This window comes from Symphalangus syndactylus, chromosome X (genome assembly GCF_028878055.3).
Source record: "Symphalangus syndactylus isolate Jambi chromosome X, NHGRI_mSymSyn1-v2.1_pri, whole genome shotgun sequence".
In the NCBI taxonomy this organism is placed as follows: Eukaryota; Metazoa; Chordata; class Mammalia; order Primates; family Hylobatidae; genus Symphalangus; species Symphalangus syndactylus.
This window is the reverse complement of record NC_072447.2, coordinates 48,722,361-48,794,449: the sequence shown is the minus strand read 5'-3', so window position 1 is coordinate 48,794,449 and position 72,089 is coordinate 48,722,361. Positions and strand designations below refer to the sequence as shown.

General features: G+C 38.0%; 1 protein-coding gene across 1 annotated transcript; it reads left to right on the top strand.

The window, feature by feature from the left end:
- Positions 1-16,709: 16,709 nt before the first annotated feature.
- TMEM47 (transmembrane protein 47) lies at positions 16,710-47,067 on the top strand. The gene is made up of 3 exons (XM_055268643.2): positions 16,710-17,234; positions 34,673-34,813; positions 43,648-47,067. The coding sequence occupies exons 1-3, from the start codon at positions 17,009-17,011 to the stop codon at positions 43,824-43,826; spliced, it is 546 nt and encodes a 181-aa protein (XP_055124618.1). The 5' UTR covers positions 16,710-17,008; the 3' UTR covers positions 43,827-47,067.
- Positions 47,068-72,089: the final 25,022 nt, after the last annotated feature.

Below are 72,089 nucleotides of genomic sequence, written 5' to 3'. Positions count from 1 at the left end.
AAAGCCTGTTTCTAAGAAAGAAACATATTCCAGGGAAGGCATGAGCAATGCGCATCAGTTCAGTCACTGAGAAACTAATGTTTTAAAAAATAAGAAGACTGAAGGCATGCATGCACACACACACACACACACACACATTATGTGCTCCCCTTCCTGAGAGCACTCAGAGTATTAAAATGCATGACCAAAGGAATGCCCAGAGATTGAAATGAAAGTGACAGTGAATTGATAAAAACATTCAAAACCTTATGAGAAAAATTGTAATTGGCATTGAATAGAATATATTGGAAAAATGTATTTCTCTGAATATATTTAGGAATCTGCTTTATCTGTCTAGCTTTATCAAAATTGGTGATATCTTGTCAAGAAATAATAAATGGTTATCAGGTATCACAGCTTTAGTTAGTTCACTGTGGGGCAATGGTGTCAAAACACAGAATGATGGGGTCAATCATCCTGACTCAATGTCAGCCATGAAAAGTTGATCCCTACAAAGGTAACTAGCCTGTCCTTTAGTCTTAATTATCAACTCTAGTAATAATGTTTTATTTCTCTTCTACTTTTTCTCCTAACCTATCAACCATTCATATATAATTGAACTTTTCTAATTCTATTTAAAGTAAATTTTACTTGGCTTCCACTTTAATTTTCTCGCCATCATTATAAAAACCCTATATCCACTATCTCTCTACATCATGTCACCCACATCCATTTTTTCCAAATGCCATCTCTAACTTGCTTTGGCTTCCATAAGTGGCTTCTATTCACAGCACCGTTCATGGGCACACCATTTTTTGTTTGTCAATTAAGAAGATTATTCTGAAATCTGACAACTGGGTTGGCTAAAGATAAGGAATTTAAAAGGAGCTCAGAGAGCAAATGTCAACGTGGCCACAGTTTGAAACCACAATGCAACTTCATCCTCTTACTTTAACTAGAGATATCATTTCCAAGTCTGTGACCCTTCCTATTTGATAGTTTTTATCAGTGGGGATTAGCAGCTTTTTTGTACTTTGTTTCATGATGTTCTTTCAGACGACTTGGATAAATGAACTTTTGCTTTTTACTTCTAAATTTCTAGTAGTTTATTTATGCATTGTGAAGCTGTATGAATGTCACAAACTGAATTCACAAGAAGAAGCCATATGTCACTCTTTTTATTCCTCTGTCTTAAAAGTTGGTGCTTTAGGTGTACCTAGAGAGACATCCTCATTTATCTTTATCAGCCAATTAATACATTGTCAGAATCATGGGTTGCACTGAGAATCACAGCCCCCAGTAGTGGGAGCATAACAAAACAAGGTGGTTTAGAACTGAGTGAAGAATACACTTATGTCAGCTAAAACAAAGCTGACTCATCATTGTCAACGGGACCAAAATCAGTGACAAATAGAGCCTGCTGAGAAGTGGACATGAAAGAAACACCATTCACCTGGTCACTGCATAATGTGTTGAAAGGTAGGGTATAAAATAGTGAATTTTTATTCTCTTAACTTTGATACAGCTACTGGGGTAGATGTTGAGCCCTGAGAGGCTTGAGAAGATGATGTGGATCAGCACTTTTCAATCTTTAACCTGTACAAGAGTCACTAGGAATCCCGTTTAAACTACAGATTTTGATTCAGTAGGTCTGAATTTCTGGTGGGGCCAGAAATCTGCATTTCCATCAAACCTCCAGGTGATGCCAGTATGATGGCATATGCACTTCATGTAGCAAGAGTTTAGAGCGATAGGGATGGAAACTACTGAATGAGCACTGGGGAGAGAAAGGAGGAGAAGGCTGACAGAGAAGAGGGCGCAGATGTGGGTTCTGATGAGCCAAGCAAGATGTGGAAGTCTTTCCTCTTCACTGTGTAGCACCCCTTTCTTATGACTTCTCAAGCAGTCAGAAAAGTCTTGTATTAACTCAAAACTAAATAGTGCCGTTTGATTTGTTTTTTTCCAGAAATTGGTAAAGGGGCTGGCATTTGCACCTAGGTTTTCAAGGGGAAGAATTCAGTGTAAGATGCAGAACCAAATACAGAGAACAGAAGAAGCAAGAACTCTGGAAAGGACTTTGTACTCTGAAGGATCATGAAATTGGAGATTTGAGCAAAGTTTACCTAAATCTCCCAGGGACCAAGAGGCCCTCGTTGACACCTGGATTATAATAATGTAATAATCATGGTTCGTGAATACCTTATGCCAGACATTACACCTTATGTAAATTACCACATTAATCTTCACAACAACCCAGTGCTGCATCATATCATTTTATAAAGGAGGGAACTGAGATTCATGGCGTGCTCAAAGCCACACAGTCAGTAGGTTCCAAAGTGAGTATTTTAACCTTGGTCTTGATGAATTTAAAGAGATTCTTATTCTTATTTACCAAAGATAAGAAAGCTTGAAAGGAGAGGGGGAAAAGTGTGAAACATGTAGACTAGAGAAAAGTTGAAAAGAAAATGATTCAGAAATGACATAAGCACAGATCTTCATATTGTTCTAATATTTTTCCACCTATGTTTGTTTGGACTGAATCAACTGACATTTTGAATTTTGACAGACTGTAGACATACCATGCAGTAATACTCACTTTACAGACTAACATTAAAAGGTGAACTCTAAAGGTGAGAGCTACACTGAAAAAAAATTCCTAAGAGAATCTTTATTCCACTATCCTCAATCCCCTGGTACTGCTGACATTTAAGACCAGCTTTTGGAAACTCAAGAGAAATAGCTTAGCTGCATTCTTCTAAGTTGGAATGTGAGTATAAACTGTTGTAGGTATTCTTCCTACTAAATGCTTTTTAATTTCAGCTTTTCCTTTAGTTGACACTGAGCCATCACTATACTTTAGATGTATGATTTGGGGTCACTTTTGGTCCCATTGTACATGTGAGTCCTTCAGACCACAAAAGAGAGGAGGTACCCATACTTCCTATGAAGGAGAATTTTCTGACACTACAGATATAGTGTCCATCAGGAGAACATTGGGGAAGGGCTCCCAGCTACAACAGTTTTGAGATTTTCTATATTACAAAAAATAAGCACATGGCAGCGAATACAACAGTTGCTGGTCATCTTGTCAATCAACATCTATTGCTAACGTGGGAAACTGACAAAACAGGACTCAAATTCAGGAAGGGGGTGTCTAAGCTGGAAATTCTTAGACTTTTTCCATCTATCTGCAAGCATCTTCATTCAAAGGCACAAGGGCAAAACATCTCTATGAAGACTGTCTATGAAAATTCACCAAGAAGTCCATAAAGATGGATTTGACTAAAATTTAAAGTCACAGATAAAGCTTAGCTAGCCAGCTCCAAGAAGAGCAGTGGGGGAGGGCAAATAACTTCCTGATGCCTTCTTTCTCTACTCTGACCTCTTGATCTGTGTCTCAGTCAACACCTAAGTCATGATTCTACACTTAGCCCTCCAAGCTCCAGCAAGAATAAGCTAAGCCTGCTCATTCTACCAATGTTTAAGCTATTCAGGGTAACTATTTCTGAGGCTATGGTGTTCCATTTTCCATTTAGTTCCCAAGCACAGGACACTCCAAAACAGATATAGAAATGATGTATCATGACGATGATGTCCAAGGATAACCAAAATTCCACCATGATGAGAGTAAGTTGGTAGGCATGCACTTGCTTCAGGGTAACCAGAAAGTTCAAATTGTAGTTGTAAAAACAAGGAGACAGAAAGATTAAAACTGCAGTAATGATGTGCTTGATATACATACACCTGGTCATTTGTTCTCATAGCTTTAAATGAATAAAAATACAATATAAGTGTGGAGGAAGAGTTGTGCCTATATGTAACCATTGTTAAGGAAATGAATGCTTGACAAGGAAATGGAAAAGGCATTTAGAATTGGTCCCAGTGAGAATAGTCTAAGTTTCCCATATTCCTACCTCCTGGTCATCTGACGCACACTTCTTTCATTACAATGAACATATTTATATTAAAACTAATCATCCTTTCCCTCACATGTCTTTTAGTGTTTCCAATTCCATGATTTGTTTTTTTTTTGTGGACAACTATATTATTATGGTCATAGATCCTACTGTGAAACATCAATTAATTTGAAATCAAAACAGCATCTAATGTGGATAGTAAATTGTGTGATATTATTAACTGAAATCTAAGTAATTCAACATTATAGTACATTTTTAAAATAGAAAAGACATTAGAAAATGATAAAATTTTGATTTTTAGATGCAGGATTATTAATTTTTATAAATGTTATTTTTTAAATAGAAGCAGAAACAGCAACTATCAATCACCATCATTTATGATAATTTTAAGCCAAAAAATTTGCAACAATGCAACAAGAAATCCCAGAAATGAAACAGAATGCACCAGAATCTGGAGCCCTCTTGACCTCATTAATTACCATAAATATCAGGTAGGCTTCATTATATTATGGTTTCACTCAAATCACAATCTTTCTGGAGTGGACTTCAAGAATAAAAGTATAGTAAAGAGAGTAAACCTCTGAAGTGCTCTTTTCCATTTCTTATTCTTAAAGTATCTTGCTGACCTTGTTACTTGTTCCACTGGACAAGCAATGGGTACAATGGTGTTACCTTATTCACAGTTTTGCTTTCCTCAGTTTCAGTTACCCAAGGTCAACCACGATCTGAAAATACATTAGTACAGTACAATAAGTTATTTTTAAAGGGAAAGAGATACTACATTCATATAACTTTTATTACAATATATTGTTATAATTGTTCTATTTTATTATTAGTTGTTATCAATCTCTTATTGTGCCTAATTTATAAACAAAACTCTATCTGAGGTGTGTATGTATAGAAGAAACACTATATAGCTCCCGACACCGCCCCCGCAGCCGCCCCCTCACCTCTGCCTCCTGGTGGCTCCTCGCTCTCCTTCCATCTCTCTCGCCCCCTCTCCCTCCGTCCCGTCCTCGCCGCTCCCCTCACCCCGCCTCTCTCCCCCTCCCCCAGCCTCTCCTCTCCTCACCCCACCCGGCCTCCCTCCCTACCTCGCCCGCCCGGCGCTCGCAGAGCCGACACCAGGGGGGCTCTGGATGTAGCACCATGACAGGCATCGCCGCCGCCTCCTTCTTCTCCAATACCTGCCGATTCGGGGGCTGCGGACTCCACTTCCCCACCCTGGCCGACCTCATCGAGCACATCGAGGACAACCACATCGGTGGAGCCAAGATGGCCGAATAGGAACAGCTCCGGTCTCCAGCTCCCAGCCCCAGCGACACAGAAGACGGGTGATTTCTGCATTTCTGCTTGAGGTACCGGTTTCATCTCACTAGGGAGTGCCTAACAGTGGGTGCAGGACAGTCGGTGAAGCGCACTGTGCGCGAGCCAAAGCAGGGCGAGGCATTGCCTCACTCGGGAAGCGCAAGGGGTCAGGGAGTTCCCTTTCCTAGTCAAAGAAAGGGGAAATAGACAGCACCTGGAATATCCGGTCAGTCCCATCCCAATACTGCGCTTTTCCAACGGGCCTGGAAAACGGCACACTAGGAGATTGTGTCCTGCACCTGGCTCGGAGGGTCCTATGCCCACGGAGTCTCGCTGATTGCTAGCACAGCAGTCTGAGATAAAGCTGAAAGGCGGCAGCGAGGCTGGGGGAGGGGCGCCCGCCATTGCCCAGGCTTGCTTAGGTAAACAAAGCAGCCAGGAAGCTCGAACTGGGTGGAGCCCACCACAGCTCAAGGAGGCCTGCCTGCCTCTGTAGGCTCCACCTCTGGGGGCAGGGCACAGACAAACAAAAACTCAGCAAGAACCTCCTCAGACTTAAATGTCCCTGTCTGACTGACAGCTTTGAAGAGAGTAGTGGTTCTCCCAGCACACAGCTGGAGATCTGAGAACGGACAGACTGCCTCCTAAAGTGGGTCCCTCACCCCTGAGCAGCCTAACTGGGAGGCACCCCCCCAGTAGGGACAGACTGACACCTCATTCAACCAGGTACTCCTCTGAGACAAAACTTTCAGAGGAACTATCAGACAGCTGAATTTGTGGTCTCACGAAAATCCGCTGTTCTGCAGCCACCGCTGCTGACACCCAGCCAAACAGGGTCTGGAGTGGACCTCTAGTAAACTCCAACAGACCTGCAGCTGAGGGTGCTGTCTCGTAGAAGGAAAACTAACAAACAGAAAGGACATCCACACCAAAAACCCATCTGTACATCACCATCATCAAAGACCAAAAGTAGATAAAACCACAAAGATGGGGAAAAAACAGGGCAAAAAAACTGGAAACTCTAAAAAACAGAGCACCTCTCCTCCTCCAAAGGAACGCAGTTCCTCACCAGCCATGGAACAAAGCTGGATGGAGGATGACTTTGACGAGTTGAGAGAAGAAGGCTTCAGACGATCAAACTACTCTGAGCTACGAGAGGAAATTCAAAACAATAGCAAAGAAGTTAAAAACTTTGAAAAAAAATTAGAAGAATGGATAACTAGAATAACCAATGGAGAGAAGGGCTTAAAGGAGCTGATGGAGCTGAAAGCCAAGTTTCGAGAACTACGCGAAGATTGCAGAAGCCTCAGTAGCAGATGCGATCAACTGGAAGAAAGGGTATCGCTGCTGGAAGATGAATGAAATGAAGAGAGAAGGGAAGTTTAGAGAAAAAAGAATAAAAAGAAATGAACAAAGCCTCCAAGAAATTTGGGACTATGTGAAAAGACCAAACCTACATCTGATTGGTGTACCTGAAAATGATGGGGAGAATGGAACCAAGTTGGAAAACACTCTGCAAGATATTATCCAGGAGAACTTCCCCAATCTAGCAAGGCAGGCCAACATTCAGATTCAGGAAATACAGAGAACGCCACAAAGATACTCCTCGAGAAGGGCAACTCCAAGACACATAATTGTCAGATTCACCAAAGTTGAAATGAAGGAAAAAATGTTAAGGGCAGCCAGAGAGAAAGGTCGGGTTACCCACAAAGGGAAGCCCATCAGACTAACAGCTGATCTCTCAGCAGAAACTCTACAAGCCAGAAGAGAGTGGGGGCCGATATTCAACATTCTTAAAGAAAAGAATTTTCAACCTAGAATTTCCTATCCCGCCAAACTAAGCTTCATAAGTGAAGGAGAAATAAAATACTTTACAGACAAGCAAACGCTGAGTGATTTTGTCACCACCAGGCCTGCCCTAAAAGAGCTCCTGAAGGAAGCACTAAACATGGAAAAGAACAACCGGTACCAGCCACTGCAAAAACACGCCAAATTGTAAAGACCATCGAGGCTAGGAAGAAACTATAGCAACTAACGAGCAAAATAACCAACTAACATCATAATGACAGGATCAGATTCACACATAACAATATTAACGTTAAATGTAAATGGGCTAAATCCTCCAATCAAAAGACACAGGCTGGCAAACTGGATAAGGAGTCAGGACCCATCAGTGTGCTGTATTCAGGAAACCCATCTCACATGCAGAGACACACATAGACTCAAAATAAAGGGATGGAGGAAGATCTATCAAGCTACTGGAAAACAGAAAAAGGCAGGGGTTGCAATCCTAGTCTCTGATAAAATAGACTTTAAACCAACAAAGATCAAAAGAGACAAAGAAGGCCATTACATAATGGTAAACGGATCGATTCAACAAGAAAAGCTAACTATCCTAAATATATATGCACCCAACACAGGAGCACCCAGATTCATAAAGCAAGTCCTCAGTGACCTACAAAGGGACTTAAACTCCCACACAATAATAATGGGAGATTTTAACACCCCACTGTCAACATTAGACAGATCAACGAGACAGAAAGTTAACAAGGATATCCAGGAATTGAACTCAGCTCTACATAAAGTGGACCTAATAGACATCTACAGAACTCTCCACCCCAAGTCAACAGAATATACATTTTTTTCAGCACCACACCACACCTATTCCAAAATTGACCACATAGTTGGAAGTAAAGGTCTCCTCAGCAAATGTGAAACAACAGAAATTATAACAAACTGTCTCTCAGACCACAGTGCAATCAAACTAGAACTCAGGAGTAAGAAACTCACTCAAAACCACTCAACTACATGGAAAATGAACAACCTGCTCCTGAATGACTATTGGGTACATAATGAAATGAAGGCAGAAATAAAGATGTTCTTTGAAACCAAAGAGAACAAAGACACAGCATACCAGAATCTCTGGGACACGTTCAAAGCAGTGTGTAGAGGGAAATTTATAGCACTAAATGCCCACAAGAGAAAGCAGGAAAGATCCAAAATTGACACCCTAACATCACAATTAAAAGAACTAGAAAAGCAAGAGCAAACACATTCAAAAACTAGCAGAAGGCTAGAAATAACTAAAATCAGAGCAGAACTGAAGGAAATAGAGACACAAAAAACCCTTCAAAAAATTAATGAGTCCAGGAGCTGGTTTTTTGAAAAGATCAACAAAATTGATAGACCGCTAGCAAGACTAATAAAGAAGAAAAGAGAGAAGAATCAAATAGATGCAATAAAAAACGAAAAAGGGGATATCACCACCGATCCCACAGAAATACAATCTACCATCAGAGAATACTACAAACACCTCTATGCAAATAAACTAGAAAATCTAGAAGAAATGGATAAATTCCTCGACAAATACACCCTCCCAAGACTAAACCAGGAAGAAGTTGAATCTCTGAATAGACCATTAACAGGTTCTGAAATTGTGGCAATAATCAATAGCTTACCAACCAAAAAGAGTCCAGGACCTGATGGATTCACAGCTGAATTCTACCAGAGGTACAAGGAGGAACTGGTACCATTCCTTCTGAAACTATTCCAATCGATAGAAAAAGAGGGAATCCTCCCTAACACATTTTACGAAGCCAGCATCGTCCTGATACCAAAGCCTGGCAGAGACATAACCAAAAAAGAGAATTTCAGACCAATATCCTTGATGAACATTGATGCAAAAATCCTCGATAAAATACTGGCAAACCGAATCCAGCAGCACATCAAAAAGCTTATCCACCATAATCAAGGGGGCTTCATCCCTGGGATGCAAGGCTGGTTTAACATACGCAAATCAATAAATGTAATCCAGCATATAAACAGAACCAAAGACAAAAACCACATGATTATCTCAATAGATGCAGAAAAGGCCTTTGACAAAATTCAACAACCCTTCATGCTAAAAACTCTCAATAAATTAGGTATTGATGGGACGTATCTCAAAATAATAAGAGCTATCTACGACAAACCCACAGCCAATATCATACTGAATGGGCGAAAACTGGAAGCATTCCCTCTGAAAACTGGCACAAGACAGGGATGCCCTCTCTCACCGCTCCTATTCAACATAGTGCTGGAAGTTCTGGCCAGAGCAATCAGGCAGGAGAAGGAAATAAAGGGTATTCAATTAGGAAAAGAGGAAGTCAAATTGTCCCTGTTTGCAGATGACATGATTGTATATCTAGAAAACCCCATTGTCTCAGCCCAAAATCTCCTTAAGCTGATTAGCAACTTCAGCAAAGTCTCAGGATACAAAATTAATGTACAAAAATCACAAGCATTCTTGTACACCAATAACAGACAAACAGAGATCCAAATCATGAGTGAACTCCCATTCACAATTGCTTCAAAGAGAATAAAATACCTAGGATTCCAACTTACAAGGGATGTGAAGGACCTCTTCAAGGAGAACTACAAACCACTGCTCAATGAAATAAAAGAGGATACAAACAAATGGAAAAACATTCCATGCTCATGGGTTGGAAGAATCAATATCGTGAAAATGGCCATACTGCCCAAGGTAATTTATAGATTCAATGCCATCCCCATCAAGCTACCAATGACTTTCTTCACAGAATTGGAAAAAACTACTTTAAAGTTCATATGGAACCAGAAAAGAGCCCACATCGCCAAGTCAATCCTAAGCCAAAAGAACAAAGCTGGAGGCATCACGCCACCTGACTTTAAACTATACTACAAGGCTACAGTAACCAAAACAGCATGGTACTGGTACCACAACAGAGACATAGATCAATGGAACAGAACAGAGCCCTCAGAAATGATGCCGCATATCTACAACTATCTGATCTTTGACAAACCTGACAAAAACAAGAAATGGGGAAAGGATTCCCTATTTAATAAATGGTGCTGGGAAAACTGGCTAGCCATATGTAGAAAGCTGCAACTGGATCCCTTCCTTACACCTTATACAAAAATTAATTCAAGATGGATTAAAGACTTACATGTTAGACCTAAAACCATTAAAATCCTACAAGAAAACCTAGGCAATACCATTCAGGACATAGGCGTGGGCAAGGACTTCATGTCTAAAACACCAAAAGCAATGGCAACAAAAGCCAAAATTGACAAATGGGATCTCATTAAACTAAAGAGCTTCTGCACAGCAAAAGAAACTACCATCAGAGTGAACAGGCAACCTACAGAATGGGAGAAAATTTTTGCAACCTACTCATCTGACAAAGGGCTAATATCCAGAATCTACAATGAACTCAAACAAATTTACAAGAAAAAAACAAACAACCCCATCAAAAAGTAGGCAAAGGACATGAACAGACACTTCTCAAAAGAAGACATTTATGCAGCCAAAAAACACATGAAGAAATGCTCCTCATCACTGGCCATCAGAGAAATGCAAATCAAAACCACAGTGAGATACCATCTCACACCAGTTAGAATGGCCATCATTAAAAAATCAGGAAACAACAGGTGCTGGAGAGGATGTGGAGAAATAGGAACACTTTTACACTGTTGGTGGGACTGTAAACTAGTTCAACCATTGTGGAAGTCAGTGTGGCGATTCCTCAGGGAACTAGAACTAGAAATACCATTTGACCCAGCCATCCCATTACTGGGTATATACCCAAAGGACTATAAATCATGCTGCTATAAAGACACATGCACACGTATGTTTATTGCGGCACTATTCACAATAGCAAAGACTTGGAACCAACCCAAAGGTCCAACAACGATAGACTGGATTAAGAAAATGTGGCACATATACACCATGGAATACTATGCAGCCATAAAAAATGATGAGTTCGTGTCCTTTGTAGGGACATGGATGAAACTGGAAAACATCATTCTCAGTAAACTATCGCAAGGACAAAAAACCAAACACCGCATGTTCTCACTCATAGGTGGGAATTGAACAATGAGAACTCATGGACACAGGAAGGGGAACATCACACTCCGGGGACTGTTGTGGGGTGGGGGGAGCGGGGAGGGACAGCATTAGGAGATACACCTAATGCTAAATGACGAGTTAATGGGTGCAGGAAATCAACATGGCACATGGATACATATGTAACAAACCTGCACATTGTGCACATGTACCCTAAAACCCTAAAGTATAATAAAAAAAAAAAAAAAAAAGAAGAAACACTATATATATGGTTAGGTACTATCTGTGGTCTCAGACATCCACTGGGGTTCTTGAAACATATCCCTGAAGATAATGGGAGGACTACTGTATTTCTAATTTTTCAATGAATATTTAATTGTTTTTTTCTCTCAAGGAATCTGTTTGTCCCTGCATTCAACTTCTCTCTGAGAACAAAGAGGTCTAACCAGTGCATGTCTGGATGTGATCCCAGTGCTGAAATCTACAGTGTATGAACAACTTTCCAGGATCTGGGAGGAGAAGCACAACTGAAAGAGCCCAACCTGGTGGCCCTCTACCCAATGGACAGAGCCTACTCTATATGGATGGAAGTCGGAAAAACTGGAGGATACCTTCCCACTGCCCATCTAAAAAATGGGATTAATATTGGCACTGACCAGTGGCTGCTGTGACAGTGACAAATTGGGAACTTGGACAATGTATGAGATTTGCTGGGCTTGGAAACAGTAAATAATTTTTTCCTTCCTAATTGGTTAAGTCCTTAGTGGTTTATCCCACATGACTGAACTTAAGCAGTTGCACATTTCAACTGTTAAAAAAACACAGTTAGTGCACTTGCTGATAGGCTATAAGCTAACAGCATGACAGTAAGTCCTCTCTATTTTCTTAAGACCAGTTCAACATCTGAAATGTGTTCCCCACATCTCTTCCACACCTTCTACCTCCAGCTATGACACCTTCCACTTCCCTGATGAACTTTCCAATTTCTTCCATTTGACCTCGACCTCTCACATTACTGACCTGTTTCTGTGGCCTCAATGGTTCAAGCTTGGAGATGATCTCATCCTTCATTTCAGGGGTCAGAGAGAGACAACTTCCTGCGTTTCCCTGGCTACACAACTCATACACCCAATTTTCATGGAGCTCCTGTACTGTGTGACTTGTAGCCTTTGCCCCATGAGGTCCCAGGACAGGGGTGATCATGGTGATATGGTGCCTCAGCTAGCCTCAGGTAAAGGAGGTGGCTTCTGGCCTTTGTGTGATGTGACAGTGCAGGGCCAACAAAGCCATCCCTTTTAAGAGATCTTAAATCTCCTTGGCTAGGGACTTGAATTTCCTTCACAGTTCAATCTCATTTCTCAAATTTGGGTCTATTTTAATTTTTGTTTCTGCCACACACACACACATACACACATACACACATACACACACATATATATTCACATATATGATACATACATAAGATATATACATAAATCTTAACTGTCACTTCCCACCCCAACTACCACCCACTTCCAGTCAGATACTTTTTGGCGGGTAGGTTTTCATTTAATGTTTGCTAATTTTGGAATCTCCCATTCTACTTTTCCCATTTTTAGGGTAAATACAAGTCTATCATCTTTTTTTTTTTTTTTTTGAGACAGAGTCTTGCTCTGTTGTCCAGGCCAGAGTGCAATGGTGCAATCTTGGCTCACCGCCACCTCTGCCTCCCGAGTTCACGGGATTCTCCTGCCTCAGCCTCCCCAGTAGCTGGGATTACAGGCATGCGTGACCACGCCCAGTTAATTTTTGTGTTTTCAGTAGAGACGGGGTTTCGCCCTGTTGGCCAGGCTGGTCTCGATCTCCTGACCTCAGGTGATCCACCCGCCTCGTCTTCCCAAAGTGCTGGGATTACAGGCATGAGCCACTGAGCCAGGCCAAGTCTACTGTCTTTTATATGAAACTTTTGGGGCCAGCTATGTTGGGCAATTCATGATTTTTCAGATATTTGAAGAATACTATGGTGCATACACTGTAAATTTTACAACAGCATCTCTGCCTACATATTTCTTCACACTTAATGGGATAAATTGAAACCATAGATAGCCTCACATCCGTTTGAAATATGTTTTCCCACTGTTGGGGATCAGAAAGCTCTAATCTGAGAAATAGATGCCCCTATATTAGCTAATATGAACCCTATGGTTAAGGAAACAAAATGACTTATGGGTCTAGGGTTCAGGGCCTAGCTAGCATGGCAAATTTCCAGATTCCTACTGTTCTGAACTTCCAAACAATAGGAACTATCAGATTCCTACTAACTCTAAGTTACAACCCAGACCACTGCAACTCTGATTGGACATAGTATGGGCCTTATAAACATTCTTTTCTGATAAGCAATTACAGACCTTAAGCAAGTTTCAGCCAGCTTATAGAGGCTGCATAGAAACTGTCTTTGTGTCATACAGTTCACCTTTTGATGTAAAGAGCCAAATTCCACCTCATTTTAGTGCTAAGACCCTGCCCCAAAGTGAACACGGGATGTTACATATATGTTTACCTATTGTGCATGTGTTCTTCTCCTCTGATAAATATGTATAGCTTTTCTCCCAAACTTGCTGAATATATATGATTATATTTTGTAATATGGACCCCGTGAGGTATAAAACCCAACCTGTCCTTCCCCTATTCAAAGAGGGAGCACCTTCGGCTCCTGCCAGAGACCTTCTCTTCCCAGTTTGAAAACGAATATCGACAATAAAACTCTTCTTTCTAGTATTTAGCCATCCTGGTGGTCTTTTGGATGATAAAAAAAAAAAAAAAAAAAAAACCCAAATATGGTGCTTTGACATACTGAACTCAAGAATCAGCCTCAAGGTCTCTCTCTGACTTTTCCCTGCCTCTCTGTCTCTCTGACTCTCTTTGTTTCCTGAAGCACCAGGAGGAATTCCCTCTGGAATTTCCTTATATAACTAAGAAAACTCCTTTCCAAAAAAATGCAATTATCTTAAGACCCCTTCCCTTGAAATCTCATCAAATAACCAGGAAAGATTAACCACCCAGAAGAGACTGGGAGTTCTCACCATGTCAGGACCAACTTTTCATCTATTCTTTCCAGGGCCATTCAGAAATTACCTGGGATGCTCAATATGCATAGCAAGACAACCTTTGTTCACAGTGACATTCTGCCCCTCACCTTACTGCCACCTTCCCCAGAGCTCAGAAAAACTTTGTTTCAGGCCATTGTTCTTTGGGCCCAGTTTCCCCTGGCAATCATTTACTCCTACACCCCCCATCTCTGTTTCAGTGAAGAAGGGTATATAAGCATCTGGACCTCATTGTGTTATTGGATAATCACACTCCTGTGATTTTTTTCCCTGTGCACATAAAATAAGTTTTATATGCATTTTTTTCTCCAATTAATCTGCCTTTTCTCAGTTCATTTTCAGTGAACCTTCAGCAGGTGGAGAGGAAGTGTCCCTGTGCCCTTGAGTTTGCTACAAATATGTGAAAAGAAAAAAAATACTTTTGAGAGTTTGTTGTATTTTGAAATTGAGGATTAGGGATGGTTGATGGGCCTATGTTGTGCAAAATTCTATAAATTATTAATAGAGGAATAGAGTTTTTTAAGGAAAGTTTGGTTTTTTGTTAAAAATGGTTTACTTTTCTAGTTTTGGAGACAGCATAGAGACAATTTTTTTAGGTAGTATAAAGAAGGATGGAGTAACTCAAGTAAGCAGTTGAGAACAAGCTAGAAAAAATTAAGCAAAAATGTGGGTGGAGGTGGGGGTTGGGGTAGGGGTAGAGGGGAAAGAAAGCTTGCATTGAAGAGAATAAAGAAAACTATTGGCTAATTGGAAAATAAACTATTAAAATAAACTTATTAAAAAGATGATAGAAGTTGGAGGCAAAATAAAGATTTCTTTATATCTTTGAGAGCATACTCAAGACATTTTCTTATTACTTTTGAATACACATTATAAATCTAGATAAAAGAACAGTCATACAATCCTGGTCACCTATTAATTGTCCCGATTTGTAAATTTTTCAGTGTTCCCTAATTTTTTAAGGACAATATGCACTTAGGCTTCTTTTTAGTTGAGAAGCCAAGAAGCCCTTTGGGATTTGGAGGTTTGTGAGCTCTGGATGCTCCAGGCAGTCTTTGTTAAGGGTCCAGCAATAATTAGCATGGTAATGATTGAGAGGAGGGAGAAAAGTTCCCACAATTGTAAATATAAGAAAAGCCAGGGCATTTATTTTACATTAGGCTCGTTCTCATTTGACACTAACTCGATTGTTTCTTACGCCCAAAATGTTGCTGCAGTCAACATGTGTTCAGCCTATGGAAAGATGTGGTTGCAGGAAAATAATTTTTATCAACCAAAAGTATGAAATCTTGCAACATTGAGGATTGTGTTTCATAAAAGAGAGAACATGTTTCTTGCATTCTTCAGCTCTTAACCACTGTTTTGGGAGTCTCACCAAGTTTTTGGGATGACTAAAGATCTGGAAACATCGCCCCTCCTCATTAATGTATTCAATAAATTATTTATTTTATAGAAAAGATGGAGATGAGTCAAAGAGCTACAAGAGACAGATAACCCACCAATCACATGCTAAACCAGGCAATTACAAAATTTCAATTTCAAATTCAAGAGGTGTTTAGTCCTCACATAAGGGGGAAAATATGGTGCATCTACTTAAGAACAGGACGATGTCCTATTGTGCTGAATCCTTAGCCCTTAGATGCTCAACAAATATTTGTAGATTGCTTAGTTTACCATTCAGGAAATATACACATCACTTTTCCTATTGCAGGTCCTGGGCTAGATCTTGCTAAGGACAAGGACATCTTAATACCCAGGAGGGGAATTAGCTCCAGCTTGGCATAATGCAAAGCGGAATTAATAAAGGTTTTAGCCAACACCCAAAGGGCAGAGCAGTGGAGATGGAAATGAGATTTACTTCATATTTTGCAGGAGCTCTCATTTCCTTTTTAGCGCCTGCGTTTTCAGAGCAAATGCCCTTCACAGGGGGGCGCAAAAGCAGGTGAGCCCAGAGAACAGAAGTGGCAGCAGGCTAGCGGAGAAGTGAGGAAATAGGGAAAACCGGGGGACTCCTGGGCCCGTCCTGGTTTTGAAAAGAGGGCAAAATGCATTTAGTCACTTTTCTCCTCCGTCCTCCAAATCCCTCAGGATGTGAAATTGTCCGGGGAGGGGCGTGTTACATCACTGAGACAGAGGACCTGTCCTTGCTCCAAGAGGCACAGCTTAGGAAACCTAGGAATCCACTTCTGGCGCCTTCTAGAAAACGGCCCACTCCTGCTCCCTAAGAAAAGGAAACCCACGTGACTGGGCGAAGGGGGAGAGCCCGGCGACCTGGAGCCAGCGAGACTGGGGGCCGGGCGGGGGCCGGGCGGGGGCCGGGCGGGGGGGCCGGGCGGGGGCCAGGCTGGGCGCTGGACTGCTTCAAGGAACTGCCGCGCGCTGCGAATCGGGGGCGCGGGTTGGCACTGGGCTCCGCCCGCTGGCCAGAGGCGGGGTAGAGGCGGGACAGGCGCGAGCCTCCGGCACTGGGAACTGGAGCCGAAGCCACCAAGTGCTGGCCCTCCGCCCCTCCCCGTTCGGCACCGCCTCCCGCAGCCCGGGGAGGGGCCGGGGCGGAGCGAGCCCGGCCAAGCCGGGCGGAGCGGGCGCGGGCGCTGGCAGAGCGCGGCGCGGGGCCCGCGGCGAAGGTCCGGGGTGGAATCGACGTCGCTGAGGCTGCCGACGACCCACACCCGGCCGGCCGCCTCCGCGGACCCACTTTGGCCGCGCGGCAGGGGGTGCGCAGAGCCCCGAGGGAGCGAGTCCCAGCGCGTGGCAGTTCGGCGGCTTCCCCCCTCGGGAGGTCCGGCTCCCGGCTCTCCGGACCCGCCTGGCGTCCTCGCCTGCGGCGGGGCGGACGACAGCGGCGCCCAGGAATGGCTTCGGCGGGCAGCGGCATGGAGGAGGTGCGCGTGTCGGTGCTGACCCCCTTGAAGCTGGTCGGGCTGGTGTGCATCTTCCTGGCGCTGTGTCTGGACCTGGGGGCGGTGCTGAGCCCGGCCTGGGTCACAGCTGACCACCAGTACTACCTGTCGTTGTGGGAGTCTTGCCGGAAACCCGCCAGCTTGGACATCTGGCACTGCGAGTCCACGCTCAGCAGCGGTGAGGGCCTGGCGCGCCGCGACCCCTGCCTCCCGCCCCGGACTGCCCCGCGCCCCACTGCCAGGACAGTCACCGCCTGTCCCCACCTCCCCGCATCCCCTGCCCTGGCCCGTCCCACCCCGTCCAGGCCCTTCTCGGATCCTGGGGCTCCAGCCACCTCCCTGGCATCCACCCCTCTTCCCTCCCCATCCCTGGTCGCCAAACCTAAAGCGACAGCCCACGCCCTCTCCCTTCCCCGTGGCCATTCCTCCTGTTCTGGAGTAACACGTACGCTATTTTGGATATTTGTTATCATTTGAGGCGAGAGCCATGTGGCTGTGTAAAAAAATGAGACGCCTTCCACACCCCCGTTAAAAAAGAAGCAGGCAAAAACTCCCCAACTCCACCGAGATGCTGCGGGGGTTCTCTGTTCGGTCTTCCCCACTCTTTTTCCCTCCTCTCTCGAGGACGAATTTGCCTAGTGTTCACATTTCTGCCGGTTCCACTCCACCTTATCTGCGTTTTCACCAATGTATTTCGGTTTGGATTTTATTTCCTTACGTTTTTGATGGATGTGAAGAGTTGAGAGAGGGACAGGCTTGTTTTCCTTTCCTTTTTTTGGTGACGCCGCCGTTGATTGTGAGTTGCCTTTCTTTCTTTGCCACTCTAAGTAACTCTTCTCTCCTCCAGACCTTTCTTTTCTCCATGAGCTACTCACAGATGCCTAGAAAGTTGTGCTTTATTCCGCCAGCGCCGAAAGCTGCAAATGGATAAGATGGGGGTGGGGAGTGGAGAATAAGGTAGCTACTGAGGCTACCAGTCCCAGGGGGCTTTACTGCTTTACGCCCTCCCTGACCCTCCAGTTGCCTTCCCCGGCGCCCCAGTTATGCCCTTAGCAGAAATCTGTCAACTTATGATTTCTTGCTACAAACCCCTTCCTTTCCAATTTTGATTCTTCAACTGCTGGTGTCAGCGAAGAGAAAGGGGAATAAAGAGAGAGGACCTGCCGGCGATTTTCTTTCTTTCTCTCTCTTTCTCTCTTTCTCTCTCTCTCTCTCTCACACACACACACACACAGACTCACACACACACACATAGACACCTGAGAAACTCATTAATCATTCCTTCCAGTTTCATGTCTTCTCTGGGACTATTTATAAAGCTTTCCTGGAAACGTTTCAAGTTGTAACAAAGTTGAAATAGCACAAAAAGCCACAAAAATCTGATTTTCTTTTGTCTTTGGTTTCCTGTTATAACACAGGAAAATTTGATTAAGTTTCTTCTGTAAATTTAATTTCGTGTTTAAAAAAGGCTTTTTCTTTGATACTACCTCAAAATTCCCATGGAAGGGTTTCCTCTTTGTTGGTTAATTCCCTGTGGAGGGAACTGGTTGGCAGCAGGAGGTCAACATTTAGGTCCTTCAATTCTTTCAGGGTTGGCTGTTTACAACTAAAGATAAAATAAATCGGCAGAATTTCTTTCTTCGGTAACCAGGGGATCCAAATAAACTTCGGCGAAAATATCTCCTTTCCCCTCTTCAATAATACAATTTATGTAGGAATGACAGCTTCTGCACGACTCCTTAGCAACGTGAATGTTTTGCCCCTTTCTCTCTGTCTCCTGAAATAATAGACCCCTGATTGCATAAAGACTTTTCAGATAGGTTAGAGAAGCCAGTTTCAACTCACATTTGCTTTTCAAGCCAGTACCCTTTTTTCTTGGCCAGGAATGTAGGGAACGGGGAGAAGCCAGCTCGAGTTTGTAGAGCAACATACAGTGTTTGCTAACCTTTTCTTAATTGCCTCCATACCCATTTATCTCAGCTTTTTTTCTCTCTAGTCAAGGAAATATGGAGACGCAAGCCTAATGCAAATATAGCAGTAATAGCACTCTGCAAAGTAAAAATCAAAGGCAGGCCCAGTTTGGGATTTTTCCCTGTTTATTCTACCCCCTTGCTGAAAGTCATAGCCCAGGGTACATTTCTATTTGGGTTGCTGAAAATCAGCTTTCATCTTATCTTGCCTTAAAAAAATAGTTTTCAGCCCAGATAAAGTAGAATTCATAAGCAAATGGGTAAAAAGTAGAGATGGTTTTGTTAGAGGTTTTCTGGAACAAGTTCTTGACTTTCTGTATGTATAATAGCAGTTCATTTTTTTGCTCTCCACGGTGATGGTGGGACACAGGGCGGGGGAGGAAGAAAGGAAACAAGATATGGAAAATTGCTCTGTGTCCCCACTTTACAAAATGTGCTTTCTTATGTTATATGAACTTGAAGCTGCTGTCCACCAGTGTTTTGAAAGGAAGGGGAATGCCCGAATCAAAACCAGCAGTGCTTTTCTTGTCTGTTCCAAAGGGCAAGCAGCTTTTTTCAGTCTGTTTGCTGTGTGGAGTAGCAGAAAACAGGGAGGGAAATGTCTTCTCTGAAGATTTTGAGAGATCCACATCTTTGTCTTTCAAAATAAATTACCTTGGGAGGAACCACCAAGGCCAATTTTACTGAAGGCCCTTCACCAGGATCTTTACGGCTTAATTAAAAATGTTTGTCTTAATTAGAATTAAAACTGCTGTGAAGAGGCAGGCCTGTATTTACTGAAGGAGCATTTCAGGAATGTTTCTACTCACAATAGTATGCCCTACTTAGACCCAGTTTCTACTGAAACTTTCCCCTAAGCCATTATTTTTAAACTTGCATTTTAATTTTGGTACCAAATGTGCATCGTTTGCTGTTTATAACCTGTTTTATGATTTTGAGCAAAAGTAGAACCATGCCTCTTGTGTTCTGGTGTATTGAAGGTTGCGTCAGCTCTTCTAGTACGAACCAGTAATCCGGTTGTCAGTCAGCCGTAATGCTTTTCTCTGGTGTTCCAATTCAATGTATGGGGGACAGTTGAGGCACTCATCTTAAGTTCTGAGTGTTCCAGAAAGGCATATGAGAAAGCGGCTAATTGACTGTGATTAATGGTGGAAAGAGAAAAAAAATAAAGTGTGCTTGTTAGGAAGTTTAGAATACGCAGTACTCACATGGCTGCCGGCCACAGAATTCTTTCTAAGGGTAGTTTTCCCCAGTACTGTTTCGGGGAACCTTTTAATAAACCTTAAATCTTACACAAATTATAGTAATATTTTAGACTTCTGCTTAGCCACATTTAGTTTGCTAACTTTATTTCTAGGATATAGTTGCTAGGATTTCACAGCAATTACAAGAATCCTTAGTGTAAATAGGATTGGCACAAGTGTATACAGAATGCTGATGCCCTAAATTTGATATCAAATGTGCTGTATAACCTCTAAGGAGACTTTACATTTCTTCTTTAAAATGTATAAATACATAGCTATTTCATATAAAGCAGATTGCTTTTTGGTGTCTGTGTAATTTGTTGACTAAGGAAAAAGCAAGGACATACAGATGGCCAAATGAACACTTTTACTAACTGTTAATTTAGGGATATAACAAATTCATTTTTCCGTTTTTTCATCCACAAAATACTTGATCAAATAGTACCTTTTTCCAGGGATATTGTTAACATCATTCACATACTATCCTAAAAATAGCTGCATTTGTAACGTGAGTCACTGGTAGTTTTGAAATGGCAGTATACCGTATGCTAATAACAGGTGAATATTATCATTTCTAATTGACAAGAAATTCTTTTTAGAGTGCTTTATATGTAGATCTTTTTTTAACTTTAGTATAAAAAGTTACTTTAAAAGGAATTTATGAGAAAGCCTATCTTAGGTATTAAAGATAAATGGAACTGCCTAACCACCTGCAAGTCTTAGCAAATCTGAGATATAGTGATTCTGACTTCAAACATGTTTCATCTGTTCATATTTTGCATTTATTCCTTAATTCGAAAACACAGTTTCATTAGGAAACCTCACAATGTGATTTGCTCCCGGGAAGGTTCAGCTTGTTGCTTGAAATGCGTTGATATTGATGCATTTTTATAAATAGCTCCGCAAGCCTGGAAGTCACTATCGTTATACCCACTTCTGGCTTTCTTGAAAAGAACATAAGAAGAATAAATGCAGTTTTGTTTAACCTAGACATCATAGACGGGTGGATAGTTAAGAATACCAGAGAGCACCCAAACTTTCTCCACTGATAAGCCAGAGAAAACCAAGTATAACTTATTTCAAGATCTTCCTGATGACTTTCTCTTAATGTCTTTTAGATTTTCAAGTTCCTTAGATTTACTTTTACAAAGGACATTTTAATTTGTGAACAGATATAATTTCTCTTTTGCTCACATTCATAGAAGGATTATAATCCCCAGAGAGCCACTTAGATCAGTCTTGGCAGCTGAGGGATTTGATGGGTGTGGGAAAAGCCTGGCCTTTCGTAAAACATTTCAAAACAAAACAAAAACAAACAAAAGCATATCTCAAGCAATAGATTTTACTTGCTGTCGGGAATACATTTCAAGAAATTTCCTGCAAGTTTTTGTTTAATAGTAAGACCACTTGCAGAGACCATAGATATAGTCAGGGCTACTAGACATGTTAGTGAAAGGAATATAGATGCTTCAAAATATGTCTCTGGAATACCTAACCTAAATACCACAGCAGGGAGCTCTCTGAACTACTTCTGGTTCTGAGGGCTACCCCAAAATAACTAACCGAATAAATAAATAAATACCACAACAAACTTCCATGTGAGCTATGCTAAATTGTAATGTAATTCTGTATCAGAGTAGAGTAGTATTTTGGAGAATAAATGAGACATTGGATTCTAACTGACCTGAACTTGGCCACTTACCAATCATGTGACCTTATACAACTTAATGTCCTCAAATGGTTTATCATAAAGATTAAATATATGGAAGTGCCTGTTTGTTAGTGTTATGTTTTTTCCTGGTTATGTATTCAGAAAACCCCAGCGATACTTTTTTCAATAATTGAAGATTTTTCCCCTTTAAGTAGTAAAATCTCTGCATTGCATAATGCATTGCATAATGAAGTACTTTGTTAATTTCAAATTTAAATTTTGATATGCATTACCTAACATTTAACAATGCTCTTGGTAGATCATGATCACAAAACTATTATCCTTTTGTTCAGTCCTATTACAGGCCAGACACCTCAGTTATTCCCGATGTCACAATAAACTTGCAAGGTAGCTAAAGTTATCCCTATATATTATTGAGGAAACTTTGGATTTATGTTAAGATTACCAAGGTCTCAATTAACCGGTGGTAAAGACAGATTCTTACCAAGAGTATTCCAGTTGCTAATGCTGGGAAACTAACCATAACAAAAGTTAGTCGTGTAAAATAGCCATTTTATTATACTCATGAATTCTGTGGGTCAGGAATTCAGATAGGACATAATGAGGATGGATGTCTGGAGCCCTTGCGGAAGATAACTTGAATGGCTAGGAACCAGGACGTCTGGAACTGTAGGGTCATTTTCCAAATGATTTCGCTCGCAGGTTTGGCACCTTGGTGGGGAAAGCTGTGAGACACTGGGCAAAGCTGTGACTCTCCCTGGAATGCCTACAGGTGGCCTTTCTAGCATTGTGGTCTTAGGATATTGGAATTCTTACAAATTGAGTGGGTACCACAGGGCAAGAGTCATAAGAGAGCCAGACTCTCTCTCAACTAGGCTGAGAAATCACACATCTCTTCTACCACATTCAGTTGGTTACAAAGGAGCCATATGGCCAGCTTGGATTTAAGGGAAGGAGAACTGAATGCCACCTTTTGATGGAGCAGTGGCAAGGTCACGTTGTAGAAGAGAATGTGGGATAGGAGTTGCTGTTGGGCCATGTTTGGAGCATACAGTCTGACACTGAGTCTAACTGCAAATCTGCATTCTTTATTGCCTTTGAAGAACAACAACAACAAACAGCCAACCAGTTTGTCTTTGCTTTGTAGCTTCTGTACTTAAGAACTTTGAATTGATTATATAAATAATGTCTGACTGGGACAAAACCTTCCCTCAGCCAGCATATGGCTTTAATGACTGGTTACTTGTACTTTGGATACGAGATAGAATGAACTCAAGAACCTAACTTTTCCACAAACAGAGAGATACATATAAAACCTTCCAAAATCTTTGGTTTAGTCTCAGACAACCAAGGCTCAAACTGATTATGAATCTGGAATGTAATTTGCTACTTTATGTTGTATGATAAAATTTTATTCTTTTTTTAGAAAGTTATGAATGCATCTGATGATATGCTTAGCCCATGAACACTAAAACATTAAAATTCCAGACAGGAGCCAAGTTTTATAGTGCTAGAGAAGTGTTGGAGCTAGAGTTATTTTTTGTTTGTTTCCTTTTCCTTTGTTTTAATAACATAACTCTTCTCTTGACTACTGCCCATGTATTGAATCACAGAGTTGTAACGTGTAAAATAGACAAGATTTTTAACATAATCCAGTCTAATCACATTTAATACATGATTAAGGAAAATGAGGAAGGATACAATGTTAAACACTCAGTAGAGAGGGTACATTTTGCCATAGTATTTTTGGAGGGTTGGTTTTTAAAATGTTCTGTAATATTGTAGATAACTGTCACTTGGTGTTTGAAGGATTGTTGAATGATGTCATGTATGGAAACTTGGATGAAGAGGTGAAGGACTGCATGTGAAATAGCTGCCCACTTTTTGTAAGATTATTTATCATCCATGATTTGATTTCACATAGAATTAAAGTCTGAAAATAGGATTATATGTGTTGGTAGGTACATTTCAGATGTTTATTACCATCAAATGTACATTTTAACCATGACTAGTGCTTAAAAATTAACACTTCTACTTTAAGTTTCTCCATGATTGGGTACGTTAAAACAACGGCTTGGGAGCCAGTCGCGGTGGCTCACGCCTGTAATCTCAGCACTTTAGGAGGCCGAGGTGGGTGAATCACGAGGTCAGGAGTTCGAGAACAGCCTGACCAACATGGTGAAACCCTGTCTCTACTGAAAATACAAAAAATTGGCTGGGCGTGGTTGTGGGCGCCTGTAGTCCCAGCTACTTGGGAGGCTGAGGCAGGAGAATCGTTTGAACCTGGGAGGCAGAGGTTGCAGTGAGCCGAGATCATGCCACTGCACTCCAGCCTGGGCAGCAGAGCAAGACTCCGTATCAAAAAAAAATTGAAAAAGCTTAATTTTTTTTTAACTTTCATTTTAGGTTCGGGGTACATGTGCAGGTTTGTTATATAGGTAAACTCATGTCACCGGGGTTTCTTCTACAGATTATTTCGTCACACAGGTATTAAACCTAGTACCCAATAGTTATTATTTTTCCTGATCCTCTCCCTCCTCCCATCCTCAACCCTCAGGTAGACCCCAGTGTCTGTTATTCCCTTTTTCGTGTTCATGAGTTCTCATGATTTAGCTCCCACTTATAAGTGAGAACATGCTGTATTTGGTTTTCTGTTCCTGCGTTAGTGTGCTAAGGATAATAGCCTTCAGCTCCTTCCATGTTCCCACAATATGCATGACCTCAGTTTTTTTTCTGGCTGCATGGTATTCCATGGTGTATATGCACTACACTTTCTTCATCCCATCTGTCATTGATGGATATTTAAATTGATTCCAAGTCTGCTATTGTGAGTTGTGCTTCAAAGAACATTCTCCTGCATGTATCTTTATGGTAGAACAATTTCTGTTCTTTTGGTATATACCCAGTAATGGGATTGCTGGGTTGAATGGTAGTTCTTTTTTTAGGTCTTTGAGAAATCACCATACTGCTTTCCACAATGGTTAAACTAATATACACTCCCAATAACTGTGTATAAGTGTTCCCTTTTCTCCCAAACCTTGCCAGCATCTGTTATTTTTTGACTTTTTAATAGAAGCCATTCTGACCAGTGTGAGCTGGTATCTCATTGTGGTTTTGATTTGGATTTCTCTAATGATCAGTGATATTGAGCTTTTTATTCATATGCTTGTTGGACACATGTATGTCTTCTTTTGAAAAGCGTCTGTTCATGTCATTTGCCTGTTCTTAATGGGGCTGTTTATTTTTCTCTTGTAAATTCGTTTAAGTTCTTTATGGATGCTGGCTATTAGATCTTTGTCAGATGCGTAGCTTGCAAATATTTTATCTCATTCTGTAGGTTGTGTACTCTGTTGATAGTTTCATTTGCTGTGCAGAAGCTCTTAACTTTAATTGATCCAATTTTTCAATTATTGATTTTGTTGCAATTGCTTTTGGTGACTTTCTTATGAAATCTTTGCCCTTTCCTATGTCCAGGATGGTATTGCCTACCTTGTCTTATAGGGTTGACAGCGTAGTTTATAGTTTATGGTTTTAGGTTTTACATTTAAATCTTTAACCCACCTTGAATTGGTTTTGTATGTGGTGTAAGAAAGGGGTCAGTCTTCTCTATATGCCTAGCCAGTTATCCCAGCATCATTTGTTGAATAGAGAGTCTTTTCTCCATTGCTTGTTTTTGTCAATTTTGTCAAAGATCACATGGTTGTAGGTGTGCAGCCTTATTTCTGGGCTCTCTATTCTGTTCCATTGGCCTATATGCCTGTTTTTGTACTACTAGTACCATGCTGTTTTAGTTACTGTAGCCCTGTTGTATAGTTTGAAGTCAGGTAATGTGATGCCACCAACTTTGTTCTTTTTGTTTAGGATTGCCTTTGCTATTTGGGCTCTTTTTTTGGTTCCACATGAATTTGAAAATAGGTTTTCTAGTTCTGTGAAGAATGCCATAGGTAGTTTGATAGGAATAGCATTGAATCTGTAAATTCCTTTGGGCAGTATGGCCATGTTAATACTATTGATTCTTCCTATCCATGAGCATGGAATGTTTTCCCATTTGTTTATGTCTTCTGTGCTTTCTTTGAGCAGCGTTTTATAATTATCCCTGTAGATCTTTCTCCTCCCTGGTTGGCTGCATTCCTAGATATTTTATTTTTTTTGTGGCAGTTGCAAATAGGATTGCCTTCCTGATTTGGCTCTCGGCTTGGTTAACAATAGCTTAATTTTAGGTTGAAAAAGAATTTCCAAATTATGTGGAAGTCAGCCATGTAAGTTTCTTAAATTGATTAAATGAATATTAATTTTCATTCAACAACTTAATTGCATTCTGGCTTTATTAAAAATATGTATTAATTTATCAAAAAAGATTGAATTTTCTTTCAGCAGAATTTCAGCCTCACACATTAAAGGCACTGACAGTTAAATGTTACTAATCTTTTCAAACTATTGGTTCACCTCCCTTGAAAATTAGACAAGGACACCTTTCCTTAACGTTTTTACTCCTAAGTTTGTGTGTGATTTGGGGACGCTTGTAGATCATCAATTTTCTATTCTAATCGTGGACACCAAAGACTCTCACTTAAAAAATGTACAACAGAACATCCATGGTCTTCCAAAGAACTGGGAAAAAATACCTAAATCACCTTTGTCTCTATCAGCTTGTTGACTGTTAGGAGGTTTAAAATGATATTTTAATGAGCCATGTTTCAAGAGATCACATATTTATACTTTCTGTTCAAAATGTATGTTTATGAGGCAAAACAATGTTAAAAAAATAGAAGTTGAGACCCCTGAATTACTTATTCTCTGTACACAAAAAGGGACAGACACAAAAGAACTCAAACTTTCATCAAAGAAGATTTTATTGCCATCATGTTTAAGGTCCCTAAACCAAATATTCACCAGAATGCTGTCATGATGCTCTGTGAATGAAGCCTAGAATCTATTCTTAGCTCCTCTAGGTAACTTAAAGGGAGGTACATTCAAATGCTTCTCTCTATTTTCCCATCTTCTCACATGTACTCAATGAGTTAACTTCATTGAAACATAGTCATTGATTTTCTAGCAGAGGGTAGACATTATTCTGATACAAAGTCAGCCAGTTAGTCTGTGTTCCAGGCATTGTGGAAGGTAGTGAGAATAAAATGATGAGTGAAACAAATGGTGTCTTTTAAACAAATTATTAATAATTAAATAAATGTGCGAAGTGCTATGAAGGAGGAAACAAAGGTTCTATTTCTGCAGCGGGGCATTAAGAAGGAGCTTGTGGGAATACTAGCTTTGCCAATTTTATTCCTCCATATTTACTAAAGGGGTATCTTAATACTGATCGTGGGTGGCTGTCTGGCTTTCTTCATTCTACTCTTTGATTATTCTTAGCTCCCCTAAACCCATTACAGTAACTTTAGTTGCTTAGAGGAAGTTTCACCCACTCCTAATCCCGGAGTAGTAGGTTTTCTTTGTGCTTTTCAAAATAATCAAGTTTTCCAGGTTGTAACCTAATTAGGTTTTTATTCAAAGAGTGAAAAAAGAACAATGTTCAAAATACCAAAGTCATCACAACTTTGTAGAAATACCATGATTAGAAATTATTGTTGAAAAATACCAGTACCTGTTAGGTAACACTAGTTACCATCAAATGCTAATGAAAGCTTTCAAAGACGGTGCATGGTAAGAAACAGCAATCATTAGGGGTGATAGTGTCTTTCTTTTTGTCCAAATACTGGAACTTGCCTTAACAGCAAGGCTCTTTGCTAAATACTGTATTCAAATGGTTTTATTTGAGGAAAAAACACCATATGTTATTGTGTTTAGATTATTAATTACATTTCCACTGAATTGTCTAAGACAGAATTCTATGAAGCAGCTAAAATGTTCCATTATTTGTTAAAAATAAAAAATATGTGTTTTTTTCTAACATCAACATAAAACAACTCCAAGATCTTGAATGAAATTGTCATTGTTAAACACTAGTAACCCATCTGGCATTTTGGACAACCAGGATTTTCCAAAATTTGGCAAAATTAACACGCATTTTGGTCATTAGAGTTATTGCATCATCTGTTTGGATGGTTACCTGGGGTCATTTATGTCTGAAGTTTAAAATCAGGTTAGCACTGTACTTTGGAGGCAGTCTTTATCTGTGAATGGGCCTAAAGGGTAGTATTCGAAATCAAATTGTTGCCAACCTGATTACTACTATGGATATCTAACACAGTTGCTTTTGCAAACATCTATTTTGCTTTGTGTGTCACAACACACATAGTATTTATATTGTAATTGTATAAAATACAAATAATTACTTGCCTTAAATTGGATAGAAAGGCAGTATCCTCATATACAAAGAAATATTTCTTTGCACATGAAAAATTGTAGCTTTGATATCAGTTGTTTTAATAAAAGAAGTGGTCATTTTAATTATTGAAATTAGAATCAGAATTCATTTGGCTGCCTTTCTTTGTGTCTACATCACAGAGTGGTGGAAAATTAATGCAGTATTGACAAATTTAGGTCAGAATGCAACTTAGCCAATAAACCAAGATTTAAACTGCCTCAGTAACGGTTTCAGTTTTCCACTTCATTAGCCACATGCAGACTAACTTTTAAAAGTTAAGTAGATCATTTGATACCTTTAGAAGTAGTTACGCTAAGTTTATAGTTCTACACAAAATAGCATTCCATTCTTTGTATATGAGGATACAGCCTTCCTATCCAAACTCAGAAATGCATAGCGTTAATATTAAGATAAATTATTTAGTTGCATTTGGTGAAAATAATTAAATGCCATAATTTCTGACAAAGTGAGCTAGTTGGGAAAAAGACATAGTCTTTGGTGAATAGATGGATAATTTAGGGATTGTGAGTTTGAAATATTCTTCTGTATCTGAGCTTTTTTTTTTCCTTTAGTACTAAACCATCCCACTATTTCCAGTTCCTGATGATAGAATGGGATTGGCAATACTAACTTAACTATGTTCTCAACAATGTAATTTAAATGTTTTGCTATAAATATGTCCTACAAATGAATACAAGTATTTAGAAAAGCTGAATGTTTGCTGGGAATGAGTGAAAATAATCCAGTCTGTTTGGGTGAATTAGGAATAATTTGCATATAACTTGTAATTCAAGATGATAGGCAAAAATCACTGTTATAAGTTGTCTAGTGAATTATTTTATTGCAGCTATAGATATCATTTTAGTTAATATAATTTCCTTTTGGAGGGGTTCAAAAATGAAAATACAAGTGCCAGTCTGACAAATGTGAACGTGATTTAAAAATCAGTGTTTTAATTTGTGATGAGAATTATAGAAAAGTGAGAATCATCCATAAAAACAACGGAATACATTGAGGGAAATACTACCCACCTAAGCAGTAGGACTTCTGTATATAAGGTTAAAAACTTGTTTTTCCATTGCTTTTTAATTATATCTAATTTTCTAAAGGAAATAGCCATTATGTGCTCAGGGATTTACACATAGTAGAATGAATCTCAGCATATAACCAGCAGCTACAGAGGTAAATAAATTAGCCAGTGTTTGACAAGTGAAAGGTTTCTAAATGAGGTGAGTGGAGGCAGAAAGCTGTAGGAACTGGTTTTGTGCATTGCCCTTGGCTTAAAAATATGGAAAACGTATCTTTGTTAAAATTTTGTCTTTTCTGAAAATTGGAAGTGACTTTTGATCGTGAATTCCCTAAGGGAATGATAATTCTCCAATTGGACAATTATAATGTGGTCCATAGAATTTTCATAATGCAGTGGCGATTTCAGACCGGTCTCATATGTTACACTGCTAAAATAAGTCAGCACAATTCTGCAGAATACTAAACTATTTATAGACATTGGAAACTCTGATGCCAGCTAATAAAAATACCTTGAAAGAGGACCTGAAATCAGTTCCTGAGTTGCATCTTAATGTTAAACTTGATGGTGTAGTATAGGGACTGCCCTATTTTTAGCCCGTAACTGCAAGGGGAATATAATATTATGTGTATATATTTTCCTGGAGTTTTTTTTTCTTTTTACTTTTTTTTTCCTGTTATAGAAAACACTAGTAGAGAAGCATACACTTATCTTGAGCCTCCACTTCTTTAGGTGCAGTTTGAATGCCCCCAGTGTGTCACTGTGTCAATTTTGCCAAAATTCTGTTGAGAGAACCTGACACGTAACCTGGCAGCCTCATTTCAGGTTTGGTTTTCAGATCCAAAACATGCCTCCTATCCCATTCGAGCCCTCACCAATTTATCAACCAAGGATGTATGTTATTTCCTCAAAACTGATTATCACCTGTTCTCTGTGGTCTCAGAAACCAAACTCAGATTTCCAATCAGCTGGCCTGACATTGAACAATGGCCCATTTTAATTGTGCAGAGCACTGCAATTTGTAAAACAGTACCATGGTCATTGATGTTCTGCAGGTCTGGTTTATGTTTACTGTTCCACCATAGTATTGGTATATTATTTATAGAAAGGTAGAAAACTAATGCGGAGTAATAAATCTTTACAGACTCTTAACACCTCATCTGACTAAATACCGTGAAGGCTATAATTGGACAACTAAGACTGATATAGAAATTAACTGATTGTGAAAACTTAAAATGCATGACTTTTTTGAAAAAATGGTGCTGGAAACAGAGAATTTTATGAAATTTTAATTTGTTTTGCAAACACTGAGTGTAGATTAGCAAGTATTTGTGGCATGCAAATCTTTTGGTGGAAAAGTCAGGGTAGAACAAGTTTTCCGGTCTCTTATAATATTACTATAAAATTGTCCAAGTCTTATGTATATATTCTTGCTAAATCTAGTATTGGACTTCGGATGGTAAGTAAATATCTGTCTAACTGTGTCAATATAAAGCCCAGCCTATTATTTTCATGGCCATCAGTAGGTGTCTATAAAATATTTTTCACTTTTCTTATTCCTCATATCTTAGTCTTGTTCAGTGAGAGAGGGAAATGGTAACTGGCTGATTTACATAGTCCTTGATTTTAGTTCACCTCTTAGGCTGGCACTATTATTTGGACAATGGATTCTAGTTGTTTACTGAAAGAGATATGATGCCACAGGCCCTGTTTGCAGCTCCAAAGTACCCACACTGAACCTTGAAATGCACCTCAGACCTCCTTGAGTTATGATAGCCATATCGAACCACTTTTTCAGCTTCCTGATTGAGGTTAAACTGATCAGCAATTTAAAGTTTTGGTTCTGGGCAACTGGCCTGAGTGAATCATTCCAAATGGATATAATGACAACAATTCTAAAACTTGGCACCATTCGCCAGGGATATAGTCTCAATAATCCAGTCTAAGCCCCAGGTTTTGGCCAGAACAGTGGCAGTCATGGCCCATTTCTAGTTTCTTTTGGAAAATAAAATGGCTTTTCTGTTTGAGCAGGCGTACCTCTGGTTGTGGACCAAAGGAAAGGTGGAAATATCACAACAGTGGTAATGCTGATGATTCTCCTTGTTGACTTTACATCTAGGGTAACTTTGTCATTAACCACAACCTCAGTGCTGAAAATAAACATAGGACTTTTAGAAGAAAATCCAGAACTGGTTATGTTTATCTACTTTTTAGAAGTATTTCCTATACTATAGGATGTTCTTTTTCTAATTAGGTTCTAGTCCCTTTTACTTTTATTCTCCTGGTGCTTTCTACTATAGCATTTTACTGGTTTTCCAAATGAAATGAAGAATTGCTATATTGAGGAAATGTAACAATATGCAATTAGGAATTTTTTGGAATTTTCTGTCGCTATATTGGTTAAGCATCACTTTGCACTCCTGTATTATTCATTTATTAAATTAACTTCATTGTGTGTTTTGTAGTTTAAAAGATCTTTACCTAGAGAAAAGTTCAACACTTGAAATACTATACAAAGTATAGTGGTTAGCAAACAGCAGCTCAGCCATGGAGTCCAAACCAACCCACCACCTGTTTTTGTAGATTAAGTTTTATTGGGGCCGGGGGCAGTGGCTCACACCTGTAATCCCAGCACTTTGGGAGGCCGAGGCAGGTGGATCACTTGAAGTCAGGAGTTTGAGACCAGCCTGGCCAACGTGGTGAAACCTGGTTTCTACTAAAAATACAAAAATTAACTGGGCATGGTGGCGCATGCCTGTAATCCCTGCTACTTGAGAGGCTGAGGCATGAGAATCACTTGAACCCAGGAGACAGAGGTTGCAGTGAGCCGAGATCGTGCCACTGCACACCAGCCTGGGTGACAGAGTGAGACTCTGTCTCAAAAAAATAAATAAATAAGTTTTATCGGGGCACAGCCAGCTTGTTTACACATAGTCTGTGGCTACTTTCACGCTACCGTGCAGAGTTGAATGGGTACAACAGAGACCATAAATCATAAATCCAAAAATATTTCTCATCTGGCCCTTTATATGGAAAGTTTGCTTATCATTTTCTACCTTAGTCTGTGTTTACAAAATGCAAAATAACGTGTATTTTAGCTATTTTTTTGAGGATATTTAAGATAGAGAAAAGTGATCAAAATTAATTCCTGTTTGAATTACGGCTGAAAGTGAAGAGTCAAATGTGTGGCATTTTTTTTCACATTGAGCTATGTGAAAGAGCTTATCAGGAAAAAGCAATCTATTGCACTTTCATTTTAAGATATTTTGTATGGTTAGATATTTAGTTACATTTCAATTTAAATGAAGCCAATGCTTTAAAGTTTTTACTTATGTAAAATAATTTAGGGAAAGTTGCTAACAGTAATAATCATTCTATAAAAGTAATAGACCAACTAGAACATATTCAGCATAGGCTTTCTTAATCAAACTCTCCAGGAATTGGATGGATGGATGGATGGATGGATGGATGGATGGATGGATTTTATTTTTTTCATTGTACACTTTTGTATAATTAAACTTTGGTTTTTTTAATTCAGAAATTTCAATTTACACACCTGTTTTTAGAAGGATTTCCATCATGCCAAAGTGCAATATAATTGTGCACTTGTGTAAACTTTCCCCAAGAAATTTAGAGACTTCAAATGTAAGGACTATTTTTTTTTTTGGCTTTTTAATTCAAAGCTACATGCTGTTATGGAATAAAAAAGCCGAGTATGGCTATCCTTTTAACTTCTCGTTAAAAGCCAGATATACTTTTGTTTGAAGTTGTATGGCTTTGTTACAAATAGATGGCATTAAAAAGATGCTCTCCACTTTGTTGTGACTCATCTTTATATTTTAAGAAGTTTGGATTTGTTCTATTTTCCCCTTGTTTGTTTGTTTCTTGATTGCAGTGCAAGTTCTAGTTGAGAGCCTGTGAAGCTTCCATAATTTCGTAGGAGGAGAAGATGTGGAAGAGGATGCTTGAGGCAGGGATATACAAATATAAATAAAAGAAAATCTTAGGGTATTGGCAATTCCTCTGCTCATCGTTTATCCTACCGTAACAAAGAGTGCATTTTGGAAGCTTTCTGGGGGGATAATTTCAGAGGGAAGCATCAAAATATCATGACTTCTGGACTTAGGATAGAATCCATTGCAATTTAATGATAGAATAAAATCCATTTGCATTTTCTGCACTTACATTAAACTGAGGGCCAGAAGAGGCGCATGGGGCTTTTAAACAACTGCTGCTCTCCATAGTATTGTTTTATATGATGTTTCCCAACCTGTATAGTACTTTCATAGATTCACTTTGTCTCTTCTGAGAGAATATTTTACCATTCTTATGAATGGAAAATGGGCCAGTTTTTCATCGTACTATTTCTACATTTTTGTTTTATAAGAAATGAATGCATTTCAGTAAGGTTTATGTGTCGCTAACAGTGTGAGAAACTCTTTGGAAGTATCTGTGAACAGAGGCCTGCACATAGTAAGTGGTCAATATATGCTTACTCTTTCCGTGTATGAATGAAGGGGCCGAGCAGCCATTCAGAGTCCATTCTGGCTCCCTGGGAATACTTAGTTTTAGAAACCACACCCGTGATGGTAAATACAACAGTGAGATTAGAATCAAAGAAAAAAGAAGCGGAAAATAACAAACAATATTCCTGATGCTAATTTGATGGGGAGTTGTTTTAGAGGGAGTGGAGGAGGGACAAATAAAAACTTTGGAGATTTTTATATGGTTAAGGAAGGCTTTCCAAGAAATAGCAATAAAAAAAAGAATATACTACTGTCACATGCAACAGCGTGGATGAATATGAGAAAAAAGCCAGACACAAAATAGTTTATACCTTTTATATGAAGTTTAAGAATAGGCAAAACTCAATCTGTGGTGACGGATGTCCTCAGTAGCCCAGGTGGGAGGGTCATTATTGACTGGGAAGGGGCGCAAGAGAACAATCTGGGTGATAGAAATGTCCTGTATTTTAATCTGGATGGTGTATAAATATCTATAAAAATTCATCAGCTTCTCTACTTTCTATACGTAAGATTTGTGAACTTTATTGCTCAATAAAAATTTAAATCATAATAATATTGAAAATAGGTCATGGAGGGGACACTTGATTTAACATAAATGCGTAATAGAGTCCTTGGAAGAAAATCCTAGCAAACCCCTGGTCTAAAAACTCTGCTGAGTTTAGCATAGGAGACTTTTCTGAATAAGGACATTTCCTATTCATTTTTGTTGCAAAACATTTCCCACCCCAAAGGATGCTTAGCATGCAGTAAAATCACATCTGTTGAGCCACTGCAAGGTGAAGGCTGCTGAACATAGTTCTGTTGATTCTTTGAGGTCTTACTACTCAAAAACAATTTCTTTTTTCTTTCCAGATTGGCAGATTGCTACTCTGGCTTTACTCCTGGGCGGCGCTGCCATCATTCTCATTGCATTCCTGGTGGGTTTGATTTCTATCTGCGTGGGATCTCGAAGGCGTTTCTATAGACCTGTTGCGGTCATGCTTTTTGCAGCAGGTAAACAGATTCATTACTTTCAAATGAGTATTAAAGTTTCATGAAACTTTCTACCATCCTCCTTTCTTATGCAGAAGAGGTATGTGTTTGCCGCATTACATAAAAATTGAGAGACACTTACTATATTTTTAAGGTAACTTGGCTAAAGGTTTATCAGATTATCAGTTTTCAGTGTGTTAAGCATTTCACAGAGCACAATGGCAGCTTCTAAACCTCTGACTAAAGCATGAATAAATAATACTGCCTGACAGGGCTATTACCTTAGGAATTGTAGCAGGTGTATTTACTAGCAGTCTTTTTTTACATCCAGTTTTTTCCCCTTTTTTACTGCTCCCCTGGTGATCTTAAGGCAGCATTATTTTTTCTGATAAGGAACTGAAAACAAATTCCAAAATGTTTACCCTTAAAGATGTATATCTCTTTAAAAATAAACATAGTTATCCTGAAAATGTGTGATGTGTGACTCCAACCATTAGACAAGTCAATTATATGAAGTCAATTGTATGTTAATTAATTTATCAACCATCATTCTATGAAGCACAGCTTGCATTAAAATATCAACCAATGAAATGAAAAGACGGGGGACTGTTTAGAAAAGGGGCTTTCAGACTAAAAGCCCAATACATGATTCAATACATGATTTGATGTGAGCTTTAATTTTCATTTATAAAAATACCTTTGAATATATTGTTCTTTTTGACTCAAAACTGCAATATTCTGTGGTGCCTTCAATTTGCCCTGTCAGTCATATCTGATTTGAAGACTGCAAAGTAAGCTTCTGTGACTATCAATAATAAAGACACTGACAAAACCATCTAGGCTGTTAGATGGATTTTTAAAAGCTGTTTCAAGATTGGAATAGATTAAATTTCTCAGGATTTAAAGGGTAGTTTGAGCTAAAAATACAAAACAGAAGTGTTCTGCTGCCCCCTACTGTTTGTGTTCATTTTCTTATACCCATGAAGGCTGGTCAGAATTGGGGGTGTCATAAAAACGAAGGTCCAAAGGGCTGAAGGAATCCAGAAGTACATCTAATTCAAATCTTTAAGTGACTTGCTCAAGATCGCGTAGTAGCTGCTGGCAGACCTGGGCCTGAGAGGCTTCTGAATCTTAATCTAGTGGTTCATTAACCACTGACTTCCTCACTTATTTATGCAACTATTTCTTAGGTGCCTGTTACAGGCTAAACAGAGTATTAGACACCTATAAAACTGGCCACAGTATCACCGCAGATACTCACTAATAGAGTAGAAAGCACGATTTCAAAAAATATTTTGAAGTCTTAGTCCCAGTTATTCGGGATGCCGAGATGGGAGAATCACTTGAGTCTGGGAGCTCGAGGCTACAGTGAGCCGACAGCACACCATTGCACTCCAGCCTTGGCAACAGAGTAAGACTCTGTCTCAAGGAAAAAAAAATAAAAGTCTTTTTTTCTGCTGAGACATGTGCGGTACATAAAATCAAAACAGACACATTACTACTACCGCTTGGAAACATCTCTATCCGAGACTTCACACTTATTTGATTTAGTACCGTGTGCTATGCCTGGTACTGATATACACTCAATAAATAGTTTTTCAATGAATGATATAAAAATGACTAAGGCATTTAGCTCATAATCTGGTGGGGTAAAACAGGCATGTAAACAAATAAGTAACTGTAATTAAGGGTTTTTTTTTAAAGCCATTTCTCTTTTGGGGTCTTAGGAAGCAGCTAGTTTCACATGACTACAAAGCTAAGACCAAAAGAGCTCAAAAAAGTAATAAGTATCAAAAGGATGTATTTTCATATATTTATGTTTTTATTTATTTAATAAATATGTTAGGCACTTACACTATACAAGTAGACAGTCTTGGTGTTATAAAATATACTCTAAGGGTTTTTACTGAAAACTGACAATTAAGTCTCATAAAGATAGCCAAACAGATTATAAAGATTTTGTCTTCTTTTTTTTTCTCTGAGGTCTTTTATTTAGGGTGGGCTTATTACCTTCTTGAATAGTTGCTAGAATAGCTAAGAGCTAGCCATTGCTGTAGCCCATCTAAAACACTGTCCTTTTTTCCACAACTCTCTTTCTCACCAGTCCTAGAAATCTAGACTTCAGAATTAGATATTTTTATAATAATAATGCTGATAAGAATGATTAATTAAGCACCTGTCATGTGCCACAGTGCTAGACACTTAACATACACTGTCTCTGATATAACAATCCTAAAGTTAGATATTTATTTTCTCCATATTGTCAATGAAGAAACAGGTTCAGAAAAGTTAAGTAATTTCCCAGGGTCATTTTAACTAGTAAGTTGTGCATCTAGGGTTTAAATTCAGGATACCTATCTGACTTGAAAGCCCAAATGAGGATTCCCCAGTTACCTTTACTTCAGTGCATATCACATATTGGAAAAATCAGTGCAGAATCAGCCTTGATTTTGAATTCAGTTGCCAACTGTGCACTACAGTTGGAGTCCATCCTGTAACTCCAGTTACTCCGTTTCTCGGGAGCAACACCTGAAGGCATTCAGTACCTTGAGATGTCATAAAGACCACAAACTGATCGATGCAGCATGACTGAACCACAGCACATAATGAAAGTTGTGCACATTTCCAGTACAGTTGACTACAGCATATTTCTTTTTGTGTAACTGACAGTGATAGGTAATATATGATGTGATTCTGATAACTGGTGTCCAGTTCTCACTAAAGACTTGGTGCAATTAGAGGGACTGCCTCTTGCCAGGTTCTCTTCTTTTATTGTCTGGTTTTGAACTATCCCCAGGTCATTTGTACGTCCCACAGGAATGTAGGATGAGTGTTTTCTTTCTTTCCAAGGCCTTTAATACAAATTGCAGAAAATTCTCTTTTATAATTTGATTTTACATACAGAATCCCCATTTATTATGTTATTAAGGATGATTCCTTTATGTTGTATCCGCAGAAAGCCTCCTATAAGGATTGTTTTTATAGAAAGGTGTTTTTTTTTTCAGGATCCTGCAGCTGATTTCCATCTCTGATCACCATCCTATAAGTCACAGTGAGATAGCTGGAACCATTTGAAGTCTAGATTTTGGTAGAAAAATCAGTGTCCAGTTTAGATTTCAAACTGAAAGAGAGTTCTTCTATTCACAATATTTAGATGGCATGTTAATTTCTCTGTACCGTTATCAAACTACACTTTGGCTAGAACAATTTACAGTATCACTTCCCAATAATTAATTTCATACTGCTGCCACTAGTAGTTACGAATTAAATTTTAAAAAGAAAAGAAATTGATACCTTTATATTAACCTTTCACTGGCAAATGCTTTTTATTCTCCAAATTATTGTTTCTTTTATGTCAATTTTATATTTAGGGACTGACCTGGCTGTTAGGGCCTATCAACCTTTGCCTTTAAATGATCTCCTAATTTTATACCTTTTTTTCATACACCATCATTATTGCCTCAGTCGAGGCCACAACTTTTCCCTAAATGGAAAGTCTCAGTCCCCAAATTTGGTCTTCCCCTACTTTGTTTTGTTTTTCTATGGCAATATCTGACTGTTTTAAGATGTTTATGTGACTCCTTTCTTTTGCCTTGTTGAGTATCTAGTTTTTCAGTTCTTTCTTTTAGTCTTTCTTTAGCTTCCCTGACTTTTCTTTCCCACTGATGACACCCCAGTCATCACTGCCTACAGGTCCCCACACACTGAATGACCTTCTAGGGGCCTGTCCTTCTCTAATCTCTTCCCCATGTAATCTGTCTTGGATACAACAGTGAGGTCTCATTGTGAAAGAAACATGTGGTCTCGTCACTTGTCCCTTTGATTTCCTCAGAAGCAAACCCTGAGACAAGAAATCAAGTGCATATACTTTATTTGCAAGGTAAAAGAAGGGATATGATAAGGAGTATGGAAAATGAGACAGGGATGGGAAAGCAGCCATTAAAAGGTTACATTATCAAGCCAGTTGTCACTCAAAGCAGCTGGAGCTTAATCTTCTTGGGGAAGCTTTAAAAACTGGTGTAGAACACGCACCTCGAGAATTATCTCATTCGGAGGACTACGGAGCTGGAGTATTAATGCACCAAATTTGGAGAGTCATTGGTTGAGAAATGTCGGTTATAATCAAGGGAGAGCAGTGTTAATTTTCTGGACCTGGCCTGCCCCATAGGCAGCTAAAGTAGCTTTAGTGGCCAGAGGTAACTCAGGCAAAGAAATGCAGGTGCTGGCAATTGGAAGTCAGGCTAGCATGTACTGAAGTGGTGAAGATAAAAATATATGGATAGGACACCAACCGCATATACAATTACAATAACCTCTCAGATGGTCTCCCTAGAGAAACAAAAGTTTATTACTTTATGAAACACTATGGTATTATAGTATGAACTAAACAGCCTTGTGCATGCGCCCTTCATTTTACCCATGCGAATTGCTTCTAGCCATACTCTTATAGCTGTAAGCACTATATAATCTGCTTCGTCTTCCTGGAGGTCTTTTCTTTCCTCTGCCTCTTCTGACCAACTTTCATCCATCCTTTAAGAACCAATTCTGCACGTTGAGCACATGTACCCTAAAACTTAAAGTATAATAATAATAAAATTTTAAAAAAAGAAGATGTGAAAGAAAAAAAAAGAACCAATTCAAATGATTTCAAATGATGTCCCTCTGAAGCCCTCCTTTCTTTCTCTAAGCTGAATCAGTACTTGGCACAATGTTTGAGCTCAGTAAATGTGTGTTGAACGTATTATAAACAAACATGCATGCCTCCACTATTGCTGTTGAATGCGTTGACTTGTAATTACTTGTGTGCCTGTCTTCACCATCAGAGTATGAATCATCAAAGGGCGAGGGCCATGTCTTATCTATCTTATCCCCTTCATCTAGCACACAGTAGGCACCCAATATATGTTTGTCAAAATACTGAAATGTCCTCCTTAGAAGAAAATATTGAATATTTCACTATCAATGCTTTGAATATTTTAATATTGAAAACACTGAAAAATATCCCCTTAAAACTAGAATGAAACACAAGAATTAGTTAGGTCTACATTCCTGTCATGCTTCTGGTCCACACAATTTCATGGTTAGTGGTTTCATTGCCTGTTTTCAAAAAAGTGCAGGGGGCATAAAATGAACCCCAAATCTCTTAAGATTCTAAAATGTTCCAGAACTGTACCTATGTTATCTTTGAGGTAGACCATAGAGAATACCATATCCAATGCCTATTTTGTTTCATTGATTGGTAGTAAAATAGAAATATAGTATAATGGCATTTTCCTGACTTCTGAACTCTTTATGTTTTTTTTTCTTCCCTCTACAGCATCTGTGAAAGGCAAGGAGGCATTTTTACCTACATCTGTGAATTTTATTACATGGAGAAAATTATTTACAAATGCAGAATTATATTTTTCTCAGTTTTGCCATTACATTCATTTTTCTCTGTGATTCCAAAGGGAGTCGAATAATTCAGAGGCACGAAGTGTTTTACAGTAATTTTTATTGAGCTCCAACACAATAAAAGTCTAAGAAAGCTGTTCGGGAGAGTATGCCAGTGGAGCCTAATGGAGTTGTATTTCCATTTTTCCACTAGAGGGAAATTATATCATTATATTATACCATGGAGGCCAAATATTTGCTAAATAAAACACGTTGAAATGAATATTAAAGGCAGCGTAGGTAAACACCTCACTCCAGGGACTACTCAGTTCACAAAAGAAGCAGTGTAATCATTTTAGAGTAATTCAGATTAGTTATTACTTCTCTGCTCAAACTCTTCTGCTAGCTGCCTGTCACACGTAGAATAAAATCTAGACCCCAGCTATGGTTCACAGGCTGTCCATGAACCACGAAGGGCCCCTGCTGTCTCTTCCATCATGTCTCATGCTTCTCCCTCCCTGCTCCCTGTACTGCAATCACAGCCTTCTGACTTCTGTTCCAATGCACCAGATGTGCTCCTGTGATGAGAGTTTTGCAGTGCCTGTGTGTTTCACGTGTGAATGCTCAGTCCCCGCTATGTTGTTCTGCACCCCCAATTCATTCAGATCTGTGCTCAAAATCTCCTCCTCAGAGCAGCCTTCTCTCATGATTGATCTAAAAGAGCAGCCCTCATCCCTGTGTCCTGTCTGCTTTCTTGCATTTCTTGTCTCTTAGCAATATGCGACATTATATTCTATATTTGTTTACTAATGGACTGACTACCCATGAGAGTAGCAGCTTTGTCTCTTTTGATAGCAATAATGCCTTAAACTGTATCACTTTAGAAACATTCAGATATTTATTGAATGGATGCATTTGTTGAATGAGTAAATGAATTACTATACCTAACTCACATTCTTGTTTCAGTCATATCCTGGTAGGATCAGTACGGATTTGAGGAGTGACCAGAGTATAGAAACCTAAGGAGAAGTGCCTTTTTTTTCCAAATGTATTTGGCAACTTTGGAATTTTTTTCTCTGTAGTTATGGTTGATAGTAATTGACTTCTTGTTAGTTTTAAGACATTTAAAACATGCAAGCTCCCTTTTTCTCACAAAGGCACAGAGCCAACTGGGCTTTTTTTTAAATTAATGCACATTTTAGCACTTACTAGCTGGAAATAGATGAAGTGTGGGTCATATAATATGCCGTCAGCTGAGTCCTAACAACAACCACAACTTTTTCTGAGAAGGTCTGATTTCTATTTTGGCTATCAGTAGAGTATCCGCTTATACAAACTTACACGTGTATCCACTCTCAGTAGTAATGGTAGGCAAAGTGCTGACTCAGAGCGGTGTCGTGCTACACGGCAGAAATGTTAGGTATTTTTATATCTAGTTCCGGGTAGGTCCTTTGACACCTAGCCAGAGCCTTATAGAAAGAAATTTTGAGGAATCATTTCCTCATGGATTTGCTGTATTTCATCAGTTTTATGGGAGAGAAAGATGACTGTTATGTAGACTTTCTAGGAATCTTCATCATACTGGTAATAATCTTTTACATGGGCTAAAAATAGATGAGAGTACATTTTAAAACATAAAATTCCGTTTTAATTAAACACCCTATCCATCCTAGTGTTCTTTTTAAAAAATATAGGCGATATCAAAACTATTTATGTATATAGTTTTACTATGTCTGTTTGTTCCCTCCTTTTCTTTAATTATTCACATTTTTGTTCTTTTCAGATGAATTAAACAAAAATTATTTTACCCCCTAAAATTATTTCATGTATCAGAGGTTAGCAAACTTTTTTTGTTAAGGGCAAGAAAGTAAATACTTTTGGCTTTGTGAGCTGTGTGGTTTCTTTTGCAGCTTCTCAACTCTGCCATTGTTGCATGGAAAATACGTAAATGAATGAGTGTGGCTGTGTTCCAATAAAACTTTTTCAAAAACAAAAAGCAGACCAGATTTGGTAGTTTGCCAACCCCTGTTAAATATAACTGTACTCTGTATTTTTTAGGGGAAAAAGATTGTCTATTTCTTGAGGGTGGAAGCTGTCCTATGGTAGAGAATGAAGCTGTAGTTAACTAATTGTAGTTAAACTAATTAAAATAAAATTACATAATAATTGATCTAATAGGAAGTTAAGAATTTTAAGTGGAAGACATTATCTCTTGTGCATATCCACAAGATAAATTTCAGTTTATTTTAGATAGTAAAAACAACACAAAACAAAAACAAAATAAACATTCCCTTCCTGATTATTTTGGTTTATTTTATTCGGTATGACTAATCATATTTCCCTTTTAGCCCTGACAGAAGCAGGATCTAACCAGGGACTAAGAGCTAAGTTTTGACCTCTGTTATAGTAGCCATAATTGGCCTAGGTTTTCCTGTACCATTATCTCTCTTGCCTTTATAGACTTAATTCTTTTTTGAAAGTAGGTGGAAAACAGATGTGAAAATATCATCTGTTAATAACTTTTAAGCCACTTTTTAAAGACAAGAGGCATAGATCGGATGAGAAGAAAATAATGAAAGTAGCTTTGGATCAGAGTAATGTAAGCAAAGACATCATGGTGGGACTTTCTGGCATATTGGGCTGAGTTAGTATTGCAAAGCAGCAACAACATCAAAAGCACATTATCACTCACAGGTTGACCAGTTGCATCAGTAGAAATTAATTTGAATTTCCTAATTCCTTAATAGCATAAATAAATAACAAGAGTTTCAGTTGGCATTGGGGTCACTATTCTTTTTTTTTTTTTTTGAGATGGAGTCTCGTGCTGTCACCCAGGCTGGAGTGCAGTGGCATGATCTCAGCTCACTGCAACCTCCCCCTCCCTGATTCAAGCGATTTTCCAGCCTTAGCCTCCTGAGTAGCTGGGATTACAGGTGCACGCCACCACACGGGGCTAATTTTTGTATTTTTAGTAGGGGTTTCACCATGTTGGTCAGGCTGGTCTCGAACTCCTGACCTCATGATTCGCCCACCTGGGCCTCCCAAAGTGCTGGATTTACAGGCGTGAGCCACCTCTCCTGGCTGGGGTCACTATTCTTGAGGAGCTACTTACATGTTTTAGTAGTGGCACAATTTAGTTTAACTAGTACTACTTGCCATAATAATAATGATAATTATATTTGTAAGGTGAAAATCACTACTTTGTGTGCTCATATAAATTATTATATTGCACTAATTATTTTATCTATACTAATAATGATTTACTAATAAATAGGATAATTCTTATATATTGGGAAAAGGTATTTAAACAAAAAAATTATTAATATTTTAAAGTATACCATCTAGAACAAGCCATCTTTAAAATTTTTGTCTTTTATATATATTTGATTACAAAGTTACTCTCATACATATACAGTTACGTATTTATATTATTTTATTTGCTGTAAATAACATTTTCTAATTTTGATTTACTTTTCTTTCAGTTGTTTTACAGGTTTGCAGCCTGGTCCTTTACCCAATCAAGTTCATTGAAACTGTGAGCTTGAAAATTTACCATGAGTTCAACTGGGGTTATGGCCTGGCCTGGGGTGCAACTATATTTTCGTTTGGGGGTGCCATCCTTTATTGCCTGAACCCTAAGAACTATGAAGACTACTACTAGAACCAATAGTCTCAAAGTAAAAACAACCACCACCATCCAACAAAAGGATTACGTCTGCATCTTTTCTAACTTACTATTTTCTAAAACACTTGTGGAGCATCAAGCAGTTTGCTCAGTTGATTTAATCTTTTTTGCCTTTTGGCTGTCAACATCATAACCAGCTTTTACATCCATTTTAGAAATCTGCACAAATTAAGAGAGCTGATTAGACATAGGCAAATGCTGCAAACTTCCAATATGTTCATATCGTTTTTCTTGACAAATGAAGGGTCTATATGACAGCAACCATTGTGAGAAACTAGTTGGAATGAGATTTGCCTCCATCTCCTATTGCCTGCAGGGGAGCAGTTGGCATAAGCAACATTTAGAAGTTCCTTTGCGCTGACAAGGATTCCACTGTTAGAGCCCTTACCGCCTGCTTATCCTACCCAATGACTACATTGGCAGTTGGTTATTTGCTTGAGTGAGCCCTTGAAAAATGAATTGCCCTTCAGCACCTAATGGGAGTTGTGAATGTAACTGGTTAATGGTACACATTCCACCTTCAGGAACACTCTTTTTAATGGGAGGTTATGCTTTGGCAATCAGCATCTCCCTGGGAAGAGAGTCAAGACTTGGAGACATGTGCTTCTCATTATGTGGTTAGAAATTGGTGCCTCAGCCCTATCTAGACTGGGGAAAAATTGAGGATCTCTGTTTTTCCTGGGGCAAACAGAAAGAAATCTGCATGAGTTGCTTTTGTACCCTTTAAATCATTTGCCAAACATTGCAGCAAACAAGTGTGCATATGTAACAAGCTTCACTGTTTTTATAGAAGGTGAACCATTAGTATAAATGGTAATTAGTTGTTCCCTAACCCTCCACATACATTTGCCTATTACACATAAAATTAATATTTACTCTAGTGAAGTGGTTTGAGCACTAACCTTGTACACATTGTTAAGAGGCTTCGATTGGTATTCATACTTATTTACCATACAAAAGTATGGTACCTTAAAGCTTTTGCTCTATGTTCTTTACTGTTTCACTGGAAAGTGTCAATAGAGTTGCCTAAGAATAAAAATTGAAATAGTGTTAATCTGAAAATTAATGATTCTCTGTAAGCACTGTAGTTGAAAAGAGAGTAGCAATTAGGATGATCATTTTGTGTAAAATTCATTAAAATAGAAGGCTGCTATTTTTTGCAAGTATTTTAAATGTCTTCATTTTTTTAAAAAAAAAAGGAGCAGCGATAGATTTATATAAATATCCAAATGTCTCAGTAGAGGAGTAGAATTCATCTGGTTATCACCTGGTCCTCTGAAGTTAACTGATGGGCTAACCGATTTGTGCACACACTTAGGATGGATTTATGTTAAGGGAATTACTTACTGACTGTTCAATGGAAGGAAGTATTAATAATAGGGAATAAGTTTGCAACTAATCTCATGCTGCAAACTTGTGTTAATTCTGTTTAATATACAAATTTGGATAGCTTAATTATAAACATATTTTTATATCAAATATACAGTTCTAATATAAAAGTTACAAATAATTATTTTTGTTAACAAAGACACTAAAACAGTACGTTCTGGTTTTGGCCCTCTTGCAGAAAGAAGCATTAGAAAAATTACTTTAAAAGTAGCTCTATGTTACTGTATTGCAAAATCTGTTAAGAGCAGGACCACATCGATAGTATTTAATAATTTGTTTTACCTCCCAAAGCACAGTTCTTCTTTCAGCTTGTCTTAAGAATGGTTGCCAAAAACAACAGCCAAAAAAAAAACCTATTTTATTATCCAAATGCTAAAAAACACACTTATGAATTTTCTATAAAATCACAAATATGAAGTACCAGGTTTAGTCTTACTTTAGCAATGATAGACAAAAGCGAATAAATACATCATAGACAGAAACCTTTATAAAAATATATGATTCTATAAAGAATCATTAGAAATTATGAGTGGGAATTTTCCAGAAAGATAGTATTATAGAGTCTTTTGAAGCAATTTTTTGAGAAATAGTAAAATCTGGGGCAGACTGTCTTGCAGTTAATTGCATATTGTCAGAGCAGCATGAGAAATACGATATTTGGATAGGGATTTCAGCAACTAAACATTCTCTGTTCTGAGATCTCTTTATTCCTGAATAATGAAAGAATAGTACTTTGGTGCTGACACCAATGAGGCACTTCTCTTGGTCCTAGTAGAGGATGCAGTGTACTGTTAAACCAATATCACATCTCGAGTCTTACCAAGTTTTCATTCTCTGTCAATATGACAAGCTCAAAGTGACAGAATATGTTGTAAGTTGAGGCACACATATTTGCAGTTTATTGAAAAGTAGATTTCTTATGTGACTTTTTTCCCTTCCCAGCAAAGAGCCCTACACTATATTTCTACCATCACTAATATTTGGAAGTGTTTCATTACCAACAATCTCAGTACAACATGAAAATTGTTGCTTCTCATCTAAAATACAATTTTGTCTATCAGAATAAACACAAGTGAAATTTTCACCTACATTAGCATTATGTCTTTGCAGCTTTAGGTTTGTTAGATGTGTTCTTAAGCAGAATTTTTAGCCACAAACCCATTGCTAGATAGATATCTATGGATATAAATCTACATCTATAGATATAGATATACACACATATATATACTCACACACATATAGCATAAAATACTCAGCAGGGCTAGTCATTCCGATTTCTTGCACAATTATTTAGCTTTTTGTAAGTTCAACATGTAAATTTTAAAGACATAAATATAGAGAGACTTATGTGTTTGAATATAAATGATATATATGGATTAGCATGTACCTGTATATTATTAAACATGCAATGAGCTGACTGGTAAGTGACGTCTAATTGTATGGCTAGCAATGTAATTTATTCAGACTGTATTTTTGTACAGAGCAGCGCACTCTAACCTATGCCTCTGTGTCCTCTTTAATGCCTAAAGCTGTGCCTAGAAATTTCATCTGTCTTAAAAATAAAATATACTTCATGCTGTTTATGCTATTAGTTTCTGTACTGCTATTCTATATTTATTATTTTTAAATATATGACATGTTTGCTACTTAAACATGAATTCATGGTATCCTGGTTATTTTTTTTTTAAGTCATCTGGGGGAAAACCTGTTTATCACTCCAGTGATTTTGAGTTTGCAGTTTCACAATCAGTTCTTCGTTTCATGATTTTTGTAGTTGACATGAAGTCATCTATGTGGAAAAAAATAAAAATAAAAGTGATTTCCCGGATGCGGTTTGACTTTGTGTCTTCTCTGTTGTGTAAACTCTTTAGACAAGGCTTCTAAATTACATATATTCATTACATTTTCTCCTTCAAAATATATATTATTTAGAAAACATCTTAATATGACATGCTGATTTTATTTGAAAACATTTTTAAATTTTTTATTACAAATTGTCTCCCAAGATCCTTCTATTCTCCATAGCCTTTAGCACGGCCAGTGAAAAAGGAATACTATTAAATATCTTTTTTAACCTTCTGTTTTAAAGTGTACTCAAAGGAGATGTAGTGCAGGCTTCCATTATTCCGACTCTAATCACCACACAATTGGAAATGATTAGTCAAAGGGTTTGATATGGTATTTTGTTCTTTGTGTAGTTTTCAATGTTTGCAGTGTTAAAGCCAGCTTGTCTGTATTATCTCTTTCTTAAAAAGACTAAAAATTCAGTGTGTATGTGTGCATGAGCATGTATGCCAATTTTTTTTTTTTGAAAAGGGGTCTCACTCTGTCACCCAGGCTGGAGTGCAGTGGCACAATCTCAGCTCACTGCAACCTCCGCCTCCCAGGTTCAAGCGATCCTCTCACCTCAGCCTCCCAAGTAGCTGGGACCACAGGCACCTGTTACCATGCCTGGCTAATTTTTTGTATTTGTAGAGATGGGGTTTTGCCATGTTGCCCAGACTTGTCTCAAACTTTTCAGCTCAAGCTATCTGCCGCCTTGGCCTCCCAAAGTGCTGAGATTACAGGCGTGCACCACTGCACCTGGCCCAAAAATTTTTCTCGAAGATATAAATAGAACCATAATTGAGCAAACTTTCTTGTGTTGATAAAATCAGTTTGAATATAAAATATATATTTGTCATCAAGACGTTTTTTTCGTGTCTCATAGGAACCATTACATTTTGCAAGGATCACAGTATATTTGTTTTGCTAAGAAGAAAATATTACAAATCCCCTGTAAGCCTATGATATATTTAATATCACACTTTCAAATGTATCCATACTTAAGTTATACCTTCTAACCTTTTCACAGTTTTTCTGTCATTTTAGAAATTTTCCTTTTCAGTGGCCTTATTCTAATTTGATGGAGTAGCAGCATTCATTCAATGTATTTTCAGTATAAGTACTTTCATTTTTATACAGCATACTCTTGAGTAAATCACCTTTACAAATATGGCTTGCCTAGTAATTATCCATGACCCAGTCTCTCTGAATTTGGAAGACATGGAGACATAGTTTCACTAGAATTTGACAAGAAAAAATCCTTTGCCTTCAGAGCTTTCATTGTGAACATAAAACAGAAAAGCAATTTCAATTTACTTTTCCATAATGGCCATATGGGCTGTTGCAGTTTGAATTATGAGATCAGGCACATGCTATGTCAACACTGTTCCATTTTGATGGTTTTTAAGTCATTTTGGTTACAAAGTAAATTGACAGTGAAATTATTTTGTATTCTGTAGACTAAACCACTGAATACCTAAATTATCAAATTTTCATGCTATTGTTTTCTGTTCATAGCTTTTCAGAAGTGTGATGTTAACTAAGATTAAAAGAACACAAATTAGGCCTGACGCGGTGGCTCACGCCTGAAATCCCAACACTTTGGGAGGCCAAGGCAGGTGCATCACAAGGTGAAGGGTTCGAGACCAGCCCAACCAACATGGTGAAACCCCATCTCTACTAAAAATACAAAAAATTAGCCAGGCGTGGTTGTCCGCGCCTGTATTCCCAGCTACTCAGGAGGCCGAGGCAGGAGAATTGCTTGAACCCAGGAGGTGGAAGTTGCAGTGACCCGAGATCGCACCGCTGCACTCCAGTCTGGGTGACAGAGTGAGACTCCATCTCAAAAAAAACAAACAAACAAACAAAAAGCCCACCAGAAATTAGAATTAAGTGCTTAAGAGTATTTTCACAGGAAGCACTGATTTATTTGACTTTTTAACTTGTATGTCAAGTATTGGGTCATGGTGCCATAGCACCTTAATCCCAATAAGTTAAAATCAGACTAGATAGCAAAACTCCACGTAATAAAATGCCAACAGTTTTTCCTATACAAGGCAGGCTTGGGGACCGTAAGAAGTCCTCACATTTCTAACAGCTACTGAATGATGTCCTGGGCAGAGTGTCCATATACATATATACATATATATATATATATATATAATATATGTACACATACGTGGAAAATCTTTTTCCAAATAGTCGTCAGCTAGGTGACTCACATTTGTATTCTACAAGTAACTCTCATGGTTCCAAAGTATAACTAAAAGAACAGGAGCTGAACTGTTCAGTTGGGAAGGAAAATATGTGGTGTTTCTAAGCCAAGATTAACAGCACACAAAGAATGGTGTTCTTTGTAAAACTAAAGCTGTGTTGAGTGGTTCACCAGAGAAACTCAGTTTTGGCAAGCAATTATTTCCAAGTTGAATGACTTCATAGAAATAATGGTTATAAAAGAAGCTTGGAACAAGTACTGGAAAATCATGCCATCGAAGCACCAGAAACCTTGAATACTTCAATCTTTGCATGTGACAAGGATTGATGAAGAAAATTGTATCTAAAAAATAATTCTATATATGCTACATTTGCATGTATGAAGCTACGTCTATGATGATGTGAAGGCACTCTTATACTAGATGAGAGCAGTCAGTCATGGAATTAAGCCTAAAATACTACATATATGAAATGATGGTACCATAGGCTACCCCTCAGTTTGCTTTGACTTTGTCATCATAAAAATAAAATAAATGAAAATCATCCCTACATTCTATTTAATTTTTAAAGTAAAATATAGTTAACGAAGACATGGAAGGAATTGTTTTAAACCTGAGCAGGAAACATTTCTCTTAAGATTCTTATGAATGTAGAGTTGTATCGTTAAGGGTTAATGGAGAAGAAAGACTACTTTGCTAGTCTTTGATACTGTATGTTAACAAAAAGGCAGATAATACTATCATGCTTGATAACCTCTCCCAGGCAAACTTATGCTGTATCAAAGCATGTTTGGAGAGTAGGTCCCTCTTTGTCCATATCAGTGCTCAGTGGTAATGTGACAACTTCTGACATCAAACACAAGTTTTCCTATTTTTAACTTTCAGGTGATTTCTCTTCTTAAACACTATCTAGCTATTATGGTTGTGTTAATTCTTTGAGGCACACGGTTTGTATGAAGGCAGCAAAATAAGTTGTGATAAAACATTTAACACTTATAATCATGAAAAGTATGTTTCTCATTTGACCACAAGGTACAAATGCTGTTTCCCATTTGAACTCACTGGCATAAATTTGACAATATAGAAATCCTTATAGAGACATAATGTTTCATCAAAAATTTCCAGTTATATTCTTTGAAGACATTAGCGTTTTTCACTGCTCCATAATGGAGAGGAATTTTGCAAAATTCATTGCTCAGTATATTTCTCTGTGCAAACCTCAGTATTTAGCACTTATCTTTCCAGCCAACTCGTGAGACATGAAATATTTTGAGTTACTTTCCCCCATTGTTCAGGCTTGAGTAAAAATAAGTTTTCCCTGTCTGTCTCAGACAGTCAATAAACATTAGTACATATTTAGCCAGGCATTTGAGCTTTGACGATGTTACAAGTATGAGCCAAAATACAGCAAACTACTGCTATCAATGATTGCATGACATCTTTGAATCAGAAATGCTCTAAAAGATGAGATAACAATTAAGCCCTCTTATGCTCATTCAAACCAAAAGTGCTGTTTGGCTTCAGTTAGGCTTGTTTGACTACTGTGCTGTTTGGATGGAGAAATCACCTGTAATACGGTATGTTCCTGAAGTTGGGCTGGTTTTTATTTATAAGTATAAATATGTATAAATTGCATGCATTTATATAGCTTGAATGGTTTGTATAGTATCTATTTTGAAATGAGAGCACTTTTAAAATTGTTTGTAACTTATGGAAATACAAAGAATAAGAACTGGGGGAAGTTATTTAATAGGAAAAGGAAGTCAAAGATTTGGATCTTCCAAGTGCTGCCATTTAGTCATGATTGCATGCTATAAGAGTGTGCAGGTATGAGAAAAAGTAGAAATCTGGCCGAGGCAGGTGGATTACCTGAGGTCAGGAGTTCGAGACCAGCCTGGCCCACATGGTGAAACCCTGTGGTAAAACCCTGTCTCTACTAAAAATATAAAACATTAGCCGGACGTGGTGGTGTGTGCCTGTAAACCCAGCTACTCAGGAGGCTGAGGAATCACTTGAACCCAGGAGGCGGAGGTTGTAGTGAGCCGAGATTGTGCCATTGCACTCCAGCCTGGGCAACAAGAGTGAAATTCTGTCTCAAAAAAAAAAAAAAAAAAAGAGTAGAAATCTGACTGGTTGATGGACTTGATTAACTTTGGAGTTTATGCTCCACCCATAATTATTTCTTAGAGGCAAACAGAAGATTTGGCAGGCAGCCACATTTGTACCACATGACCCTACACCCCTGGTCAAAGATGATTAGACAGAGATAGTTCCTGCCTTTAGCTAGCCACTCTGTTTCTCTTGCCTATTAATTTGGAATTGGTCTCTGAATGTAGCTAGTAATAAAATGCGTAAACTACGGGGCTTTGGGGTGTGCAGAGATGCAAAGAATACAAACTGGGAAGAATAAAGAAATGAAATAGTTATTCATAGAGAAATAGTCAAGAGAACAAGAGTGGGTGGTCACAGTTCCTAGTAAGGTCAAGTTACCTTATATTCCATAAAATACTCCTGTATTCTTCCAATAATTTCTTGTTTTGATTAAACCAGGTTTAGTTGGATGCAAGAGAATCTTGACGAAGACCCTTGTTTTAAATGGTTCAATATTCATGTTGTGCTAACTCTCCAAAAAAGAATTGAAAAGTACATAAAGATTTGTTTATAAACTTGCTATCCCACCCGAGCGTGCCAAGCACTCTCTATTGCCCCATCAAAAATTGATTCCAATTGTCTTACAGTAAAATATAACTAAGTAAAAAACATTTTAGTATTAATTCTTCATTTTTGTGTTTATTTTTCTCTGGATCAAAGTCATGTGCTAAGGGGAGAAAATCAATCATTCTCAGATGACATGAAAACTGTCCTGGAATCTCTGAAATCACTCATGGTAGTTTCTTCTCCATCTTATCTTTAGGATACATCGGCATTCTGCATTGGCCTGTAAGAGAGCATCATTCATGTGTGTTCTTCAGTAATGCTAGTTTAGTTGACTGTTTCTTTGTGCTTATGGCTGCTCTTGAGGATTTTACAGTAATGTCTCACACAAATAACTACCAAATGGGGTTTCTACCGCCTTCACTCTAGTGCCACTTTGGGCTCAGGTGAATCAAGCCCAGGTAGAACCAAACTTGTGGAAGCAGACATGTTAGTTGACTACGGACAAAGATTCTACTCATCCAAATCTCTGGTGACTTGACCTACATGACTGCTTAAGCAAGTCAGCCTAACAGTTACAACTATTGTTAGATCATCCCTTGGCTAACATAGTGACTGTGCATATGAAAAAATGATTATACACAAGTACGGACAACTGAACTCAAGGTCAGGACCTAGTCTCTATATTTGTGTTCCCAAGTCAGCCTGGGGTTAAATAAAAGAAGGGAAGTAAAATCCCCTTTTCTTGCTATCAGGTTTCCTAAAGGCAAATCTGCTTATTCTTTTCTTGTGTGTGTGAAAAGATTATGACTTGTATGTATTTCAATGTCAAGTGCACCTATGACATAGATAAAAACCTTCAAATAAAGGACAGCTTCCTATGACATAGATAAACACCTACAAAAAAAGGAAAGTATTTTTTTGTTTGCAAAGAAACAATAAAAGAAATTAGGTGTTTAAATGATGTGGTAGAATGATTTTGATAGCTGTAATCACAGTGTGTTACAGGCAATCAAATTATCTGTCATTTCCACAGCTTTTTTCCAGGGCCAAAGAAAAGCATCCACTTTGAGAAGTTTTTTTATTTTTTTTTCTCCACTTTGAGAAGTTTTAATTCCAAAAAACAAAGTTCTATTGATTGATGGACAATCAATCTTTGATGGATATTTTTCTGATTCTGTATGACAGAAGATAGCCTTAGGCCCTTAAGACAAATTGATTCATCATCAAAAGTGTCCACTGGTATAATACACCATCCCTAATTTGTTGTAAACAATATCTTCAAGTTTGGTAGCGAAGCCGCATACACTCAGAACACAAGACAAAGAGTGATTTTGACAAATTTTGCCACGGAAAGAAGAGCCCTATAAGACTTGATTGACAGAAAAAGACTTGAGCAATATGATGGGACTTCTGACAGGCCATTTTAGTTCTGTCAGTATTTGATATTACTATGTAGTCTACATTATAATTTTCTCAATTGTTTACATTTCTCAAGCCTTCAAAAGACTCTTGGACATATATAATGAAAATTCTAACCCTTTAGCCCATTCCCTTTTCCTATGGCCTGAGTAGCAAAAGCTATTTGTTTTTGAAATACTAGGAAACTGTCACAATTCCTGGGTCAAAAGAAAATACGTGCCTTGTTATTTTCCATTCTTATTTGGATCTTACAATGCGGGGCAAAATAATTTTGCATTCCTGACTCCTTCATCAGGAAAATGACATAAGAATCCACATAACAAACATAGCATGAGGCATTTAAGAGTGCTGTATTTTACACACTATATTTAAGTGTAGCAGGAATAAGAATAGAGTCTTAAAAATATATCCGGTCAAGACTTGCTTCCTCCTTTCTCCACAATCTTTAAATGCAAATACATGCATACTGACAGCTCTCAGAAAAATAGGACTAATGAGAACTCTCCCTTTCCCAAGGGATGCACTCTGCCACCATCTATTTATGGAATAATAGGTGGCTCCCTACTTCATTCTTACATCGTATGTTTAAAAGAGCAATTTCCATTTTTGAAGTATTGCTGAAAGGAAAGAAGTCATCTTTTATCACAGTCAGGAAAGGTCAGCAAGTCAGTAATCCTCCATTCACTTACTGAGAGAAATATCCTCTTTTCTTCCACAGCAGACCAGAAAAGTGATTTATCTGAGATTGGCATTAATACATAAAATGGCCAATGCACCTAGCTATGCCAGAGCAATCTCTTACATGGTCCAGAGGCTTCTTTTATTACCTGCTAAGGCTGTGAATTGAATCTGTTGGAGCAAGCATTGTAGATAGGATTTCCAATCTCCTCCCAAGCACTCTTCCATAATATCAAATCCTGGCAAGGCCAAAACATTTTCATAATGAAGATCGACTCAGAAGCTGTCTTTGCTCTTGTGTCCTGATATTGACCTTTTCTTTGCATTCGGTTGTACACACACACACACCCACACAAATTTACAGAAGTTTTTGTGTTTCTTACAACTGTATTTCATTTCATATGTTCATTTTTTCAGCTTTCCAACCACTCAACAAGTTTTATTGCATCTTTAATATGGGCCCAATACTGTACAAGGCATTAGGACATTACTAAAAATATAATCTTAGACTTCTAGGGTCTTAGAATTCAAGTTGGGAATGCAGTATGCACATAGAAATAATTATTCCTTATATTGTGGTATTACTTACAGTTCTGAAAGTAAGTTCACTAATCTTATTGCAACCTGATACTTTTACTAACAATATAGAGTATGTAGCAAGATTTTGACCAAATTTAATGTGTGCTTAATCAAAATGATACATGTAAACATCAATCTGAGTCTTCCTATCCAATTCTGGGCTAAATATTTTCTTTCGGAACAAAACCAAATCTCTAATTACCTGTAACTTGTATTTTGTATAAACTAAGGCACCAGTGATTGTAAGATTTTATGTACCAATAAGAAAGAAAAAATGCAACCAAGATTTTGTGGAGAGGCAATCAAACAGGAACTCCCTAAATAAAACAGGGACACCAAAGGCTCTACCTTCTTGCAAGACTGCATGACCCAATAGTGTGGCCACAGAGAAAGAAATAGCAAGGGAACTTTCATATCTCAACCTTGGCATAGGGTGGAAAATTTTAACCACTGGTTAGTATTTAGGCAGGTTTGAGGTCTGAATTCACATTACTAGTGTGACCCAAAACACCTCACGCAGAGAATTTAATTTAAAGTGGTCTCAGGTGGCTAGTACCTGAAGTTGGCTGGCCAAAGCAAGTGAAAATTCTCTCTGAAAGACCTTGACTTCAATCTAGGCTGACAGAAATTAAGCATATTATTGATTATAAGATGCACTCTGATTTCATTATGTAAAATATGTTTTAGAATTGATGAAATATAGTTATTACTTATTTTTAAGTAAAGGACTTTCACTTCACAGTTACCTCTTAGGATTAAAATATCTGAGATTTAAGTACATCGGCCGGGCTTGGTGGCTCACGCCTGTAATCCCAGCACTTTAGGAGGCCGACACCAGTGGATCACCTGAGGTCAAGAGTTCGAGACCAGCCTTACCAACATGGTGAAACCCTGTCTCTACTAAAAATGCAAAAATTAGCTGGGCGTGGTGATACACGCCTGTAACCCCAGCTACTTGGGAGGCTGAGGCAAGAGAATCACCTGAACCTGGGAGGCGGAGGTTGCTCTGAGCCAAGATCATGCCATTGTACTCCAGCCAGGGCAACAAGAGCGAAACTCTTCCTCGAAAAAAAAAAAAAAAGAAGTAAATTGTCTCACATATCTTAGTCCTTATTTTTTATGCCTTTTATTTTAGAAGACTTATCTATGAATCTTCTGAAAAATGTTCCAGACTAGCATTTCCAAGCTAATATGTCATTTATTTAAAAAAAAAAAAAAGGTTAAAAAACAGATAAGACTTTAAGCAGTTTATTTGAAACATTTGCTGTTTATAAAAGCAACCGTTTAAAAAATTATGATGTTTAATTGCAGCTTAGGTTCAGGACTGGAGATGAGCTGGAAGATAATCTTTAAGGGGTCCTTCCCTACATGACATTCTGATTAGTGTTTTTTAAATCTTGTTATTGTAAAATAAAACACAAACACAAAAGTGTACAAATACATATGTAGAGCTCAGTGATTTATCACAAAGTGAACATTCATTTAACCATAATGAAGACCAAGAAACAGAAATTGCCAGCACCTTAGAGATCTCTCATGCTCATATTATCACTGTAGTTCCATTTTTCCCATCCCAGAGATAATCATTTCCTTTTCCACCTTTTAAAAATAGCTTGAGCATGCAACTCTTCATTTCTACACATAAGTTTTATTTAGTCAGTCTTTTGAACTTAGGAAAATGGACTCATGGAGTATTTGTTTTGTGCCTGTCTTGTTTTGCTCAGCATTATGCCCTTGAGCTTTATCTTTGTCATTGCATATAGCTGTAGTTTGGTCATTCTCACTGATGTACAGTTTTCCATTATATGTAGATGCCACTATTTATCCATCCTACTACAGTTAGACATACAGGTTGCTCTCAGTTTGGACTATTACAAATATTGATGCTATAATTATTCTTGACCAGGCCCCTTGATAAAACTGTAGATACAGTTCTTTTGCATATTTAAAACTTGAAATAAAATTGGTGTGTAATAGGAAATTTACATGTTCGGCTTAGCATGTTTCCAAGCAGTTTTCCGAAGTGGTAGTACTAATTTGCCTGCTCACTAGCTATGTAATTGAGTGCCAATTTTTCTGGTTTCTTTCGTTTTTTATATTTTGGTCATCTGGCCTGTTGAAAATTTGTTCAATGACTTTAAAGAATACATTAGAATTTTTAGAAAGTATTATAGGATTATAGCCTCAGTATTAAAAATTATTGACAGGATAAGACAATAAAGCAATGAAGGTTAGGTAAAATTCAGCAGGAGCAAAACAAAGTTACACCAGCTGACCAAGTAGAGTATGAGGAGACTAAGTGTCACTGAATTTCACTTGAAAAAGGTGGTGGAATATTACTAAAGTGTGGTAGTCAGAAAAGAAAAGTGCTATCTAAATCTAATCTAGCAGGGTAAGTTTTCCCTAAATAGAGCTTGTATATGCCAACCACCAATGAGAAATGAACCTTTCACTCAGTAGATGTTTGTTAAGTTGACGAATATGTGAACGAGTGAATGAGTGAATGCTTTGTGCTCAAAGCTGAATATTAAAGAATGTAAAGACACTCCAAAGCAAAGCTCTTCTGCTCTCTTTCTCTCTTCCCCTTAAATTTCCTTTTTATTTAAAGAACAGAAAAAAATAGGTGACAATTACCAGAGAAGCAGATGATTAAAATAAGAACCAGTTAAATCAAACCCAAGGTTTTTTGGAAACATTTATGAAACAACAGGTTGTGTATAAATCATTTAAGTCTCAGTTACCCTTTCCAAAGCAGAATTTTCTTTTCCTATTCTGTCAAATACATTTCTTTTGGGTTCTTTTTTGTTTTATCTTCTCTATTCTTCTTTTACATCCATTTTTTTCTTTCTCCCTTTTAAAAATGACAATTTCTGTGTTTTCTTTTTTTTTATAAAAGAATACTGCACACAAAAACCTTCCAGATCAAAAAGCTCCTCTTCTAGCCATGAACTACTCAGCTTAGATCCCATACTTCACCAGTCATGCTCCTAATTACTCATTTCACTCAGTGCAGAATTCTATTTTTATTTTTTTCCAAAAAATAATAAGTCTGGGAAATTTCAATACAGGAAACATGAAAAATCAAATGGAATTTTAACAATTCATGCCCAAAGAGAATATTCCATGTAAATAAAGTCACAGCTCATAACCTTAATGCCTATTAGCATCTCCAGACTTTTCTTTTTATGTTTATTCCAATTTCAAGGCATAATCAGAATTTTGTTTTGTATCATTTGTATTTGCATGCCTCCTCTAGGCTGAGGAATAAATGCTTTGTTTCATTACTATTCCCTGAGGTTATTTTGGTTCAGTGGCCTGATGTGTGTAACGCTTCATAAAATTAAGAAATATCTTATTAATGCCTTCATTTCCCCTTCAGTTTTTTTTTGTCTATATGATCTATATCACAGATTACATTTACTGTAAACTTAATCTATTTTTAATGACACTTGCCAAGAAAACCGTGGCTTTATTTTTCTGTTTACTTGGTATTTGCCTAGCAAATAGCAGCAGTCTATCATTGATTTGGAAGGAAGGTGGCATGTTAAATTTCACCATTTATCAGTTTTCTCTGTGTAACTGGCATATCAAAGAACAGTGCATTTTAAATCATCTAGTGCTTGCCTGGGGTTTATTTTTTATGAGATAAAGAAAAAACTTAGCTGGAATTTTACATCCTTGAAAAGGAGTTGCAGCCTCATAATGATGCCTTATATTTTTAGTGTGCTTTAACATTGACAAAGTACTTTCAAAAAATAATCTCATTTCATCTTCACAAGAACAAAGCTATGCAGTGTGCTGGTTAGAATATGGCCTCTGGAGCTAGGCTCCCTAATTTCATCCCTGCCTCTGTCATTTACTGTCTGGTAATGTGACCCAGGGTGGTTTACTGAACTTTTCTCTGGGTCTCAGTGTCTTCTTTTGTCCAATGATGATAACATTGCTGCCTACAGATGCATTGGGTAGATGAAATGAGATAATCATTTGTATCCGTTAGTTACTTTCATAATAATATGTATAGCAAAATAAATCTTCAGTGGTCTACAACTATACCTGTGGTTGGCTAGAAGCTGGCTATGCTAATCATGCTTGGCCTCATCAACAAGTCTGTAGACTGGCTGGATATCCATAACCTAAGATAGCCTAGGTTAAGATGACATAGTATCTTTGGCTCTCTTCTATATGTGTTCATTCTCCAGCAGTCTATCCTAGACATATTCTCACGACAAAAGAGAGATAATCCCATTGCATGAGTTCATTACAAGCCTCTGCTTGTTCAAACATGCTAATATGCCATTTGACCAAAAGAAATCAAGTTGTTGAGCCTAGACTGAAGGGACAGGGTAAGTCAGCCCACTCATGATGAGAGGACACTGAAAATGTAAATTGCAAAAAAAACACAAATACAGGGAGGGATAAAAAATTGAAGCCATCTGATATGGTTTGGCTTTGTGTCCTCACCCAAATATCATCTTGAATTGTAATCTCCAGGTGTTGAGGGAGGGTGGGAGGTGACTAGATCATGGGGGCAGTGTCCCCCACGCTGTTCTCATGATAGTGAGTGAGTTCTCACAAGATCTGATGGTTTAATAAGGGGCATTTCCACCTTCGCTTTCTCTCTCTCTCTCTCTCTCTCACCTGTCATCATATAAGATGTGCCTGCTTCCTTTTTCACCACGATCGTAAGTTTCCTGAGGCATCCCCAGCCACGTGGAACTGTGGGTGAATTGAACCTCTTTCTTTATAAATTACCCAGTCTCAGGGAAGTTCCTTATAGCAGTGTGAAAATGTACTAATACAGAGAATTGGTACCAGTAGAGTGGGATACTGCTATAATGATAAACTGAAAATGTGGAAGTGACTTTGGAACTGGGTAATGGGCAGAGGTTGGAAGAGTTTGGAAGGCTCAGAAGAAGACAGGAAGATGTAGGAAAGTTTGGAACTTCCTAGAGACTTGCTGAATGCTTTTGACCAAAATGCTGTTAGTGATATGGACAATAAAGTACAGGCTAAGGTAGTCTCAGATGGACATGAGGAACTCTTTGGAAACTGGAGCAAAGGTCACTCTTGCTATGCTTTAGCAAAGAGACTGGTGGCATTTTGCTCCTGCTCTAGAGATCTGTGGAACTTTGAACTTGAGAGAGATGGTCTGAAATTAAAACATGTTTAAAAGGGAAGCAGAGCACAAATTTGGAAAATTTGCAGCAAGAAAATGTGGTAGACAAGAAAACCCCATTTTCTGGGGGAGGAATTCAAGCCTGCTGCAGAAATTTGTATGAGTAACAAGGAACTGAATGTTAATAACCAAGACAATGGGGAAAATGTCTCCAGGCATGTCAGAGACCTTCATGGCAGCCCTTCCCATCACAGGCCTCAAGGCCAAGGAGGGAAAAATGTTTTCCTGGCCTTGTCCTAGGACCCCACTGCTGTGTGCAGCCTATGAACTTGGTGCTCTGCATCTCAGCCACTACAGCTCCAGCTGTGGCTGAAAGAGGGCAAGGTACAGCTTGGGGCATTGCTTCAGAGGATGCAAGCCCCAAGCTTTGACAGCTTTCAGGTGATGTTGGGCCTTCAGGTGCACAGAAGTCAAGAATTGAAGTTTGGGAATATCTGCTTAGATTTCAGGGAATATATGAAAATGCCTGGATGTCCAGGAAGAAGTCTGCTGCAAGGGCAGAGCCCTCATGGAGAACCTCTGCTAGGACAGTGCAGAAGGGAAATGTCAAGGTGGAGCCCCTACACAGAGTCCCCACTGGGGCACTGCCTAGTGGAGCTGTAAAGGAGGGCCACCATCCTCCAGAACCCAGAATGGTAGCTCTCCTGACAGTTTGCACCGTACACCTGGAAAAGCTGAAGGCGCTCAATGCCAGCCTGTGAAAGCAGCCACAATGGCTCTACCCTGAAAACCCACAGGGACAGAGCTGCTCAAGTCCCTAGGAGCCCACCCCTTGCATCAGTGTGACCTGAGTGTGAGACATGGTGTCAAAGGAGATTATTTTGGATCTTTAAGAGTTAATGACTGTCCCGCTAGGTTTTGGACTTTCATGGAGTCTATAGCCCCTCTGTTTTAGCCAATTACTCCCATTTGGAATGGGAACATTTATCCAATGCATGTACCCCCATTGTATCTTGGAAGTAACTAACTTGCTGTCGATTTTATGGGCTTATAGGTGGAAGGGACTTTCCTTGTCTCAGATCAGACTTTGAACTTGGACTTTTGAGTTAATGCTGGAATGAGTTAAGACTTCGGGGGACTGTTGGGAAGGCATGATTTTGAAATGTGAAAGGGACATGAGATTTTGGAGGGGCCAGGGGCGGAATGATATGGTTTGGCTCTGTGTCCCCACCCAAATCCGTCTCAAATTGTAATTCTCAGGTGTTGAGGGAAGAACATGGTGGGAGATGATTGGATCATGTGGTTGGTTTTCCCCATGCTGTTCTTGTGCTAGTGAGTGTGTTCTCATGAGATCTGATGATTTTATAAGGGGCTCTCCCCCACCTCGCTTTCTCTCTGTCTCTCTCTTGCCACCATGTAAGATGTGCCTGCTTCCCCTTCCACGATGATTGTAACTTTCCTGAGGCCTCCACTGCCATGTAGAACTGTGAGTCAAACCTCTTTCCTTTATAAATTACCCATTCTCAAGGAAATTCTTTATAGCAGTGTAAAAACAGACTAATATACCATCATTGTAATCTACTGTAACATGTAAACTATAGCAAAGCACCTATAACAAAGAAAGATTTAATAAGTGTGTAGCTATTGCTATTAGGTGGATCTAAATGAAATTATCATTTTTGTACATAAACATGACTAAATATTGGCAATTTTATATAATTCAACCTCAAATATTACATGTTGTAAAAAGGAATTGTCATCTATCATTTTCAGGTAAAGAAACTGAAGCCTAAGTAATTTTCAACACTACCCAGCTACTACATTTTAACTTTTTGTTTGAGTGTAGTCTCTTCTGATTCTAAATCCAGTTGTCTTGTCTTATATTACAGCTGTAGTTTGAGATGCTTCATGATAGGTAAATAATTTTGTGACATCACTTTATGTATAACACAAAGACGTAATTTCCTAACTCTTTAATGTCATAAAACTCATGCATTGCCAGGGAGTACTCACAACTGAAAGACCTGGACTTTTGCCAACAATAACACTGTAGCATTCCATCTCCTGGTTACCTGCTCCTAGAAATGGAAATGAAGCTGGTAGTAGCTAAATACTATATTAGTAATTTCAGAAAAGCCATCTCAAAAGCACTTGAGAATTTGTGAGTTATGACTAAATATGATTTTTATTCTTTAAAAATTATTTTTGTTTTATTATATATTGTCAAATTGTAGTCGTATACATTTATGAGGTTAAAATTGGTGTCATAACTTTTGAATACAATGAGGAAAGCTTAATCAAATTAATATTCATCACCTTAAATATTTAACATTTTTTGGGATGGGAACATTAGAAATTTACTCTGTTATATTAAAATGTACAGAACTCAGTTACTAACTATATTCACCACATTGTGAAATTGATTTAAAAAAATCAAGCTTATTCCTCCTAAATAAAGCTTTGTGTTATTTGACTCTCCCTATTCTCCCCATCCCCCAACCTCTGGTAACCACCACTCTACTTGCTGCTTCTGTGAGTTCAATTGCTTTAGATTCCACATATAAGTAAGAAAATGTGGTATTTGTCTTTCTGTGCCTGGCTTATTTCATTTAGCATAATGTTCTCTAATGCCATTCATGTTGTTGCAAATGACAGAATTCATTCTTTTTTTAGGGTTGAATAGTATTCCATGGTGTAGATACACCACGTTTTCTTTATCCACTCATCCACTGATGGACACTTAATTTGATTCCATAACCTGGCTATTGTGGATAGTGCTGCAATGAACATGAGAGTACTGACATCTCTTTGTCATATTGATTTCAGATCTTTCAGTTAAACACCCAGAAATGGAATTGCTGTAACATATGGTAATTCTATTTTTAGTTTCTTGAGGAACCCCTACACTATTTTCCATAATGGTCGTATTAATTTACATTCCCAACAACAGCGTTCAAAATACAGTATTTCATTCTTATCTCACTTGTATTTTCCTAAACATGGTGGCTGTATTTTTTCACATTTATTTCTTATTTGTATATCTAATTATATTTGGGCTAGGTGAACAGATAAATTACAGGTGGGTTCTTTTTACATATGTGCCTATAATATATTTAGCACTAAACAATGTATCAAAATATTTCTAGAGTTGTCCTGTCTGCCATCTATCAGATGGCCTCTACTGAGTGCATTGACTAGTGACCATCAGAATCAACTTATTATTCCAATTATAAATAACATTTTATATAATTCAGAATAAGAGATTTGTAAATAGCAATAAGCTATTGAACCTCCTCATAAAATATATTGTTGCTAAATTACGTATCCTGGCCTATCAATTAGCATCTTATTTAAAATAGTCCCAATTTAATTTCCCACTTCCTGTTACCACGAAGGTCAACAACATCAAAGGATTCTTCATTCCTGACAAACTGGTAATTTCCAGACTGCAGGACTCTGTGTTACTTACTGTTCTCTAAACTGAATGACCCTTTGGTTTTATTTTCCTGATGCTGTCAAATCAAGAAGGAAATACCTGTCCAGGCTCAGTGGCTCACGCCTGCAATCCCAGCACTTTGGGAGGCCGAGGCGGGTGGATCACCTGAGGTCAGGAGTTCGAGACCAGCCTGACCAACATGGTGAAACCTCGTCTCTACTAAAAACAGAAAAATTAGCCAGGCGTGGTGGCAGGCACTTGTAATCCCAGCTACTCGGAAGGCTGAGGCAGGAGAATCACTTGAACCTGGGAGGTGGAGGTTGCAGTGAGCCGAGATCGTGCCACTGCACTCCAGCCTGGGTGATAGAGCAAGACTTCGTCTCAAACAAAAAAAAAAAAGAAAGGAAGGAAATACTTTTAATACTCGTACAACAAGCCATAGCAACTTATCTACACTCATGATGTAAGGACTCACACTTCATAACCATCCTGTTTTCTGCTCTAAATCTAAAAGTTGTGTGTAGATGGAGTACCTCCCACATGCAGGTGAGGAGAGTGAGAAGGGGTTGGCATCACTGAATCCATATTTGTTTCCTATTTCTGTCCTGCACTAGTTGGGTGACATTTGAAAAAGGTATTTAAGTCGTGTCTTTGTCTCTAATGTTTGCATGAGCCCTAACTCACAGTGCTGCTTGGCATCAAATGAGATATTGTATATGCTTAAGCACCACAGAGTTGTTGATCAAATTCTGAATTGCAAAATCCAGAGAACCATCTGAGAGATATCTGCTTATCTATCTAGTGAGGGAGAAAATAAAAAAATAGCCTATACAGCTTCTAAATCTGAGGAAGTTACCAATCAAATCTGACAGTCATAGTACTTTAAGATTTTTCTTTTTTTGCATATTATAATTGCCACAGATCATTTTGATTCAAGAATATAGACGGCAGTATTTTTCATTTTTTTACTGTGGTACAGTCAGAAATATGATTTTGTTATAACTTATATGCACATGCTGTGCACATACACACACATCTCAAAGAAAAGTTCACAAACCTGTGTTGTTGCCTAATATTTTCTACTTTAATTTGTTCCAGTATCATTTATTTAATTTTTTAAAAAATGGTTTATGTGTATCCCAGTTTGTGTTACAACATATGTTTTAAAATATTTAGAAGTAAGACAGATCAGAATTTAAGTCCTGAATCATCCACTTGCTAGCATAGTGACTTTGAACAAATTAAAATCTCAATTTCCTCATTTGTAAAATGGGAATTATAATAGAAATAAATCTTATGGAGACATAGTAAGGATTAATTCAGATAACTCATGCAAAGCGCAAAGCATAGTAGATGCTCATTATTTGGGGGTTTCAAATCATGATCTTTCACTGAATTAGAGACAGTTAAAATATATTTAATTGTATTCTGTCAAATTCAGAAAGTTAGATAACAATCTGGGCAATTTAGGACTTTAAATTTATTTCTTCCTTTACAATTTGATGGAGAGAGAAATTAAAGATTACTTTAGGATTTTTAATGTCCATGAAAAAATAAACTTCATATCCAAACACCACTGACCTAGTTTGGTAGGAAAGACCATGAATGCTTGGGAAACATTGTTCTGCAACTTGTCAAGTACCTCATTACTCAGAGCCATTCAGGAGATTGGCCTGGTACAATTTAACTGTGTTTTTCAAAGTTCTAAATCTGGGCCTACATTTGTAAACAGCAATACACAATTAAAATCTCTCTCTTTTCCATCCTCACCCTATTTCATTTCCCCAAGATGAATCAATCTTTATAGCTTTTCTGAAACTTCCAAATGTGTCTCAGAAAATTATATCATTGTTAGCTACTTCCTTCTCTTTGGGCTTAGAATACTTGACCAAAATCAAATCTCACATTTCAAACCTGATGTTCTACTGTTTTCTACTACTGTGGAAAGCCGAACTGCAGCTTAATTCGTTTTGTATTTTTCTTCCTAATTTAGTGTTAAAGCAAACTAAATATGGCCTGAGAAGGACTCCATACCTCTATATTTGAGTCCTTGTGGACAAACTGCAACCTGGCTTAATAGGTAGATTAGAATTAAGTTCTGATTTCTTTATCTTGCCCAAATTCCCATCTAAGGACTCTGGAGAGTCATGCCCCACAAACCATAAATTCTCATCAGATGGGTTTTATTGAACCTTATATATCGTGACTTACTTTCCAATCTGACTCTGGCATAACATTATGTGACAAAGAAGAAAGTCAAAATATTTTACCCCCAAACACGTTTATTTGCCATATCTTGAAATGGCCCTGCAAAGCTGTCCTTTGTGGGGGAAATTTTACATCTATAAATAATCTCTATTAACATAGCTAGATCTTTTTCTTCCAGCCCCTCCCAATCCTAACTTGTGAAAGTTAAGCCTGCATTGTAAAATTATTTCTGTATTGATGGAATGTAAGCACAGGTCATCTTTTTTCTGCTTCTCACACTTAAGATAATCCCCTCTCTATTTTTTTTTTACCACTATCTCATGCTCTGGAATGAAATTGAATCACAATTCTCTAACAGAAAATTTCAACAACGCCATTGGCACCTATTATCATTCAATAGTCAGAGAGCAGATAAAAGAGAAATTACTCGTTTTTGAATCTCTATTCTTCCAAAATTGCTATACTTTAGTCCAATTTTCTTGAGTTCAATTCATGATTGTTTGACTCTATGTCTGGGAGATTTTGATTTTGAGGCTTAATTTCACACCTGAGGTTTTTTATAATTTTGAGAATTTTGGTGACACTGACCTATCAACATATGCTACTATCTGTATTCTTGAAGATAGTTTGGTAACCCCTTCAGAATTGGATTACACTGTATAAACCAAAATACATTCAAGTTTTCTCTGTTGCTTGCAATGTAGACAAGATCCATAAACTATGAGTATGTTAGCCCAAAACTCAGGCCAACAGGAAAATATTTTACTGTGAAGCAAGGCCCAAGTATATATAACGAGGTACTTTCATGATGTTTAGAAGAATATTTTTGATAAGAAAAACTAACCGGGTGCAGTTGCTCACTCATGTAATCCCAGCACTTTGGGAGGCTGAGGCAGGAGGATAGCTTGTTGCCAGGAGTTCAAGACAAGCCTGGGCAACATAGCAAGACTCTGTCTCTACAAATAATTAGCTGAGTATAGTGGCTTTTGCTTGTAGTCCTAGCTACTCAGAAGGCTGACGCAGGAGGATTGCCTGAATCCAAGAGTTTGAGGCGATGATCGAGCCACTGCACCCCAGCCTAGATGATGGAGCAAGACTCTGTCTTTAAAATAAATAAATAAATAAACTGAAAATATATAAAATTACATAAAATTTTTTAAAAAGATAAGAAAGACTGAATCAAATTCCATAAACCATAAGGAAATACATTCCTTTGCATACCAGGAAGATTAGAGGTAAGGCAGGCTTCAAATACAGAAACACCAGTGTTTCAATGATTCAATAAAATATGCATCTCTTTACTTTGCTCTCCTAAATATCAACTTATTTTCAGGAGCACGCCTATGGCAACTGGGAGTGCTTACTTTTTTTTTGAGACGGAGTCTCACTCTGTGGCCAGGCTGGAGTGCAGTGGTGCAATCTCGGCTCACCGCAACCTCCGCCTCCTGGGTTCAAGCGATTCTTGTGCCTCAGCCTCCCGAGTAGCTGGGATTACAGGCACATGCCACCACACTCAGTTAATTTTTGTATTTTTAGTAGAGACGGGGTTTCACCATGTTGGCCAGGCTGGTCTCAAACTCCTGACCTCATGATCTGCCCGCCTCAGCCTCCCAAAGTGCTGGTGTTACAGACGTGAGCCACCGTGTCCGGCCTGGGAGTGCTTACTTTTTAATTTATTCATTGAAACAAAACAGAATAACTTCTCTCCAAAAGATGAATATAATTAACTCTGATTAGTTAACTTAGATTACATAACTTGTCTGGACAAGAATAGCCAAGAGAAATACTGTACTCGGATTCCATCAGCAAATAGCCATTCCATGTGGAGCTGGAGATGGAGTAGATACCCAAACAAAATTGAGGTTCTGTTAGGAAAGAGAAAGTGTAGCTTCAGCTTTTTTTCATTTTATTTCCTATTCTAATATCTTCTGAAATTTTATTTACAACACATGGGCATTTAATAGCCATTTAACATGTGAAAAGGCAAGTATTGAAAATACATTGGAGTCTAAGTACAATGGTTCATCAAATGCAGACACTCAATTTTTATATTAAAGACATTTTTCATAATTTTCCGAAATAAAAATCTCTTCAAATCATTTAATTGGATTTGTTTCCTGGCTCCAGAAACAAATAAACACCCATTTTAATCTGTGCAATACACCTTCAAACACCAGAGATGTGCTGAGTCACTGATAAGTAATTCACTTATCCTGGAAACAGATAGATGAACCAATTTCTGAAAGCTGCAGACATCTAAGTTCCCCCATACCTCTCCTTGTTGAGATTAGCTAGTACAGATGAATGCTGGCATTCTAATCAGGACAAAAATAGTGTATCCCCTTTTAAATTTTTAGCAACCTGTCATGGTATATTTCTGATATGCCTAGTGATATTTTGTGTCAAGTCTTTAGGTCCGTTGAACTTAAGTGCTGCAAATATTTGTGGATAGTTGATATTTCCTCTAAAAACAGTGAGATTTGCAAATAATCACATCTCCTTTAGGGAATGTCAAATGCAGAGGAGTAGAATAATTCTACTCTAAGTAATGTAAAAGTAGGTTTGAATTCATTTTATCCAAACCACCAATGTAATTAAAAGATTTTTTTTCCGATTTTTATCCAACACTGCTGATTACAAGGCATCTTGAGCATTTATTCAACAATCTTCCTGGTCTATTTTTTAAATCCTTGAGTAAAAGAAATTAAATAACCTTCTCCCACATAAAAGATAACTTAGATATATAGGAATAACAGTAGTTACATGGTATATATCTATTATACTTAAAAGCTAATATTGACTGTTAAATCAATATATGTGCTTCGGTGATGTTGAATGACTTTTAAGAACAGAGCCACAGAACACAGGGTTATTTTAATTGAGGTTCCAAAACTACATGTAAAATTTTTGCAAGTAAACAAAACTAGATCAAAAAAGAAAAGGAATTCTTGTATGTTGGGTAAATTTCCCCCTGTATTAATCAGCCTAAATATATTTTCTCAACAAATTAACTTGATATTTAAAAATATTACCAACGCTAAATTTATATACAGTGAAATGAACAGATTGTAAGTGTACAATTGAAATGGGAGAGTTCCCTGACTTTCCTTGCAGGACATGCGACAGGGGTGTGGCTCGTATGTCCAGCACTCAAACCCCTTACAGGAAGGGGAGCATGCAGAGGGGCAGGTGCAGGAGCTGGGGTGAGCCCTTTTTTGGGCTCTGGCCCGACGGTAGCATCTAGGGATGGATGCCTGAGACTCCCAAAGCCCAAGTGGATGTGTGTTACTTTGGGCTCTTTTAGTTTTGCCTCCCACAGAAGGCTTAAATGTTAAACATTTCAGTGGACTCTCTGCCTTTTCGCAAGGGCAGTGAGCCAGTGTGACAGCTTTCTGTATTCCAAGTTCTTGTCTGACATTCAGAAAAAATCAGGTCACACATGGACTTGAAGGGTGGTGAATTCGGGGGTTTTATTGAGTGGCGGAGGTGGCTCTCAGTAGGAAGGATGGGGAGTTGGAAGTGGGATGGAGTGAAAAGATGATCTTCCTCTGGAGTTTGGCTGCTCAGCGGCTAATCTCCTCTCTGATCATCCTCAGCTGAACTCCTCTCAAAGTTCATATGCTCCTTCTCTGCTCTCCTCTTCTCTTCTCTTCTGCTCTTCTGTGCGTTTGCTTATCTGCTCATCTGCTTGTGGAGCCTGGGGTTTGGGGTTCATATTGGTACAAGATAGGGAGACGTGGTGGGCCGAAAGGCAACCCTTGTGTGTGAAAACAGGAATGCATGTTCCCATTTATGGCTGTGGGTTTCCAGGCTCGAGGGTGGGGCCTTTGCCAAGGAATTGCCCTCTTCTACCTAGTATTTTCCTGTCTCCTGTTTGTATCACAATTTCATGAGATTTTATATACACACATGTGATAAAAACTTCCACATATAATATACACGCATGTAATTTATATCCACTCAAGGTAAGGTCAAGAGACCCTGGTGCTTCCTTTTTCTAATCATATTCCCCTTGATAAGAAATCACTGCTCTGACTTCTATTGCCTTCGGTTAGATTTGCACGTTCTAGAACTTCATCTAAATAGAATCATAAAAATGTAGTGTTTTGTATATTTCCTCTAGAAACAGCCAGATTTACAAATGATCACATCTCGCGACAAATACAGAAGAGTGGGATTATTCTACTTCAAGTAATGTCAACATTATTTCTATGAGATTCATACATGTTGGTTTGTGTATCAGTAGTTCATTTTTATTGCTAAATATTACTTCGTTATTTGAATATATCACAGTTTATGTACCATCTTGTGGAAAGACTTTAAAATTATTCCCCATTTTTGACTATTTTGAATAAAACTACTATAAGCATTCACATACAAGTCTGTGTGATCAAATTTATTTTTTGTTTAAATAAATACCAAGAAGTGGAATCATAGAGTAATATGAGTGGTATGTGTTTAACTGTTTAAAATATTGTCAACCAGTTTTCTGAAGTGTTTTTATCACTGCAGTTTTAGTTTCCATTTCTCTGATAACTAATAACATGCGAATCTTTACATACACTGATTGGCTATTTACAAATCTTCTTTTATATAGTATTTGTTCAAGTATTTTGTCCGTTTTTTATTAGTCATTTTTGAGAGATATTTATATATTCTAGACACAAGTTCTTTGTCAGACATGAGTGTTGCTAAAATTTTCACTCTCTCTGTGGTTAGCATTTTTATTTTCATAAAGACGATTACTGAAAAGCAGACTTTTATTTTGATGAAGTCTAATTTATTATTTTTATTTATGCTTAATATATTTTTGTGGTGACCACTCTAAGAAATCTGTACAGACTCTGTGTTCCCCAAAATATTCTGTAATGTTTTCTTTTAAAAATTTCTGCAGTTTTAGCTTTTATATTAGAGTCTTAATCCATCTCAAATTAATATTTGTGCACTGGGTAAAAAGGGGACAAGGTTAGTTTTTCCCTATATTTATTAAGTTGCTCCAGCCCTATTTGTTCAAATTACCTTCTTCCTTGAATGGCATTAAGCTCTTTCTTAAAAATTGATTGTATGTGAGTCTTTTTCTGGATGCTATACTCTGTTTTATTGAGGTATTTGTATATCCATTTATAATACCACAACATCTCAATTACTGTAGCATTATAGAAAGATTGAAATTAGGTAGTGTAAAGCCTTTAAGATGGGAAAAGTGATCTAATCATTGATTTAAAATCTTATTTATTTTATAAAATATGCAGGCAAAGGTATACGTTTTCCTCTAAGTATTGCTTTAGTAGCATTCCAGAAATTTTGGCATGCTGTGCTTTCATTCAAATTCAATTTGATGTATTTTTTAGTTTCCTTTGTGATGCATTCTTTGGCCCATGAGTTATTTAGAAAAGTTGGTTAATTTCCAAAGTTCGGGGTATTTTCTAAATATTTTCTTATTATTCATTTTCAACTTTATTTTGTTATGTTCAAAGAACATATGCCATAAGTGTTTAGTCTTTTCAAATGTATCAATGCATATTTTATTACCCAGCAATTGTCATTCTTGACAGAAATCCCATGTGCACATGAAAAACAATGTGTTCGGAAATTGAGGTGATCTATAAGTGTCAATCAGATTGAGTAAGTTGACATTGTTTTTGAAAGATTTTACAGCCTTATGATCTTTTGTCTACTTGTTTTATCAGTTACTGAGGAGGGTAATGCACTCACCAACAATGACTATGGCTTTCTGTGTTTCTTACTTTAGTTCCACCAATTTTCACTTCATCTATTTTGTAACTTTGTTATTTGGTTCTGTCACTTTGAGGATTGTGATGTCTTCCTAGTGAATTGACACATTTTTGATATGATTTATTTGTCTTCCTTCTAAGCTATTTGTTTTCTACTTGTCCCACACATTGTTCGTTTCTTTTGTCCTTATTTACTGCTTCTTGGTGTTATTTTAATATTTTAGTCTATTATTTTATATCCTCTGCTGGATTTTTATTCATACCTATTGATCCTTATTTCATTATTTTTTATTATAATTTGTATCTCTAACTTTTCACAATCTACTTGGAATTAATATTATATAACTTTGTATAAAATTCAAAACATTAACAAAAGTGTAATTCTACTTTCCTTCTTATACTGTGTGCTATGTTGTCATGCATTTAACTTCTACATACATCAAAAATCCTACAGTAAAATACAATCATGCATCACATAATGAAATTTCAGAGACTAACAGCATATATGATGGTGGTCTGAAAAGATTATACTATCATATTTTTACTGTACATTTTCTATGTTTAGATACACAAATACTTACCATTGGGTTACAATTGCCTACAGTATTTAGTACAGTAACATGCTACATAGGTTTATAGCTTAGGAACATTAAGCTATGCCATATATCATAGGTATACAGTAGGCAATACCATAAAGGTTTGTGTAAGAATACTCTGTGATGTTCACACAACAATGAAATTGCCAAATAAAGCATTTATTAGGGTCTCTTTCCAAGGTGGTGGACTAGATGCAGCCAAGAGGAACATCTCCCACCTAAGGACTGGGACATTGGGAACACTGGCAAACTCCTAGTAGATCTTCATAGGAAAATCATTGAGAGCAGATGGAGAGCAGATGCTTGGCTGAGTGGGGAGGAAGCTGGGAACACTGCATGGGGCTATGGCATACTGGGACTCATTCCCGGCCTCCAGGGACTCTCAGGG

Excerpts from the sequence above, each read along its gene's own strand:
- TMEM47 (XM_055268643.2), top strand. The coding sequence starts at position 17,009 with ATGGCTTCGGCGGGCAGCGGCATGGAGGAGGTGCGCGTGTCGGTGCTG. Across the intron at positions 17,235-34,672 it reads CGAGTCCACGCTCAGCAGCG|ATTGGCAGATTGCTACTCTG; the intron begins GTGAGGGCCTGG and ends TTTTCTTTCCAG. Across the intron at positions 34,814-43,647 it reads GGTCATGCTTTTTGCAGCAG|TTGTTTTACAGGTTTGCAGC; the intron begins GTAAACAGATTC and ends CTTTTCTTTCAG.